This window comes from Papilio machaon, chromosome 9, assembly GCF_912999745.1.
Source record: "Papilio machaon chromosome 9, ilPapMach1.1, whole genome shotgun sequence".
Classification (NCBI taxonomy): Eukaryota; Metazoa; Arthropoda; class Insecta; order Lepidoptera; family Papilionidae; genus Papilio; species Papilio machaon.
This window is the reverse complement of record NC_059994.1, coordinates 8,746,018-8,812,399: the sequence shown is the minus strand read 5'-3', so window position 1 is coordinate 8,812,399 and position 66,382 is coordinate 8,746,018. Positions and strand designations below refer to the sequence as shown.

Here is a 66,382-nt window from a genome sequence, read left to right as displayed (position 1 = left end):
CCTAGAGTTTGTCTATATATTTATTGTTGTCAAGATCTAGAGCACGCCTTGTCTGTTGGCGAGTGGTGGTGAGGACGGCTGCTGCTGAGTGTCAGTATCGTATGTTGTGTATTGTAATGGCCAGCGATAGTTGTTGCAGCTGTGTGCTGTGCTGTGCTGTGCTGTGCTGTGCTGTGCCGTGCTGTGCCGGCAGCCGCCGCCGCCGCCGCCAGCTCGCAGTGAATGCACTGAGTTTTTGAGTTGGTTTTCGTTGATTACTTTTAAGGAAATGTAATTTCTATGCTTCGACAAACTAATGTTCTTTTTTTAATTAATCCAAGTAAAACACGCTTAATATTATATCAGTATGTCTCTACTCACTGCTCATCTCGGGGCGGAGATTTAATATTTTATAAGCATCGTGACCCCGTTAGTAATGTTAAGTATAACATCGAGATATTTCTCGCTCAAAGCTCCAATATACTATATTACGTATAAACCCGCAGGCCCACGTGTTATTTATATTTACATTTATTCTCATTGTAAGCGAATCATTGTGTTTTTTTAATGGAAAATAAAGATCTTTAAACCTAAAGCATGCAAAATCTTTAAACGCAAATGTGCATTACGACTTAAAATACTTAACGAATGGATAGTGGGCCTATAAAATTGTCCAGTTTCATGAGTAACATTATCACAATCACAAAAATCAGAACAACATATCCCAGGTCAGTGCTGTGACAGTTGACGTTGAAAAAGTACGCGCAGCGCGGGCCGGGCGGGGCTCTCTTGACATATTTGCTAAGTGGATCCTCCCCTAGATATACATTCGAGTTTTCAGCGATTTAACTATTAATGAAATGTTTGATCGATTTAATAAAGTTTAAGAGAGTTTTTTTGGCTTTAATTTATTTCGTCCTGATCCTTGATACAATCGAGCACAGAGCGCGCGCGTGGCGGCGGACGAGCGCACCGCACTCTCTCGCTCTGTGCTCTGTGCTAGATTAAAACGACGAAAATCAGTTTTCAATACAAAATATTCTAACGCAAAGGTACTGATAAATAACATAATAACAATTAATGTGTACATTTCATTGCGGCTTTGGACTGTAAGCACTACTTGTATAAAATGAAGAAGCTCCATCTCCTGCACGTGTCAGTGTGAGACAGAGGACGGGCGCGGGGGCGTGTCGCGGTGTGTCGGCACGTCAGAGCGCGGCCGGAGCGGGCGCAGATTCACTTCCTCGCACATTTACATTTTATAACAAAATTCATTGAAATAACCGAGCTCAGCTCTCGCAATAAACATTTATTAATCCTTTTTATAAAACAGTTTTTACATTTAATAGTTTTTTTTGCGAAGTGTTGATGTACACAATAAAAAAATTACAGATATCGATATTTATATAGTAACAATATAAGTTGATACATATTGCAACTACCAACTACACACTAAACATTACTACATTTAAAGGAATCTCTAACTTCTGTAAATGTAAATAGGCCATTTTTTTTGTAAAGAAATCAGTGCAATATATTTTCTCGTAATCAGTTTGTTGCTCTTAATCTCTAATTTGATTGCATGTGTTTTGGAACGAACCAAATCCGTGAACTGTAAGCAATTATAAAAAAATACTTGTTCTTCAGTGACCTAAGTAGGAATTAACTTCAACAATTTTGTTGCTTGCTTTATAATTTGTATTTGTAAGCTCTGCATCGGCTCTGCTCAATTCCCTAATGTACACCAGCGCTTCCCCACTGGCAACTAAACCTTTATTTTAAGTGTAATGATGACAAAGAGATGAAAATATAACACTATATATATTACTAATACAATATATACAGCGGTATAATACTATAAGTGTAGTTACGAGCACTTTCCTTCAAATATTTTAATAATAATCTCATATATCCTCAGTACCGCCATAAGTCGCAAGTGTCAAACTAGACAACCGACAACTGTATCTGTGTCTGTGTCTGTGTCTGTGGTACACAGATGTTTTTGAGACTGATGTCTGTATGTGTTCAATATCGTTGAATAATAATAACAATTGGACTTAGGGTTCACGTTATCGAATGATAATGTGTGAATGATACAGATATTATTACATTAGTTTTACATAAATTTCGGTCCATGTCCTGAGTATTTCTGTAGTTCCAGTGCGACCTCGCTCCGCCCGCACGATCTTAACGCCCCAGCCCCAGCTTTTGGTAGAAGATGTTCTGAAATATTCATCATTATTTACTATCTTATACAAACTGCATATTATAAAAAAAAACTTGAAGATAAGTAAACTTGTAAATATGAGTACCTTGAAGTGCGGCACGGCGCCCGCGTTCTCGTTCTGCACGTCGTCTGTCTCTGGTGAGCATATAACATATGTTATGTACATGTACACTGCATACTCAGTCACCAGTTACTTTACGTAAAGGTCTTTGCACAAATAAAAAATAAAAGGATCAATGTTATATCTTGTTATACCTTGCGCAGTGTGGGGGGTGTGCGCAGAGTGGGGGGCGTGCGCAGTGTGGGGGGCGTGCGCAGTGTGGGGGGCGTGCGCAGTGTGGGGGGTGTGCGCGGCGGGCGGGTTGCCGTTGTCGTCGGTGTCGGGCTCGGTGGCCGGGCTGTCGGCGCGCGCCGCCGAGCCCTCCGATGCGGAGAGGCCGGACGCGGTGGACGCCTCCTGCCCGCTCCACGCCCCCGACTCTCCGCTCGCGCCCGACGCACCCCATGCGCCGGATGCACCTGCGGCGTCGTCACTCGTCACACAAACACGGTCTCAAGACCACAACACGCTCATTTACTGACCCCCTTTCTTATCGACTCTCCACTGTCAGAGCACAAGGATTTAGGAATTTTTCCATTGAAATTTAGTGTGTCTCCCTGGAACCTGCTTGCTGCTTATTTAGTTTGAATTAGTCATTTTTATGTATTTTAGTTAAATTTGAAATCATTATCTGAATTGTAACTTCAAACTTTCGTGGTTTTTACTTATTAGTAGCTCAAACAGCCTAATCGTGGTAAGAATTCCGTTTCTTACGAACAGTACATTATTTGAATTCTTATCTTACTTCTTACTCTAATATTATAAATACGAAAGTTTAGATGGATGGATATTTGTTGTTACGTATCTCTAAAAGTCCAAAACGGCTCAACGGATCTTGATGAAATTTGGCACAGATGTAGAACATGGTCTGGAAGAACGCATATGCTACTTACTAAGTTTCTTTAACCGCGCCTACAAAGTCATGGACAAAAGCTATATTTAAAGTATCGGTCGTTTGTGTTGAGAATGCGCATTGCGCGCACGTACTATCGGTGAGGTCGACACGGCGACTGGGAGACCGGCTGAGGGAGCGGCTGAGGGAGCGGCTGAGGGAGCGGCTGGGAGAGCGGCTGGGAGAGCGGCTGGGCGGGGACGAATCCAACTCTAGGGAGGACTGCGAGCCGGCCCAGTCCGCGGAGCCGGCGCGCGAGCCCGACCGCGAACCCGAGCTTGACTCCCCGTGCTCCGCCGTCTCCCCGCCCTGCTCCTCCCGCTCCCGCTCCTGCACATACCGCACGATACTGCATGAATCGGCTTAAATATAATTTTCTTTTGGGAGGTGGTAGGATTACAGGACTATCATCAAACTATGGCGTCTCGTGATCAGCTCAAAACGCACTGTTTGTAAAAACACATTTTGTAAATTAGTTAAAAGCAGTCACTAGAAGAAATAGTCAGCTGTGTAAAACAAATATAAGGCAATACATCTCTTTCAATAAAGGTATTCGATGTCAGTCACCGTTAGGTAGTTCTATTTCACCGCGACCCGCATTGGGGGTGTGCCGTTGATTATTGCTTCAGGTGCACCGCCATGGCTTTAGTACTGTATGTTCAGCCTCAACATCGTTTCGTAACAGAACATATACCGCCACGCGTCTCTTCTCTTTTTAATTTGATACCTAAGTTTCGTTTCATGAACAATGAATTAGGTAAAATTACGAGTCGCCATAAAATGAGTAGTGTGCCACGTGTGCGCTGCGGCGTGTTGCTGCTCGTTGCTAGCTGCTGGGCGTGTGACGTGCATATTGCAGCGTGCAGAGTGCGGCATGCGGGTGTCATGAAATGAAGAAATGGTTGAGCTGCAGGTGTACCGTGGCGCGCGTGACCGGTGAAGGGGGTCCTAGGCTGGCGCCCCTCGCGTCCCCCATGTCGCCCTCCTTCGCCTCGCCCGCAGCCGCCGCAGATTCTGCACAAACATTTCCATAATAACAAATATCTCTGTACTCTAAGCATCGTCTAAAACGTCGGTGGCTCGGGGGTTAAGCACTTGACATGTAATCTGCGGGTCCTGGGTTCGAATCTCGCCATTATCGATATGTTTTTGATTTTCGATGATGATTTCTATATATACCATCCGCTCACCGTATTGGAAAAATACGGAACTACAGAAGATCGGAAATACAGAACTGTCGGCGAGTACCGGCGGTGCGCAGCCGGAGGCGCAGCAGTGGGCAGAACCCGCGCGCCGTGGCGTTGTGCGGCTCGTACTGCAGGATGAGCCGGCAGCAGCGAAGCGCCTCCGCGTACTGCCGTCGCAGAATGGCCGAAAGGAACTGCAACACACGGCCGCATTCGTTGTACCGCCCGCGCCCGCGACAGGCACACCGACTAAAAACCTCTTTGTATGTTGATATTAACAAAGGTTTATTTACGTGTGAGATCGAGTACTTACATGTCCGATAATTTTATATTCAATTTTGGAACTACGTTCGCCGTAGCCGTACTTACTTCACAAGTAATGTCAAAAAATTAGAATTTGCCAATGTCAGTCTGGCGAATCAATGTCACCTCCGCGAGCAGCTCCCCAGGTGCGTCGGGCGCGTCGCAGTCGGCGGGCAGGGCCGCGCGCCGCCCGCTGCACGCCGCGCCGCCTACCGGCCCGCGCTCTCCCGTGCCGCCCGTCTCACCCGCATCGCACCCGCCGCGCGACCCCCCTGCAACTGCAGTGAGGCCGGTGGCCGCGTCATGTAGCCGAGCACGCGGAGCTCGCTCGACATCTGCAACAGTTCACACCATATTAAGTGATAATAATAAGAAAATGAAGAGTTGAAACGGATAACTAACGTCTAAAGAATAGAAGGTGTATAGAAATACTTGTACACCCCCCCCCCTCACTTCCAGCTACGTTGGCTCTTGTGAACGTGCTTAAGTGCGCAAACATTTGCGATAGCAAACAATGCCAATGTACTGCCTATACGTTGGTATTCGCCTTCACTCGGCAGGCTTAGGCCAACGTGTATATCAGGCTTTAGAATTTTGAGTGTGTTCGTGGGTTCTAACAAATAAAACGATTGGTTCGATTTATATACTGTAATAAGCCTCGCTTAACATTTAATGTCTATTTCAATCAGTACAAAAGTAAAAATACATTGATTTAAATGAATAATTGCAGTGATTTTGATAACAGACTTAAACACATCAAATCAGATCAGCTGGCAAATGTGAAACTAAAGTTTTTTAAAGATTTTTTCTTTTTTGACAATACAAAGACTAGTCAATTTCCAAGGTTCCAAAATATGAGATCAATAAATGTGGTCAGATTTATTTTTATTACAACTTATATTAAAATTTTGCTACAAATGCTTATCTGAGTATATGACTAACCTTACCATTCCAGATTTCCATACCAGCAGCGCTTGTGTGACGCCGTGCGGCGGCGGCGTGTGGCGGCGTGTGGCGGCGGCGGGCACAGGCCGCGGACACCAAAACAAAAGTACACTTCGTCGTATCGATTGTCCACGCAACAGTTATTTTTGCGACTCGACGCAATTGTAATCAACCATACGACTGAATCCTGTTCCGTTGTTAACGCTTTAGTATTGCACTGCAAATCTATGATAGCATATTTCTTTTTACAAGTTAAATGTTCTCTAGCGAGGAATACATGCATACGTTGCGTTTGTAAGGCGAGCCGAGCCGGAGGGCGGAATAGTGCCGGTGGCGAGCGCCGCGCGAAGCCGCGCACTGCGCACGCGTAACTCTAAGTAATTGTATTCATTGGCCTCATGTCAGATTTACAAGAATGTAGTATATACATTGAGGTCGCTCGCACGCTAGTAAGTGCAGTTGTAGCATCAAGACGTACAGCGAGAACTGTGACAATTTTGCATTTGAAAGCAGCCAAATAGAAGATTTCAAAGATGTTACATTGCCCTATTGAGCCATCCAAGGATTCAATTATTTCACAGCAAAAAATAACTAAGTCCGCGCATTTGCGAGCTGACAAACGAGACATAATTACATATGGGGGTTAATACATATGCAAACTAGTATCGTATTACATTATCTGCAATCCAAAAAAAGATTGAGAAAGTTAAGTTGGGTTTAAATTAATTATTTGAGAGCTTTTTGTGCCGAGAGTCGTGCCAGTAAAAACCTATGTTTAAAGTAAAAAAAGGATACGAACAGTTCATCAGAACCGAAGTTTGAAGTGCTCGAGTTGATTTTCAACATGATTTAATTTGTGTGAATTTAAAAATTAAACTCATTCAAATTATTACCTAGAAAAAAATTACTCACTTTTTTTTCCATCGTTAATTTGAGCGTAAAATCCATTGCAAAAGCAAATTCAAAACAGTCATTCATCCATAATTATTGGTATTTATATTAATTCTATCGGTTCCATAATTATTGAACGGTTCGTTTGAAACATAATTATCAACACAAAGAAAGTTATTTTATAGTTAAATTATCAATAACTAATGAAAAGTTAACTGGAAACTTCAGAAATTATAAGGCAATAAGCCAATAAGGTTAACGCGCATTGCTCCACTCTTCGTCTACCCTCGACGCGAAGTTCGGTTTCATAGCGAATGGACGCCTCGCCAAGGCCTCGTTCAAGCGAGAATGACATAATTTTTACCAAAAAAATTATGTTTTAATTCCGCTCCAGCGGCAAAGACGAGACGGCGACGAGTGGATACCGCGGCTATCGCGAGGCGGGACGGTGCCAGGTGGGCGAGGAGTTGACGAGTCAGCATTGACCCATAGACGAATTAACTGAGTAGTTGGCATAAGTGACACAAAATTACAATAGATCATATGCACCCTCATGGCAAAAAAGTGTGACAAGAGACAAGATCCTTGTCGAATTATAGCTGTCTTGTCATGTTTTTCTTTTATGTCATTTTTATGCTCATTTGGGTTTTACATATTTTCCGGCAGAACTAATCATGATAGCAGCACCTCTCCTATCGGGTTAGATTTTTTTTATGATGGAGTAGTCACTGTTTGCCTTTAGAGCTGTTATCTGGCAGCAGAGCGCATATGGTATGGTGCTTATTCTAAACCTCAAAGGGTTAGATAACGTTGTCGTACTAATGCTGGGGTCCTGAAGTTTTCAGCTATTTAATAACTACAAAGGGATTCATTAGTTTTTACTCTAAGGTTAATTCTAATTGTGTTTCAATGCATCAAACGCATCTTTCAATAGTTTGGAGCCGATCAGTAGTTTCGCTATTCGCCGAATGAATACTCTGTTATTATTAAATGTATTTTTATTTGACATATAGTGCTAAAGTGGTGGTAAAGTAAAAAAAAATGTTAATTTTTTATTTCTTAAATCAGTTTATGTGGCAACATTCTCATACTTTCTAATATTTCTACATTGATTTACTACTAGTGGTAAATCAATGTATTTTTATTATTATTTATTCTAAGAAGTAGTTTCATACATACATACATTAAATAAACAAAGACTTGAACACAAGCGGAGAAAAAAGACGATCAGTCATTCCTGTGTTAATTTACGTTGAATTCAAGTAATTAAATGAAAAAACGATCAACGGTTGAAACATTGAAATGTGATCAACGGTTGATTCAACGTACTAGTTGCCATCCCTACCTGACAGTGACATTGTCAGCTGTCATGCGTCACTAGACAAAGACAAAGAACAATCATTACAATTTAACAATTTTCTACACAACTTACATTTCACAAACAAAGTCAAGTCAGTCAAAGTCACAGAAATGGCTGACTTACTTGTGGTTCCGTTAAAAAAGTCTTCTGACGTCGATATTGTAAAACCATTGAAGAATTTAATCCAATCCACGTACAATACAGGAGACAATAATGAAGACTACAGCGATGCAATAGAAGAGCTGGCGCGCCTCAGAGCTAACGCTATTTGGAAGATTTTCGAGAAATCCTCTCTGGAAGTTATTTACAGGTATAAGAGCGTCACATGAGTCATGCTATTTGTTAGATCACTGAATTAATCCGGAAAATACATATCCATTAATACGAATACATGCTCATTTTGATGTGATAACAAATATATAAATAAGACATTAAAATGAATTGTTATATATATGTTGGTCGAGCTGTGAGATTGATAGATGTGTGTAAATGACAAATGTTTGTGGGCAGCTACTATGACCAGCTGACGTCGCTCGCGACCAAAGTGCCTCCTCAGGAGCTGCAGATACCCTTCAAGTGGAAAGACGCCTTCGACAAAGGCTCCATTTTCGGAGGTCGCATGAGCCTAAGTTGGTGATATGTTTTTATTTTTTTTTTTATTATTTGCACTAGAATTATAAAAATGTCGGTTTAAATTAGAATAAAAAAAAACATTCAGCATTCTTATGTGACCAAGCAATAAGTAGGAATATTCAATTAGTATTTTTGCATTTGTAATGTATCAATATTTTTAAAACTATATTTTACTCAATTCTACAAATCAACAAAAATGTCACTAATATAGAAAAGTTTTGCAATACTCAATGCAATACAAAAAAATGTTGTGCCTAGCTATCTAATTAGTTATTTGTTATTTCTAAAGACAAAGAATTGAAGTCCCAAATTACATTGACATTATTTATTAAAATGTAAAAATAATTCCATGTGTGCATTCACAAGCTGTGTATACATGGTGCAGTGGGATGCTTTGTGTCTGTTTGCAGCGGTGGCCTCGCTGGCGTATGAGCGTGTGTGTGTGCTGTTCAATGTGGCGGCTCTGCAGAGCACTCTGGCCGCGCAGCAACCACTTGATACCGAGGACTCTCTCAAACTCGCTGCTAAACTTTTACAGGTTTATAATATTATTTGATATATGTTCTCCTCAAAAGAGATTCCTCTTTTCTTTCATCATAAACTGCTCTTTATGTGAAGAACTCCTGTTTGATTTCTTACAGAGGAGATAAATTGAATAAACAACATGTATGGTTGTCTTGCAGCAAGCGGCCGGCATCTTCAGCTACCTAAAGGGCAACGTATTGACTGCGGTTCACCAGGAGCCCACGCCCGACCTCAGCCCCGACGCGCTGCACGCCCTGGCGCAGCTCATGCTGGCGCAGGCGCAGGAGGTCATCGCCTACAAGTGCATCCGAGGTGCGTTCCGGCGTTCTCGGTACATCCTACAGTGGTTTAGGAAGTGAGATATGATTTTGGCGCGTGGTCCGCAGACGAGATGAAGGAGAGCATGGTGAGCAAGGTGTGCGCGCAGTGCGAGGAGCTGTACGCGGAGGCGCAGCGCGCGCTGCAGCGAGACCACCTGCGCGCGCTCTGGGACCGCGACTGGATCCCGCACGTGAGCCACCCCGCATACTCATACTCTATCTCATATTTATACAAGCACAAGGAATGTTGTATAATGGAATCCCCCTTAATATTTGGATAATATTAGTATGATGTATAGTGTTGAGTGGAGTCGAGTTGAGCGAGTGGAGTGTGTCGCGTGGCGCAGGTGCAGGCGAAGCAGGCCATCTTCCGCGGCCTCAGTCAGTACTACCAGAGCGCGGTGTGTCGCGCGCGTCAGGCCGTCGGCGAGGAGATCGCGCGCCTGCAGATCGCGGCGGAGCTGCTGCAGGGGGCGGGGGCGGGGGCGGGCTCGGGGGCGGGGGCGGAGGTGGTGCGCGAGGCGGGAGTGCGGGCCGCGCGCCAGCTGGCCGCCGCGCGCCGCGACAACGACTTCATCTACCACGAGCGCGTGCCGGAGCCGCGCAGTCTGGAGGCGGTGCAGCGCGCGCCCATCGCCAAGCCGCTGCCGCTGCCCGACCACTTCTCACAGCCCTTCAAAGGTACGCCTCGCACACGCACACGCCTTGTACACGCTCATACCAGTACTCAACATTAAATATTGTTATTTCTTAATCTATTATTAACAACTAATTAGGGTAGGGGAATAGGAATTCATCAATAATGTCGATCCTTACTTAGATCAACAAGATTTTTTTTTTATCGTTTAAATTATAGTGATATCTATGTGTGTGTGTGTGTGTGTGGCGCAGATCTGTTCGCACGACTGGTGCCGCTGGCGGTGCACCAGGCGCTGCAGGCGAGCTCGGCGCGGCGCGCGGACCTCGTCAACGCGGAGATCGGCAAACTGCGCGAGGCCACGCAGCTGCTCAACAGGTGCCGCAACACACCGCACTACACCGCACTACACCGCAACACACCGCACTACACCGCACTACACCGCACTACACCGCAACACACCGCACTACACCGCACCGCTCGCATCGAAATATCTAGCTTACGTGTGCTTGTCGGTGTCGGCCAGCATCCTGGCCTCGCTGAACCTGCCGGCGTGTCTGGAGGGCGCGGGCGCGGCCGGCGCGCTGCCCGACTCCATCCGCGAGAAGGCGGCGGCGGTGCGCGCGGCGGGCGGCCTGCCCGCGCTGCAGGCGCTCATGGCCGACCTGCCCGACCTGCTGCAGCGTAACAAGGACATCCTGGACGAGGTGGGGAGGGCGGGGCGTGGCTAGGGGTGGGGCGAGGGGCGGGGCGCTAGGGGCGGGCGACAGTGACGGTGGGCGTGCGCTCGTTGCAGGCGGAGCGCATGCTGCGCGAGGAGCGCGAGGCGGACGAGGCGCTGCGCGCGCAGTTCGGGGCGCGGTGGACGCGCAGCGAGTCGGGCGCGCTCACGGAGGCCTTCCGCGCCAACGCGGCCAAGTACGCGCAGATCATCGACAACGCCGTGCGCGCCGACGCCATCGTGCAGCAAAAGTTCCTGCAGCACAAGGAGGTACCGCTCACTCGAAGCCGATATCGCGTCGTCGGTATCGTAAGTAGTTACTTCGAAATGATTAACCGAGTGCGAGTTGCGGCGCAGAGCATCGCGCTGCTGAGCGGCAGCGAGGGCGAGCTGCGCGCCGGCGTGCCCGAGGCGCCGGACGCGCCCGCGGGTCCCGCCAGCGACGCCGACCACCTGCGCCAGCTGCGCGCCCTCATGGACACGGTGAGCGGCCGCATTGCTGGACTCGGCTTTGATTCGTCGAGTAGGTTTGTGTGCATGTGATGAGACGGATGTGGGCAGGTGGAGACGCTGAAGGCGGAGCGCGACAGTATCGAGGCGGCGCTGAAGGAGGTGCACGTGGAGCTGCGCGAGGAGTTCCTGAGGGCGCTGGCGGAGGAGGGCGCCGTGGACGAGCCCGCGCGCTCCGCCGCCGCGCTCGGCGCCGCGCTGGCCCCGCTGCAGCGCCGCGTCGCCGACACGCTGCGTCGCCAGGAGGACCTCGTCGCCGATATACAGGTCGCCGCGTTTACTTCCTCTTCTATACTAGAAGGCGGCAAACGAGCTCGCGGCACTACCATTGCTATGATGTCACTTTTAACATTTAATATGAAAAAGTTTGATCACAGATCATAGCTTTCCCTTTGAAACTTATGCAAGTGAGCGCCCGCCATCGTGGCGCAGTTTGAACAATGTCATTGTTGGCGACGTAGTTACCAACTCATGTTACACGTGCCGCTCTTGAACTCGCGTCGCGACAAGTTTAAGATTTCAAACAGTTATCGTCGGTTCTATGTTTATCTTGTGGCGCCACAGCGGGCTGCTAAAGGGTTTCTTTGTTAAATCCTTTATCAACCGATACAGAAAGACGCATTGTTTTAACTGAAGCCCGCTAAAGAACGGTGCGGCACAGTGTTACGTTTGTTGGAGCCGTGGCGAACTTAGTATAAATAGATATTGTAAGTTGTCAAAATGGTCCAATCGTTTGGGAGAAATAAAGGCGTAAGCATCTCCGATCAAGAAGAAGTTTCATTTATACAGTCCACTACAGTTTTGGTCCATCGTCGCCGGATTTATGAAGATTTATGAAAATTTATGAAGAAATTTAATTTTAATTTATGCAAGAATTTATGAAGATTGTTTTTGAAGAAATTATTTTTAATTTAGTTTCCGAAGATTATTTTGAAGATCATTTTTATTTGTGAAGATTTTGCCTTCGAATTCCTAGTTGAAGAGACGTCTTATTTCACGTCAGTCACTGTCAGATCGAGATGGTGATCACCAGGAGCCAAGGTGACGCAGCTGACGCGGAAGAACGAAGACGGCTTCAAGATCGTCAGGAAGAAGAAGCGCAACGTCAGATCGAACTAGAACGACGACTACGCCTACACCCTGACCCTCCGGCGTCACCCATACTACACCGATCCTATATGGGTGAACGGAGCGGCGATCTAAGGGTTGATCCATTACTCCCTACGACGACCACCACAGATCTTTCGTCGGGGCTTCCGATCCATGAAGACCGTCGAAGATCGCCAACAATGTCGCAACGCTCGAACGTCAGCGTGAACTCGCGACTAAGGCTGGCAGAACTAAAAGCAGCAGAACGGTTGGCTGCCATTAAGAAAAAGGAACTTGAACTGGAGGCAGACCTCGTGAAGAAGCGGCTAGCAGCCGAGGTATCTGCCATCAACGATGACCGGGAGAGCCTACCCGATGTTCCTTTTACCCCTGCTCAAGAACGTGAGAAGGTGGTCGAGTGGTTACACTCAAACCCTCCTGAACCACGGGGGGAGATTGTAGGTGGCCAGTGCAACGAACCTAGGGCCACCCAACGAACTAGATCGCCGACGCCAACCAGAAGAAGTGGCATCGAACAGCTGGCAGCGACATTAGAGAAAATGGCGCGACCACGTTTACGGCATACCGACCTACCGATCTTCTCGGGTGACGTAAACGAGTGGTTGCCGTTTTATGCCGCTTACAAGGATACAACGAACATGTATGGCGTGTCGTCGGCAGAAAATATTCAGCGATTAAGAAGCTGCCTCAAGGGAGAAGCAAGGAACGCTGTCGCGGCGCTACTTCATGCAGCGTCAGACCCTGACACCATTATCAAGACACTAGAACAGTGTTTCGGCAGGCCGGAAGTGCTCATAGACCGAGCGCTAGACGAATTAAAGAGGCTGCCAAAGCCAGGGTCATCGGCGACCGAACTGAACGCGTTCGCTATTAAAGTGCAGAACACGGTGTGCGTTCTGCAGACAATAGATAAGAGGGGTTACCTCTATAACCCTCTCTTAGCACGAGAAATCTTAGACAAGTTGAGTCCGCATCTGCGATCCAGATGGTGCGATTACGCACACGAACATGAAGACGCAACAGATCCTGAGATAACGTTGTTGTCACGATTCCTTATGCGCGAAGCTGATCGAACGCTACGCTTCGCATATGCACCAGCAACGAGCACAAGCACGACGAACGCAGCCAAACGGGAGATCAGACCTGACGTCATGATGAAAAAGAAGACGCAACCCGTCTACGCTGTCGCCGAGTACGCAGGAGGTACCATCGTCTGCCCTAGCTGCGAGCAGCAGCACTCGTTGCCAGAGTGCCCGAAATATAAGGAACTGGCTGTCGAACAGCGGTGGGAGCTGGTGAAAGAAAAGAAGATCTGCTTCAGATGTATTAGAAGCAAACACAGGCGCATCGTATGCAGAGCCAAGGCATGCGGTGTGAACGGGTGCCGACGACCTCACCACTCCTCATTGCATGAAGAGGCCAAACCAGACCCAGAGAAAAAGTCCGACGAAGAAGCTGTACTGTCGGTAGCGCCCAGATCAGCTACCGGCCCTAGAAGCGTTCTTCTGAAGATCTGTCCCGTGGTAATTAGCGGTCCACGGGGGGAGCTCAAGACCCACGCGCTGCTGGATGAAGGAGCAACGACGACCTTGATCGACGAAAGCCTAGCTCAACTGATCGGAGCCTAAGGCCCTTCAGAACCGCTGCACCTTCATGGCGTGAACATGGAACAGAACGAACATTCCAGCCGACGAGTCTCCTTATCGATACGGGGTCTTAAAGAAGAAAAGTCTTTCGATTTGAAAGCGCGAACTATACAAGATCTACGTCTGCACAGGCAGTCCATAACCAAAGATCTTTTGAAGGGCGAACATCTGAAAGACCTAGATAGTGAAGAAATAAGCTACGATGAAGCTCGCCCAGGCATCCTAGTGGGGACAGACCACTGGGAATGTATCGTGTCCCGTGAGTTACGAGTTGGCCGCCCTAATCAGCCAGCGGCATCACGAACACAGCTCGGTTGGGTGGTACACGGAACGGTGCCACGAACGATAGCACAGACCGAATGCGTGCTACATGTATACGAACCGATACACCAATGCACGAACGACCAAGATCTGCACGAACTGATGGAAGATCATATCACGACCAAAGCTTTCGGAGTCTCACAGAAGTCACACGTCAGCGACGAAGTACAACGAGAAATTAATATCGTCGAGAAATCTATTAAGAGGATCGATGGAGGCTGCAAGAAAGGGCTGCTGAGGAAACATGACCATCATATTGCCAACAAGAGAACCGATTTCCGAACTGATTATATAACAGCAGTCCACTGGGTACGCCACGATGCTCGACGATACACACCCTTCGTCGCCCACAGACTCAGAGAGATAACTGAGCTTACGCAGAAGCACGAGTGGAGTTGGCTTCCCACCGATCTAAACGTAGCCGACGATGCGACCCGCCTATCCAATAGTGTAACCAACGTGAACGATCGTTGGTTCCGGGGTCCTGCTTTCTTGCGTGAGCCAGAGTCTGAGTGGCCCACCGAAATAATATCTGAACCGAAAGCGGGGGAAGTTATGCACGTGACAGAAGATAAGAGGAAGACGAACTCCTGGCTACCTGATCCAGAACGCTTCTCTAAATACGAAACTCTCGTCGGGGCAACAGCGCGAGCGATCGCTTTCGTCGACATCGGGATTCGCCGATCTGCTACGCGTCTCGAATGTCGTCACCTGGAACAAGCGGAGAGATTGCTCATCCAACACGCGCAACGGCAATGCTTTGGCGAAGAGATGAACCGTATTGAAGCAGGTCGACCCATACAGAAATCAAGCAGACTGTACAGACTGGATCCGGTGATCGAAGACGGAGTACTCAAGGTCCGAGGACGCATCGAAGCCGCATCCACTCCAGCGAGCGTCAAGCGTCCAATCATCCTGGACGGCCGACATACGCTCACAAAGCTGATCGTGCTTCGCAAACATTGCGCTGCGGGTCACGCAAATAGAGAACGCGGGATAAATGATCTCCGGCAGCGCTACTGGATCATTCATCTCAGACCAACGGTGCGCACAGTGGAACGGAACTGTGCATTTTGTCACGTGCGCCGAACCAAGCCGCAACAACCAGTCACCGGAGACCTGCCGCGAGCAAGACTCGATCCATTTCATCGTCCTTTCACCAATTGTGGAGTCGACTACTTCGGACCGATGACAGTGAAGATGGGAAGACGCCGCGAAAAGAGGTGGGGTGCACTTTTCACGTGTCTCACCTCACGCGCCATCCATATAGAGATAGTAGCATCACTGTCAACAGACTCAGCAATCATGGCCCTACGTCGGATGGCGGCGCGAAGAGAATGGCCACGACTTATGTACTCGGATAACGCTACGAACTTCAGAGGAGCCGACATAGAACTGCGGACTGCATACACCGAGTGGGCATCTGAACTTCGAGGAGAGGGACTGCGGCACCGAATGGAATGGCGGTTTATTCCTCCCGGTGCGCCCAACCAAGGCGGCGCCTGGGAGAGGTTAATCAGATCAGTCAAGACCGCACTGAATGCTGCGATGAAAGAACAAGCGCCTACAGAAGAGGTGCTTCGAACTGTGTTGACTGAAATCGAGTTCTCAGTCAATGCCAGACCACTGACACATGTAAGTGTCGACCCCCTGGAGCCAGAGGCGCTTACCCCGAACCATTTTTTATTGGGGTCATCGACGGGAATTCCAACCAACGGATCGTGCGACGCAGAGGATCGACGGACTTGGCGCGCCAGCCAAGCGCTTGCCGACCACTTCTGGCGGCGATGGGTACGAGAGTACCTGCCGACTCTCGTACCACGCGGCGAGTCCGGAAGAGGAGAACGACCACTGCAGACCGGAGACATCGTAGTCATCGCCGACCCAACGCTGCCACGGAACGTGTGGCCACTGGGGGTTGTCTCGCGCACATATCCGGGACCCGACGGCGGCGTCAGAGTCGTCGATGTCAAGACCAGAACAGGAGTCTTCAAGCGGCCCGTCAGTAGGATCGTCGCCTTAGGAATAGAAGAGGCTACGCAAGCTGCGCCGGGGGGAGAGCTGTTGGCGACGTAGTTACCAACTCATGTTACACGTGCCGCTCTTGAACTCGCGTCGCGACAAGTTTAAGATTTCAAACAGTTATCGTCGGTTCTATGTTTATCTTGTGGCGCCACAGCGGGCTGCTAAAGGGTTTCTTTGTTAAATCCTTTATCAACCGATACAGAAAGACGCATTGTTTTAACTGAAGCCCGCTAAAGAACGGTGCGGCACAGTGTTACGTTTGTTGGAGCCGTGGCGAACTTAGTATAAATAGATATTGTAAGTTGTCAAAATGGTCCAATCGTTTGGGAGAAATAAAGGCGTAAGCATCTCCGATCAAGAAGAAGTTTCATTTATACAGTCCACTACAGTTTTGGTCCATCGTCGCCGGATTTATGAAGATTTATGAAAATTTATGAAGAAATTTAATTTTAATTTATGCAAGAATTTATGAAGATTGTTTTTGAAGAAATTATTTTTAATTTAGTTTCCGAAGATTATTTTGAAGATCATTTTTATTTGTGAAGATTTTGCCTTCGAATTCCTAGTTGAAGAGACGTCTTATTTCACGTCAGTCACTGTCAGATCGAGATGGTGATCACCAGGAGCCAAGGTGACGCAGCTGACGCGGAAGAACGAAGACGGCTTCAAGATCGTCAGGAAGAAGAAGCGCAACGTCAGATCGAACTAGAACGACGACTACGCCTACACCCTGACCCTCCGGCGTCACCCATACTACACCGATCCTATATGGGTGAACGGAGCGGCGATCTAAGGGTTGATCCATTACTCCCTACGACGACCACCACAGATCTTTCGTCGGGGCTTCCGATCCATGAAGACCGTCGAAGATCGCCAACAATGTCGCAACGCTCGAACGTCAGCGTGAACTCGCGACTAAGGCTGGCAGAACTAAAAGCAGCAGAACGGTTGGCTGCCATTAAGAAAAAGGAACTTGAACTGGAGGCAGACCTCGTGAAGAAGCGGCTAGCAGCCGAGGTATCTGCCATCAACGATGACCGGGAGAGCCTACCCGATGTTCCTTTTACCCCTGCTCAAGAACGTGAGAAGGTGGTCGAGTGGTTACACTCAAACCCTCCTGAACCACGGGGGGAGATTGTAGGTGGCCAGTGCAACGAACCTAGGGCCACCCAACGAACTAGATCGCCGACGCCAACCAGAAGAAGTGGCATCGAACAGCTGGCAGCGACATTAGAGAAAATGGCGCGACCACGTTTACGGCATACCGACCTACCGATCTTCTCGGGTGACGTAAACGAGTGGTTGCCGTTTTATGCCGCTTACAAGGATACAACGAACATGTATGGCGTGTCGTCGGCAGAAAATATTCAGCGATTAAGAAGCTGCCTCAAGGGAGAAGCAAGGAACGCTGTCGCGGCGCTACTTCATGCAGCGTCAGACCCTGACACCATTATCAAGACACTAGAACAGTGTTTCGGCAGGCCGGAAGTGCTCATAGACCGAGCGCTAGACGAATTAAAGAGGCTGCCAAAGCCAGGGTCATCGGCGACCGAACTGAACGCGTTCGCTATTAAAGTGCAGAACACGGTGTGCGTTCTGCAGACAATAGATAAGAGGGGTTACCTCTATAACCCTCTCTTAGCACGAGAAATCTTAGACAAGTTGAGTCCGCATCTGCGATCCAGATGGTGCGATTACGCACACGAACATGAAGACGCAACAGATCCTGAGATAACGTTGTTGTCACGATTCCTTATGCGCGAAGCTGATCGAACGCTACGCTTCGCATATGCACCAGCAACGAGCACAAGCACGACGAACGCAGCCAAACGGGAGATCAGACCTGACGTCATGATGAAAAAGAAGACGCAACCCGTCTACGCTGTCGCCGAGTACGCAGGAGGTACCATCGTCTGCCCTAGCTGCGAGCAGCAGCACTCGTTGCCAGAGTGCCCGAAATATAAGGAACTGGCTGTCGAACAGCGGTGGGAGCTGGTGAAAGAAAAGAAGATCTGCTTCAGATGTATTAGAAGCAAACACAGGCGCATCGTATGCAGAGCCAAGGCATGCGGTGTGAACGGGTGCCGACGACCTCACCACTCCTCATTGCATGAAGAGGCCAAACCAGACCCAGAGAAAAAGTCCGACGAAGAAGCTGTACTGTCGGTAGCGCCCAGATCAGCTACCGGCCCTAGAAGCGTTCTTCTGAAGATCTGTCCCGTGGTAATTAGCGGTCCACGGGGGGAGCTCAAGACCCACGCGCTGCTGGATGAAGGAGCAACGACGACCTTGATCGACGAAAGCCTAGCTCAACTGATCGGAGCCTAAGGCCCTTCAGAACCGCTGCACCTTCATGGCGTGAACATGGAACAGAACGAACATTCCAGCCGACGAGTCTCCTTATCGATACGGGGTCTTAAAGAAGAAAAGTCTTTCGATTTGAAAGCGCGAACTATACAAGATCTACGTCTGCACAGGCAGTCCATAACCAAAGATCTTTTGAAGGGCGAACATCTGAAAGACCTAGATAGTGAAGAAATAAGCTACGATGAAGCTCGCCCAGGCATCCTAGTGGGGACAGACCACTGGGAATGTATCGTGTCCCGTGAGTTACGAGTTGGCCGCCCTAATCAGCCAGCGGCATCACGAACACAGCTCGGTTGGGTGGTACACGGAACGGTGCCACGAACGATAGCACAGACCGAATGCGTGCTACATGTATACGAACCGATACACCAATGCACGAACGACCAAGATCTGCACGAACTGATGGAAGATCATATCACGACCAAAGCTTTCGGAGTCTCACAGAAGTCACACGTCAGCGACGAAGTACAACGAGAAATTAATATCGTCGAGAAATCTATTAAGAGGATCGATGGAGGCTGCAAGAAAGGGCTGCTGAGGAAACATGACCATCATATTGCCAACAAGAGAACCGATTTCCGAACTGATTATATAACAGCAGTCCACTGGGTACGCCACGATGCTCGACGATACACACCCTTCGTCGCCCACAGACTCAGAGAGATAACTGAGCTTACGCAGAAGCACGAGTGGAGTTGGCTTCCCACCGATCTAAACGTAGCCGACGATGCGACCCGCCTATCCAATAGTGTAACCAACGTGAACGATCGTTGGTTCCGGGGTCCTGCTTTCTTGCGTGAGCCAGAGTCTGAGTGGCCCACCGAAATAATATCTGAACCGAAAGCGGGGGAAGTTATGCACGTGACAGAAGATAAGAGGAAGACGAACTCCTGGCTACCTGATCCAGAACGCTTCTCTAAATACGAAACTCTCGTCGGGGCAACAGCGCGAGCGATCGCTTTCGTCGACATCGGGATTCGCCGATCTGCTACGCGTCTCGAATGTCGTCACCTGGAACAAGCGGAGAGATTGCTCATCCAACACGCGCAACGGCAATGCTTCGGCGAAGAGATGAACCGTATTGAAGCAGGTCGACCCATACAGAAATCAAGCAGACTGTACAGACTGGATCCGGTGATCGAAGACGGAGTACTCAAGGTCCGAGGACGCATCGAAGCCGCATCCACTCCAGCGAGCGTCAAGCGTCCAATCATCCTGGACGGCCGACATACGCTCACAAAGCTGATCGTGCTTCGCAAACATTGCGCTGCGGGTCACGCAAATAGAGAACGCGGGATAAATGATCTCCGGCAGCGCTACTGGATCATTCATCTCAGACCAACGGTGCGCACAGTGGAACGGAACTGTGCATTTTGTCACGTGCGCCGAACCAAGCCGCAACAACCAGTCACCGGAGACCTGCCGCGAGCAAGACTCGATCCATTTCATCGTCCTTTCACCAATTGTGGAGTCGACTACTTCGGACCGATGACAGTGAAGATGGGAAGACGCCGCGAAAAGAGGTGGGGTGCACTTTTCACGTGTCTCACCTCACGCGCCATCCATATAGAGATAGTAGCATCACTGTCAACAGACTCAGCAATCATGGCCCTACGTCGGATGGCGGCGCGAAGAGAATGGCCACGACTTATGTACTCGGATAACGCTACGAACTTCAGAGGAGCCGACATAGAACTGCGGACTGCATACACCGAGTGGGCATCTGAACTTCGAGGAGAGGGACTGCGGCACCGAATGGAATGGCGGTTTATTCCTCCCGGTGCGCCCAACCAAGGCGGCGCCTGGGAGAGGTTAATCAGATCAGTCAAGACCGCACTGAATGCTGCGATGAAAGAACAAGCGCCTACAGAAGAGGTGCTTCGAACTGTGTTGACTGAAATCGAGTTCTCAGTCAATGCCAGACCACTGACACATGTAAGTGTCGACCCCCTGGAGCCAGAGGCGCTTACCCCGAACCATTTTTTATTGGGGTCATCGACGGGAATTCCAACCAACGGATCGTGCGACGCAGAGGATCGACGGACTTGGCGCGCCAGCCAAGCGCTTGCCGACCACTTCTGGCGGCGATGGGTACGAGAGTACCTGCCGACTCTCGTACCACGCGGCGAGTCCGGAAGAGGAGAACGACCACTGCAGACCGGAGACATCGTAGTCATCGCCGACCCAACGCTGCCACGGAACGTGTGGCCACTGGGGGTTGTCTCGCGCACATATCCGGGACCCGACGGCGGCGTCAGAGTCGTCGATGTCAAGACCAGAACAGGAGTCTTCAAGCGGCCCGTCAGTAGGATCGTCGCCTTAGGAATAGAAGAGGCTACGCAAGCTGCGCCGGGGGGAGAGCTGTTGGCGACGTAGTTACCAACTCATGTTACACGTGCCGCTCTTGAACTCGCGTCGCGACAAGTTTAAGATTTCAAACAGTTATCGTCGGTTCTATGTTTATCTTGTGGCGCCACAGCGGGCTGCTAAAGGGTTTCTTTGTTAAATCCTTTATCAACCGATACAGAAAGACGCATTGTTTTAACTGAAGCCCGCTAAAGAACGGTGCGGCACAGTGTTACGTTTGTTGGAGCCGTGGCGAACTTAGTATAAATAGATATTGTAAGTTGTCAAAATGGTCCAATCGTTTGGGAGAAATAAAGGCGTAAGCATCTCCGATCAAGAAGAAGTTTCATTTATACAGTCCACTACAGTCATCATTGAACAATGCTCATCGGTCGTATTATTTCTTACGATGAGCGGCTGAGCGGTGACCTTCCGCCGCATACGAAGCCGAGCTCGGAGGAAGATTAGAGTTTGTGTTGTGTTGTGTTGTGCAGCGAGCACACAGCGCGCTGATGGAGACGCGAGGCGGCGCCAGCGGGCGTGATGCGGCGCTGGGCCGGCTCTGCGCCGCATACGACGCCTACCAGGACCTCACCGGCAACCTCAAAGAGGGCGTCAAGTTCTACAACGACCTCACGCAGGTAAATCCCTCTCCCCTCTCCTCTCTCCCCTCTCCACATTACATGTATAACCACGTGCATGTTTTTGTGTATTAGTATTTGTGATCTCGACGAAGTGACCAGCTCGTGTGCAAGTGGGAAACCTTACGTATATATGTATATTGTGATTATACAACACAATGATCCGTGTCGCTCCCCCGCAGCTGCTGGTCGCGTTCCAGAACAAGGTGTCGGACTTCTGCTTCGCGCGCAAGACCGAGAAGGAGGAGCTGCTCAAAGACCTGACGCAGGAGGCGGCGCGAGGCTCGCAGAGACCTGCGCCCGCGCCGCCCTCGCACCACGCCCAGCCCGCCCAGGGCGCCCAGGCCGCGGTCAACGAGGCAAGCCCCGCCCACAACACTCTCCGTACACGCCCTCGCCTTCACCACAAACACCTCTCCCGGCGCGCCTTCACATGCTCATATTTGACATCTCACTTTTCACTTAGTGTGATCATTACTTTTTATAACAGCCGGCGGCGGTCAAGAAGGAGGCGCCCCCGCGTCCGCCGCCCCCTGCCGCACCCGGCGCGCCCCCCGCACCCGCCGCCTCCGCCGCGTCCGGCGCGCTGCCCTACCCCACACAACCGCAAGGTGAGCTCATGTCACTACTTCAACAAAATAATGTGTGCGGGCGAAACTGTCCCGTGTCAAGTTAACGAGGTATCGCCCGCAGGTATGCCGCTGCCGTACGGGCCCGGCGCGCCCTACCCGCTCTACGCCGCGCCCCTCCCCACGCTCTACAACCCCTACGCCACGCTGCCCTACCCGCACCACGCGCCGCGCGCCCCCGTGCCCGCCCCCGCCTACCAGCCCTACCAGTACCCGCAGCAGTACGCGCCGCCCGGATACCCGCAGGCGCCGCCCGCCCCCGGCTACAACCCCTTCCCGCCCCAGTAGCCGGCCCCCGGCCCCCGCCCCTGCCCCCGCCCCCACGCCTCGACACGAACCGTGCATAATCACATATACGACGACAATATTCACTAAAATAATTTGCTTATTATTTGGTAATAATACCACATAATAATAAACATACAAACTGAAAATAACACATATTTCATGAGGTTATTGTTTACAATTTATGCATTTTAAAATGTTTTTATTTATTCATCATTAATAAGTAAAGTCTAATGGGGGTAATAATAATAATATTTTTATTTTCAAACACAATTATTATAAACATATTTAATGTTGGTGAGATGGTGAAAAGAATAAGGCAATTACGATAATACTTAGACTTTCCACGTTTTATATTATTTGATACTTGGCGCGGTGCTAGAGTTTAGTTGTCAGTTGCCCCAGTTGTCGCCCCCGGCCCCGGCCCCGGCCCCGGCCCCCGCCCCCGACCTCTGACAGCTTGCTCACACTTGCTGTCTCGCGGTACACAAATAATTGTTTATATATAATAAGTACATTGTACTCGTGAAAATAATTTAAATATGTATAGTATAAATAAAGGGCGACATCGCCGAGCTCAAAGCTGTGGCAGAAACAAGGAATATCATAAAATATATTAGGTAGAAGACGTGGCGACGACTTCACTGGATTTTATAATAAAAAAATAATAATGATATAAGTGAAGAGAGAGACTCGCGGCCGGCGCAGGCCCTGCCCGCTATGTATTGTAGTTGTCACCGCTCCTTGTTGTATATTAATAATATTATAAATAAATAAATATGTTTTGTATGAAGTGTTCATTTTATTTGATACCTTACATCGATTCATTAACTGCACATATAATCCTATGTATTTATATAAGATAACAAAGTTATTTATACAGCTTGTCTATGTAGGAAACTAAATTGAAATTGCTAAATATTTAAGTTTTTCGAAATACGGAATGTATGGAAACTTTTCAGCGTTTTCATAAATGATGTTACAAACATTACAACCAATTTTCAGCTCGCTATTGATTTTTAAACGTTTTTGTCTCAAAATAATAATTTCTAAATCCCTAAGCGAAGGATCTAAAAACAATTTTTTTCATCTGTACATAGTATTTTTTTTTTGAAGTTGTCAAAGTGATGATGTGTGAGTGTACAAAGGCCTATGCCACTGACCTGACCTCTATTGTTCACTGAATAGACCACAAGCCGTGGTTTTTTTTTAATTTTCACCATTTTTGCGCTGACTGTAGCGGTTGTGACGACTCCAACTATTAATAGGAGAAACGGGAGAGACAGGGATATCCGACACAGCGGGCATAATTTAAACTAAATTACGACAGCGCACCAGCGCCTCGAGGAGAACATCAACATGTCAGTTATAATAAAGTAAATACATTTTCTGCTTTTTGTGTAACTTTATTTAACATATATAAAAATAATAAGTTAAAAACACCTCCGATCGCCATACGGCTACAGAGAGGGTGCAAGACGACAGGCGGCAGGCGATCGACGATGAGGACACATGCACTTACTCGCTCACCTGGAACGATACCGACAAGTTACTAATCCTCTTGTTGTATGGGGGTCGGAAAACAATTTCCTTCTTGCCGGGTCGTAGATCGTGCGGGGAGCGAGCGCCCTCGCGCAGCTCGATGCGTCGTGGCCCCGTGCCGGCGCCGCGCTGCTGCTCGCGGTTCGTGTTGGACACCACTACCACTCGGGGCCGGCGCTGGGGGTCTTCGTGGGCCACCACCTGCACAGTCTCGACCGCCGGGGGACGCTCGCTAGGTGCGGGTGCTCGCCGGGCGCCGAGTAGATGCGCCGCCTGCGCATTGCTAATTTTCGTTTTAAACTTGATGTTTCCGTTTTGCGAGACGTACGTGAGGACCGGCTTCACGACCTCGCCGTCGTCGGCTCGCCCGATGTTCCTCCTGCTCGAGTAGCGCCTGCGTTTTTTGTGCGATTTCTTTTTTCTCCTTATTTTCTTATAGAAATAGTCGGAGTCGGAGGACGAGAGGCCGTCGTCCGAACTGAACTCGCTCCAGTCCTCTTCGGAGGTACGCGAGGTGTCCGATGACGAGTATCGTCGCGGCTTGCGTTTAGTCTTCGAGTTGACGACCCGCAAGGGAGGCATGGGCACCACGACGAGCGGCGCCGGCGCCGGAGCCGGCAGCGGCACCGGGTACGAATGCATGGCCAGGGCGACGGGGGGGCTCGGCGGCATCGGGACCGGCGCTTCGTTCGGGTTGCGACATCTGCAACGCTGGTGACAAGGGGAGCAGAACGAGAAGAAGGCGGGCGTGCAAGAGGGCGTGCAGTGGCAGGGCGGGCACGCAGGGCATGCGGTGGGTCGGGGCTCGGCGCGGCAGAAGTCGGGCTGCGCATACACGGGCAGCGGGAAAGGCACAGGCAGCGGCACGCCCACAGGCACGGCTACGGCCACGCTGCGCGCAGTCGTGGTAGTGGTGGTGCTCGTAGTGGTGGACGGGGCGCGCGACTGAGGCGGGCCCAGCGCCAGCGCCGGCAGCATCACCGGCAGTACCGGCGGCGCTGCGAACATCGGCACAGCATACTGTACCGTGGCGATGCGCGTCAGACTCAATATAGTTAGCAGGCGGGTCCAATGCCTCATCGTGGTACATGCCATCGCGGCGCGCTGCCAGGGCAGAATGTCACGGCGCCGGGGGCGCCGGGGGTGGCGGGGGCGCGGCTGCGGGCGGGCGCAAGAGGCGCTTCGTGCGCGCGTTCTCGCTCGCCATCGGCGCACAATGGCGGGCACAGGTGTGCCGGCGCGCGCTAACAGTTTTTATGTGTTGGGTTGTGTAACAGAACGCCTCGTGCCGATAAGATTTACGTTTTATAACTATTTGCACATGTGAATAGTGAATGAGATGTGTGATTACTGCGCGCCTCATTGAAATTTCTAATTGCGGCCATTAATGGGCTTATATAAGACTATGCTTTACTTATTTGCTTGGTAAACTTGAAAAGGAGCCAAAAAGATTTTGAAGGTCTAATTTACTTAAAGTAATGATGATTATTTAATAATTATAATTACCAATATTACGAGTATAAGTGAGTGTTTGGATGGATGGATGTTTCTTATCAAAAATAACTTGAGAACGGCTGCTTCTTAAAATTTTGAGTACCTAGATATAGACCACTATCTGGAAGAAAACATCTTTAAATCTGCGCGGACAATGTAGCGGACAAAAGTAAATACATAGTAACTATTAAACAAAAAGAAAAAACTCTTTTTATTTCAGTTACGATAACTTTTAAATTTTCTTGTAATTTTATACTCTACACCTACACCATTTTATGTTTTGACATTTTGGCTACAAATATGAACATATCCTTGCATTTTTTGTATTAGGTACCTATTTAAGAACATAGTTATATATTGCAGTTAACGAGTACCAAATCATCCGTACTTCAAGTACAATAAAATAACTAGGTCCTAGGTACTTTGTTTTCTTGAAATTTTAGAATATTTTAAGTTTCAACCAACTTTTACATGCACTCACCACGATACTCGCGACGCAAGGATGCAGTGTTCATTTCGAAGATTTAAGTTGCCGCGTGAATGAAAGGGGGCTTACTACAATGAATCAATGAACTCTACACCCAGATAGGTTACGCTGCACACAAACTAAATGATTGGTTTGACTTCTGCAGCTTTGATAAAGATCCATGTAAAAAAAAAATTTCGCGTGTTCATGGTTACTACCTACATTTTAATAGCTATGCGTTAATTTTTTTTTTTACACTGAGAAAGGAGTAAATGTGAAGTGAAGCTTAATACAATAAATAAGTAAATGAAAACTTAAGCCATATTAGTTGAGCGGTTTTAGAAACTGCTGTCCACAAAGACAAAGACGGATAGACAATGCTCTGGCTAGTGAGGGTGAGTAAGGTTTAGTCAAACATTCTGGACCAAGCGGGTTGTTTGAGTTCATAAACATCTTTTAATTATGTCTAATATGAGCAAGTAAGATAAATATATGTATAAAATTCGGAAAACGAATGACGGGGATCGAATTCGGACCGAATTAACAAGTCCAGTGCTTAACCACTGCACCATCGACTCTTCAAATTTGCGTATATCATTAAAAAACAATATTATTTGAAATATTTATTTGTTTAGCCACCGATAAATAAATTCAGTCTATAACATAGTCCTTTACATTTACATACAACAGAAATAGTATTGGAGTGTCCGGCGAGTGAGTGCTCGCTATCGGCGCGCTAAAAGTAAACACAATGTTGATTCAAAATAACAGTTGTACATATCAGTAGTCGTAGTCCGAGGTTGAGTCCGAGTCAGCTGAGCTGGAGTATCCGGAGCTCCCGGGGCGGCCCCTGCGCCGGCGCCTCCGGTCGGCGGCGACGAGAGCGCGGATGGCGGCCAGCGGTGGATGGTCATGAGCCACGGGCTCATATACTGCCCGCGAGTACACCACGGCCGGCACCTGCCACAGCATCACCGGCGGTGCCTGCCCCAGCATCAGCGGCGGCGCCTCTCCAATGGGCAGCGGCGGCGGCGGTAAGAGGGCGCTATGCTCTTTGGCGTCATATCTTCGCAACCCCGCGGTTGCGGTCAGACTTATTCTAGAGGGAGTACTAGTTAACGAGTCGTTCGAATATTTATCAGCGCATAAAAGATTCCGAGAAAGATTTGAAATAACAACCAGTACCTGAAGTACCCGATGTTCCATCTCCGAGGAAATCTAAGCTCGATTGGATCGGCTATTGCAGCGGTGTGGAATACGTTGTACGAGCTCCATTGTTACGGGGCCGCCGAGTCGCTATCGGGTGGCCGCAGCTGCGCGCCGAAACACGCCCGAACATTCACGTAACGCAAACAAAGATTGTTTTTAAATTACATAAAATTAGATTACAATTATTTTGATAACATCCTTACTTTTTCTATTGCGTTGGTAAAATTAATACGCGGCGATATGTTCTCCTTGCGATTGGCAGCTGCGTTGGGCAATAAGGTGAGAGGCAAGGACGACATGAGGAGAAAGGGGTACTTCTGAACCTAAAAAAGGAGGAGTTTAAGTTATTTGTCCTCAGAACTTTGCTCCTAGTGAACCATTTTTTTATAGTATACTAGCTGTCGCCCGCGACTCCGTCTGCACGCAGTTAAAAAACTTAATAGGGGTATGAAAAATAGATAGTAGCCGATTCTCAGACCTTCTGAATATGCATATAAATTTTCATAGAAATCGGTCAAGCTGTTTCGGAGAAGTATGGTAACTAACATTGTGGCATGGAAATTTTATATATAAGATTATAAAGTTGGTGCTTTACGAGTACAAGCTTGAAAGCTTCTAAACACTTAATTTATCTCAACATTCCGCGTCCATACTATTTCGTACTCACATTGCCTATCTATTTTTAAATCAGAATTGATCATTTTATTTCAATGAATCGGATTAATTAATCTAATGTTCATTATTATTTATTATAATTAACAATCCTTGTAAGAGATTTTAGTTCTGTTAAACTCTAATTAATAGTATTTCTGACTACCTGTGGACAGCAGCTATGTCTTTATGCCGCAAAGCCCGAATTACAAGAAACCTATAAAACTTGCCATGTTATTAATAATTTTATGAGTTTAACAATGTCTTAAATAGTTTAACGTATTTTAATTGTTAACTTTACAATTCAATCGAAATAACAATAAAGTTGGTTATTTCATAGTTTGTAGTAGGTATCTTAGGACTAACTTCGCATCAGCGCTGGCATGCAATCACTAACTGTCGCCAGTGAGCCAAATTAATGTCCATCATGTCAGACCAGCGCTACTGTAAAAATGTAAACCTGACATAAAATTTAGTTGTCATTTGTTTGTTGCCATAAATCTTCTTAGAAGATTATCTCTGAGAAGAAATTCAATGATATGTGTGAAGTCAACCAATCCGCACTTGGCCAGCGTGGTTGACTATGGCCTAGTCACCCCTAACTTGGGGTAGGCTCTGAGCCCCTCGGTGGGGACGTATAGTGAGCTGATGATAATGATAATCTATAGTTGCAATGGATTTTGTGTGAAACCGTGCAAGTTCCACTGCATGGTGAAGAAACTCTAGTATTAAAACATTGTATTGTAAAGTATGTTTGTTTATTTCAAAGAAATGGGAGGAATGAAAATATTATGTTTGTAAATGAGCGTTTCCATTTAATACACACGATAAGTACACAGCTGTGGGTTACAGATTAAAGTGCTTTTAAGTCGTCTGTTTGCTTAGTTTGTAAGAATAATAAAATTATGTCGTGAAATTTTGGTTTCTAAGCGGCCAGCTCTTCAAGCTCTTCCGATAAGTTTTGAATTTAGCATAAATTGTAAGATTTTGTAAGGCGGACTTGAGCTAACAGTGTTGGTGCTGCAGCTGCAACACGAGGCGGCGTTGTAAAAAAAATCGAATATTAATGTTTGTTGATAAATTTATACTTTGACTTAATATGTTTTCACAGCGTGTTTGTTTAAAAAAGTACAAAAACATACAAATAGCTAACTTTACAACATGAACCAAACTACTCTGATAAACTTATCTTTAATCATTGTCCTTTGACTTTGAAGCTTTCTTTGATTTTCGTCGATGCGGGTTTTTATATGATTTGGTTTTAGTTTTGCTTTCACCTCCGAGTATGGCGGTGTGCGGCTCCTCCCCCGCCTGCGCCCCGCGCCCAACCTCATTCTCCTCCTCCTTGTCTCTTCCCTCCTCCTTCGGGGGTTCATTGTAATCTCTTACGTTTTCTTCTTTTCTATTTTGTAACCAGTCGTTGGCTTGGTTTTTGCTGATCTTTTTTTCGTATATGACATACCCATCCTCGGTGACATACTGGAGGATGGGATGTAGTAACGCCTTTCTGTTCCTATGAGCCCTGCGTCCTCCGGCCCCGCCTTGCGTCCGGCCGCGCGTCCGTCCTCCGCTGCGGCGGCCCGACCACCAACCGGCGTCGGACTCTGCGCTGGAGGACTCGTGCGTGCCGGTGCTCCAGTCCTCGTCGTCGCTGGTGTCCGTTCCCGACTCGGTGTGAGAATGGCGACGGGGCTTTTTCTTCCTGTGTATGCGTTTTTTCTTTTTTCGTTGTACATGTCGTCCGGTCTCGTCGAGATCTCGTTTGCTCGCGCCGTCCGGAGAGTAAAAGGGCATAACGATGACGGGCAGCTTATGAGCCGCAGCCGGCGCCGGCATGGGCATGGGCATCATGGGCACGTGCATGGGCATAGGCATTGGCACCGGCGCGCCTCGCGTCGGGGCACCGGGCGCGGTGCCGGGAGCCGGCTGCGGGAGCTTGTCGGGCACGAGGCTCTGGAAACCCGGCGGCAGGGGAGGGAACGTGAGGTTGGGCAGCGCTCCGGGATACACCGGATAGTCGGCATGACGCGGCATGCGACAGTGCATCGGCAAACTTTGCGGCAAATACTTTACTTCGGTCGGACACAATGGCAACTCTTCCTCCTTTGCCATGCTACTAATTATTTTCGCAGCAAACATATAAATAAAAGAGACATGTAACCGCATGATCTATTTTCTAGAGATCTGCAACAAACGTAACACCGGCGTAGTTATTACGATACGTAATCGATTGTCAGACGTCGGGGGCAGTTAGCGATTACTTATCTAATAGCATAAACTGCTCGAATATCGTCCACAGGTAGAGTGCGAGCGTGCGGTCCCGGGCGCGCTTTATGAAGGGCGCGGCGGCAGGTGCGTGCGCACAATACGTGACGCAACGCACGCCGCCGCGCACAATGGTCGGTTGCGGCTGCATTGTCGCACGGCCACGTGCTCGTTTGCATCACATTTTGGAATCGGTGCACATAAACTTCAACTATGTTGGTGGTATAATCCATTGGATTTGAGATGACGTAACGGAGTTTAATGACAATGAGCGTCGAGGGCGGTACATAAGGCGGGCGGCGCGCGCGCAGCAGGCATCCGTGCGCGGCCAATCGACTCGACATTACATCGCGCGCATCTCACCACCTTGCTAAAGGTTAAATATCAAAGTTTACGATAATTTTATATTTTTTCACAGCTGCTTTGGGCAGGGGGATGGTCGAAGCGGTGTTAGTCTGTCAGCTGGTCCTGGGCGCGTTATCGTCGTGGGCGAGCGCGCAGTACCCGTTCCCGATGGCGGCGCTCGGGCCGGCGGGCGGCGGGCCGGCGGGTCCCGGCGGGCTGCCGCTGCCCCCGCACGGCGCACATGTGCCCATGCCCATGCCCTTGCCCATGCACATGCCGGTTCGCCAGCCCCAGATGCCTGTCGTCGTGATGCCCTACCGCTCGAAAGCTAGCGATCGCGCATTTAACAAAAAAAAGCGTCGCAGACCGCACTACTCGACCGAGGAGTCCAGTTCTGACAGTACGAGTTACGAGGACTCCTCCTCCAGCGCCGAGTTCGACTTCAGACGAGCGCGAGGGCGCCGACAGAGACACAAGAAGAAACGCGAAGTCCTGACCCCCGTCATCTCGTACGTGACCAGGAGCGGCCGCGTCGTGTACCAGAAGAAAGTCAAGAAGGAAAACCCGGCGGAGTGGCTGGAGTTGGGTGCGGGTGGTGCGGGGGGCTCGGGGGGCGCGGGGGGCTCGGGCGAGGGTCAGGCGCGGGCGCAGCCGCAGGACGAGCTCACGGTGCGCGACTTGAAGAGGACGTACAAACTGAAAAAACACAAGCACAGGCATTAGCTGCACCATTTCGTATCATATGGACGATGGCTTCTATGAAATTTATAGTTACATGCAATATAATTTGATATTAACTAACATTAAAATGAATCAAAATAGTTTTTGACTTTTAAATGTTCGGATTACCCCCCCCCCCTCCCGCTACGCCTCTCACACTCGACACGTTGACTCTCCCTGGTGGTGATGCAATGGATCACAAAAGTTGCATTTGCACTTGTCAATTGAGTATTAAACAGTCGATTGACAAAGTGTAAAATTTTAAGTAAATGGCAATTACAATATCACCTTTTGTCCGTGTTGTGAGCTGTCGCCGTCCCATATGGAATGTGTCTATTTTTTTATTTATATTTATATAAACGTAACATCGATTTCTCAAAACGGATTGCATTACAACAAATATTAGCAAAAAGGTATCGATATAAGGGAGTGTAAGTTGTACAATCTATAATAAGAAGCTGTAGCTATTCCTTATATTGCAGATGGCGGGCAGGCGGCAGTGGCAATGGGGGTGGCGGTGGCGGTGGCAGCTGGTGGTAGTGTTGGCGGCGGCGTGGTGCTCGGGAGGGGCGTGGCGCGAGGGCGGGGCGTGGCGCGAGGGCGGGGCGTGGCGCGGGGGCGGGGCGTGGCGCGAGGGCGGGGCGTGGCGCGAGGGCGGGGCGTGGCGCGAGGGCGGGGCGTGGCGCGGGGGCGGGGCGTTGCGCGAGGGAGGGGGCGTACGCGGCGCTCCGGCCCCTCGCCTATGGCCCTGGGCGCCGGGGTACTACCTGGACGACTGGCACATTTGGCCGCTGTACTTCAACGGGTAACGAAGGGTAAAGAAGAAACGTTTCTATATATATATCTAATTGACATATCAATAAAGTATCGAAAGCAGTGCATTACCTAGTTATCGGCTTCTCTACATTGTGTCTTCCTACATTTTATGATGTTTTCAACGACGACGACTACAATATGTATTGATACAAGTATCACAACATTGGAAACCCAATGTTACAGTTTATTTCACTTCCATAATCATGAAATATACAAAATAATATAGTAATCTAGGTAAGATCACTCAACAAGATTTATTTTCTGTTGTAAAATTTTAATAAGGAAACCGGTTTTGCCACAAAACATATAATTTCATATTTTTCACCTAATTGAATTAATTCAAATGATGTAAAGTAATAAACGAAGCTGGGATTTTGGGGTTTACTGAAGTGTGGCATGATAAAGGGGGAACCTTACACCCCATTATGTATCCCCAACACTGCTCCGTATCTGATACATTTGCCGCAGCGAGCCGCAAGTCGCGAGATGACTCGCTCAGAACACAGAGACTATAGAAACAATTACACTCATTACATTAAAAAATAAACAAAGCATTTAAATCGATATTTATTATTTTCTTAAAATCTAAATTAAATAAAAAGTTAATGTCAGTCGTACATACAACTTATAGGATTTTACAATGTTAGAAGTACATTTGCATAGAACGGTGGGGGGGGCGCGGGGGTACAGGGGGTGAGACCACCAGCACCCCCCCCCCCCCTACGGAATAGTGACTTGGTGATCTATACAAAAGGTAGAAATAAATAAGTAAATAATTGAAGTTATGAAAGGAGCCATCTCATTGTAAAGGCGTCGTGTGTGTGCTCGTGTCTGAACCTAATTAAATATACGGATATATCTATACATATGTATATATTATATTATAAATATATATCGCTAGTCGAACATCTACACAATACAATATTCTTCTAAACTAAGTACACTTTTATTAGGTCGTCGGGGGAAGTCTTTTCGTATTTTGTAAGAAAATTTGCAATTTTAAATCTCTGCTTTCTTTGTCAATGATCGTGTTCAAAATGGACCTGACTGACGGAGCTCCGGATATCTCTCTCTCAGTACATTGTATGTGGGGTTTTCGTCGCGCGAGTCTCTTTCCTAAATATTAACGTCGCCTTGTGTACGAAGTGCCTCATTACTGTTACAATATCAATAATAGGTGAGGACAATAAAAATTTTCCACAGCAACAATATTAAATTGTAGCACAAAATTACATCATGTGTATAAATGTTGTAATTAAATAATAATAAACTATGAACAATTAAATATCTTCATATTTTATATTCAATACGAAATTATTTTTCCCCCATTTGAAATGTACGTAATTAGACATCATAGAATTTATGACGTAATTCAATCATTTCATTAAAAATATATATAATTCATAAATAAATCGAGTGCATCATATTACAAAAGGGTTTGTGTGACCAGTGGAGAGGGAGTGTCCGGGCGGGGCGGGGGCGAGTCCGGGCGAGGCGGGGCGGGGGGCGTGTCCGGGCGGGGCGGGGGCGTGTCCGGGCGGAGCGGGGGCGTGTCCGGGCGGAGCGGGGGCGTGTCCGGGCGGAGCGGGGGCGTGTCCGGGCGGAGCGGGGGCGTGTCCGGGCGGGGCGGGGGAATATCCGGGCGGGGCGGGGGCGTGCCCGGGCGGGGCGGGGGAGTGTCCGGGCGGGGCGGGGGCGTGTCCGGGCGAGGCGGGGCGGGGGGCGTGTCCGGGCGGGGCGGGGGCGTGTCCGGGCGGAGCGGGGGCGTGTCCGGGCGGAGCGGGGGCGTGTCCGGGCGGGGCGGGGGAATATCCGGGCGGGGCGGGGGCGTGCCCGGGCGGGGCGGGGGAGTGTCCGGGCGGGGCGGGGGCGTGTCCGGGCGAGGCGGGGCGGGGGCGTGTCCGGGCGGAGCGGGGGCGTGTCCGGGCGGGGCGGGGGCGTGTCCGGGCGGAGCGGGGGCGTGTCCGGGCGAGGCGGGGCGGGGGCGTGTCCGGGCGGAGCGGGGGCGTGTCCGGGCGGGGCGGGGCGGGGCGGGGGCGTGCCCGGGCGGGGCGGGGGCGTGTCCGGGCAATGCTCATCGCGCCTCCTTGGCCGTCAGTTTCTCGATGAGCTCCTGCAGCGGCGCCAGCTCTCTTCTCTCTATTAGGTTGAACTCCTGCCAACACGACAAAGTTACTCATCACAGCTAGTCCAGTCCACGCTACCCCCAGATGTGCGAGGGTAGCCGGAGATAACGCGGTATATGTAGTAAATACAATGTGGAAACACATATATATTAAATATTTAATTAATATAATCAAATTGATATAATGTCTAAAGATATCCTCAATCGTCCAACTCGCCATCTACTTCTATAAAAATTCTAAGAAACTGAGCTTTTTGTCTGAATGCAAAATTTTCTATTTGCGCTTATTTGGTTAGTCAGTGTAGTTGTACATGATGAGAGGGGTGTGTGTGGAGGGCGTGTGGAGGGTGTGGGGGGTGTGGGGGGTGTCACCTGCACGAAAAAGATGAAATGTTTGAAGGAGGTGTTGAGGTGCGCCTCCTCGCCGAGCTGCACCACCTCTGGGAAGTGCTGGTGGTAGATGTGCGCGTAGACGCGGAACAGCCGCTTAAGGATTGTCTTCGCCATCGACAGGAAGTTCTTAGGAAACGGAACACCTGCAACCACAACATCCGCAGTTCACATCAGAATTCATACTATTAATCACTTACCCAAATAAAATACCCTCAGCTCCTAAACTATACAGTACATACTCCAGACTAAATATGAGTATAGTTGCCTATTAAATTAGTGTTTATAATATCCCTAGATAGTTTTAATAACTTTTTCATGTCATCCACTCATTCTAGAGTTCTTTCAAGTAGTAGGTTGTTGTGAAGTAGAGTTGGCCATTTACCTATTTTGGAAGGGAAGAGAGTTTCGTCGTCAAGCTGGTCCTGGGCCCAGGTCATGAGGTAGTCTATGTACTTGGGCGCGGAGCACTTGATAGGCTTCTTGACGGTATGCCCGTCGGCCCAGTGGTACTCGTACTTGGGTCCAGCTGACATCACCGCGCACGACTCCTCCGTGCAGAACTCGGTGATTGTGCCGTACAGCATGTTGATCTGGTTGAAGAAGTCCACCGCTGCAACACATCTCTTATCACAACACATCCACATTTCTATGACGCAAACATTGCCCGAAGATACTCTATCATCAATGACTAAATAGCACTCATTTGGAAAAACATAGCAAACATAAATATTTGTTTATATTTATTTTATATACCTATATTATAACACAACATAGTCTATAACATAATAGTGATAACAGACAAATACACAATAAACTTGATTTTATATATAACTATGGTAAGTTAAACAATGCAGGAAGTTGTTTATATGTATGGAGAGGTGCTGATGTCATGAGGTAAACTTGTGATTGGACAATGTCATCAAGTTCTATATTCATCACAAGTAGTACATTTGTTGTACAAACATAATATAAAGTATTTATTATCCTCAAACATATTTCACTACCCAACAACAGATTTCCTTAATAATATTGTCAATAAATGTATTCAAAGTTTTATAAGAAACATTTGTTTAAATAAACAAATGAATCTTTGATAATTTAAAACATGAATATCACCCTTGGTATAAGTTTGATCGGGCAAATTGACCTTCTCAGACTTTTGCCCCATCACTTAAGCAAAGAATCCTTTAGTAACATTGCTTATTTTGATTTAAACACAACTTACTGTTGACTGCCACCCACTCGTTAAGGTCCTCTCCCTCAGGCAGCATGACAGCCAGTCGCAGGTTGCCCGAGCCCAGCGTGGCGGCCGCGTGCCGCATCAGGTCATATTGATGTGTTCCCTCAGGGATATTCTTTTTTGGCTTAAAAGTTTTATTAGATCGACTCCCACTGCAAATGCAAACATTATAGATCTATACACATTCCTTGTGTCATACACGGATGAATAAATATTTTGGCTATTGGAATAATTAAAAAAAATTATAAAATAAAATCAATATATGCTTCAAATCTCTTAGCAAATCTTATTAACATTCGATTGCTCACATGTTTTTTTATCTTCCAAAATAGATAAATTGTTTCAATCAATGGTAATCAAGATTTCAGACATTAAGCCTTAAGATGCATCAGTACCATATGATCACTGTTCGATCTCGAAGCAAACGTAAACAACGATGCTAGTTTAGCGGAATTTAACTAGTTAAAAATAGATATTGTTACTACTTTAAGTTTTAATTTTTTACTTACAATAGAAAGCTCATTTTGGTCTTAAATTAATCTATCCGAGTAAACTAAATTATCGCCTTCTACTATAGCACCAAATCATTAAAAATAGGTTAGCCTAAAACAATAAAATATTTAATACAATTCATTTGACAAATGTCAATTGTCAAAGTTATTGCTTTATGCTTTGATGTCAACATCAAACGTCAATGTCATCATTGCAAAGAGCTTAAAAAAGAATTGGTCAGAACTAGGGATGAGCGTTGATTCAACGAGCTTATGAATCACCGTCGATCAACCTTAGACGTATCATCGTATCAAGCGTTTTTCATTTTACTACTTGCACTATCAACGTAAATTTACATAGGAATTACCAAAACGCCAAAACCATAAACAACATCCCAAGTAAGGCTCAGGTCAGAACACTCCTTCGTGAATTTAGCCCCAAAACGCCTCCAATTTTTTTTCTAACGTTAATACTATCGTTTTAAAATCGCTTGAGAGAGATTGAGAAAAAAGAGATATCGTTTCGGAGTTATTACTTTTTCTATTAAAATGACTTATTTTTTTTTGTCTTTGACCTAGAAAGTGTTAGTGTGGCAATAATGGACTTATACATTTTTTTTAATTCGTCATGTAGTGATGTTAAAGTAGTTTAAGGACAATTGAGAGTGATTGAGAGAAAAGAAAAATCGTTTGAGAGTTAGTCCATATTTTTTAATGTGGCAATAGTATTATAATAGTATGGAAGGGTAATTGGAATTTCGAGTAGAAAGCGTTTTTCTTTGGAGAATCGGAGTGAAAACGAAAGCAATTATCTAATATACTACCACATTACCCCACATTATAATGGAGAAAAACTGAAAGCTCTAAGTAGATGGTGCTAGCGTCAAGAGTGATTTATCATCTGTCAATTTTTTTAAAAAGGTCTTTCTAGTAATCCAAAAAATTGTATTTTATTTATTTTGCTTTATTAATATTTTGTAAGGTATCCTAAAAAAACAAATTTTTGAGTGTAAGTTGACGGAACTCATTGCTACAACGATACTCCACAGAGTACTTTGCATTTTATATATAAAACAAAGTGTTTCTGCTAACCTATGGTATATTTAGTACCACTTCCACTCTTCATAATACTGAAATCTGTAGTGAGCAAAAGGCAGTTTTTCTCTCCGTTATAAATTATAAAAAAAAAATATTCTTTGTTAATTTACTAAAAAAAACAAACAAAAAAAAAACTACAATTTTAGGGGATCTATATAGCTTGACGAAAACCCAAAGAAACCATCAGACAACACTGAGATCAGAACACATAACTAGATCCAGTCATACTCATAGACCTGGGTAACCACTCAACTAAAATTGATGACTTGCAGATCAGACAAGGTTCTGACGTGGAAGCAATTGAGTGTAAACGTTGGCAGCTAAGCTCAATTTGTACCGTTTTAGAGTTTTGATTTGCATTTCGAGCTACGAACTGTGAACTGTGAATAACCAGGCTGTGAGCTGCCAATTTATTTGTTGAGCTGTGGCTCAACGGTTCAAGTTTAAGAGACCTGATCTTTTAAACCGATCAGAGCTAATTTACCACATCTAGATCAGTCAGATCAGATAGACCAGAATCGTTCATTTTAGAATTGCGTTGCGTATATTTGATTGTGCGTTTAATATTGTATAAGCAACAAAGAATTAAAATGCAAGGTTTGAGTTTCCAGAGCTTGAAGAAGCATAAAGCGGTCAGTATATTTAGTATTTTTCATCTTTATTTTTGTTATTTTCAAAATACTTCTTACATAACTAACCTGCAACATTATCCTAGCAAAATCATTTTCTTTCCTTATTGAGTTTTACTTAAAACAATATTGGCTACATAGCATAATAATGATGATCATTTTGATGCGAGGTTTTTTGCATAATATGACTGCCAGTTTGTATTTATTAAGCATGATACCACAGTCCATACGTGTTTATGACAAACGACGCACTGCAGGCGCACGGGGCGGGGTACAAATCAATGTTTGTTTTAAAAATGTTTGCCAAACCAATAAATATTTAACAATTGGCAGCCGATTATTACATTACTTGCACAAATGTTTTTGGGTCTTATGGTGTATTAATAATGAATCCCTTTTCCATAAATAAAATAAAATAATGATAAAGAAACACAAAATTCAAGATATTGCTAAAAATATTAAAGCTTCATTGTAAACTTGAAACACAATCTCTGCAATATAAAGAGTAATTTTTTATACAATTAAATTCTATGCAAGATAACTATAATCATAAAAATAAAAAATTTGGTAGGAATTCTTTCCAGTGCAATGTCAAAGTACATCTCTCTCATTTTCAAATTAATATTCCTGTGAATAAAAAACAATGGTTGTGCCATAAATACACCATATGGCAATGTTTTGCATTTCTTGTGGTGCACCAGCTTGGTCTAGAAATCTTGATACTTAGAAGCTTCAAGCTTTCTTCCCGCAGACATTACATAACTACATCATACATTTATACCACCTTATGAATGGAAAATAAAATCAAGTATTTTGTCATACATGTTCACAAATTTCTGAAAAGTGTTTTCCAACTTATTTGGCTAAAATCAACATTACAAATATTGAAATCCCAAAACCCACCAGAAACTAGAAATGTAGGCAGGCATATTTTTTGATATGGACAAATACTCTATACTTTGAATTAAATATTAGAAACTAGATATGTTTAGGACTTTTATGTATAATAGCTGACATACATAAAGAATAAGTAAGACCTGTTTAATACTCTGTTATTCTTGTCATTAAAAGAAATAAAAACTGCATTGGTAGCAAAATGTAAAACAATAATTTGGATGGCAATAAAATATTAAATTATTTATAGTTGATCCCGCTTTATGTCTGCACGGGTGTTGGCGCCATGGGGGCAGTGTTCTACCTGCTACGCCTAGCCACGCGCTCCCCCGATGTTACATGGAATCGCAAGACCAACCCCGAGCCCTGGCAAGAGTACAGAAATAAGCAGTATAAGGTATTAACTATCATTTTTAACTAATTATCATTTCTATGAAGTATAAAGCTATATCTTTGATTGTATCTTATTATATAATACCTAATTTATTTTTGTTGACAGTTCTACTCTCCAAACATTGACTACTCCAAGGAAGAGTCTCCGGCTCCTAAATTTTAAGTTACATTGTTGTTAATAATCAAAAGTGCTGTAAAACATTAGACGGTTTTATTTAATTTATAGCTATAATGTGATATCCAATGTCGCGACTTTTATTTAAACCCCTTTCTATCATTCAAATTGGAAATAGCAAAGTGTAGAATAATAAACATTTATGAAACTGATGTCTTATCTTATTACAATTTGCAATGGGGAGAAAAACTGCCTTTTGGTCACTGTAGTGTAGTTGTCGGCATTATCAAAAGTGACAATAGCACTAAATTTACCACAGATATACAAACACCTATTTATATCTAGAGTACTCTGTGGACTGTTGTTATAGCAATGTCTTCCAGTAAATTTCACTTAGAAAAATTAAAAAATTTATTTCTATAAAGATAGTTCATAAATGTATAAAACAGTGGTAGATGTCAGCAACATCTGTTGCATGATTACTTCAGCTCGCTCAGTGCAAATCCACGACCACACAGAAGATAGGCGTGATCGCGATGAAATTTGGCATAGATGTAGAATATAGTCTGAAACAACACATAAGTTACTAATTAAGTTTTTTTAATTCCGCGCAGACGAAGTCGTGGGCAACTGCTAGTATCTGATATCACATATATACTCAGATGAAGAATTATATAGATATGGCATGCGCGTTCACCCGTAAGGGACAGATAGAGAGTACTATAGACTATACCTATATATAAGTAAAAGGATTGGGGTTACCAGTTATTTGTTTTGTCCCGAAAATGAATAATTACGATATAATTTAATATAGACCAATTTATATATTCCCAATTAAATTGTAATTAATAAACGTAATAAATATAAAAAACAATGCGTAATTTTTGTTTATGTGACTAAGATTACATAAACAGATTTTTTTAGTAATACTTAGTCAGGTCATAAATTTTGTTACATGTTTAATATAAAATAATTGAAACAAGTTTATTCATTATGTGACCATTTATATACCAAAATGAACTTAACAAAACATAGATTCTTATGACACTAAAGTTTATTCAAAATGACATCCGTGATTTTGAATACAGGCCTTCAATCTGCTCGGCCAGTCGTCTATCACAGCACGAACGAGGTCCATGTCAATATCGGCGGCTGCCTTAATCAAGGATGTCTTGAGTGACTCCAAAAAAAGAATTTCCCGATATTTTTTTCCCGCGTACTGCTTCAACAAAGCGCGGCATCTCTTCAGTCTTAGGTCCATTAGACGAGCATTCAAACGATGTCCTATTTTTCTTCGATATGCACGAAGCCCTAAGTCTTCATAAAAAGCTACAAAAAACATACCAATATTATAGTCATATAATTTTAAATTACTCTGTATATCATTACAGTGAACACTACATGTAAAACTACTTAATATTAAACTATTTTGATTGTAATTTCTAAGAAACAAAATTTACATGGGACAAATTAAAAAGCATACTCTTTAAAATCAACGGGATAAGAAAGTATCAAATATTTAAAAACACAGCATATACCAGAATTAAAAACTCCTTTTGAAATCTGTTGAAAATAGTATAAAAAATGTGAATTGTTTCATTTATATACATTATACATACTATAATTTATTTCCCCTAAATTCAGGGTAATTTTTACAACAAGATGGTGGTATTATTTTTACGGGTAATAACCAACCAATTTGAAAAGAAGTTTAATATGGCCGCTTGTTTCCCAGATCTACAGTATATTATTTGACACAAATGACATCTGCGTTTGGGCGCATAATGTTCGAAAAATACTATTTTATTTTAGCTGATTTTACCCGTATTTTAACATATTAGTTATTACAAAGACTGTAAAGAACAACTAGTTTGTATTTTCTTCCTTATTTTGTATGAATACATGTGAATAAGTGCGTAGTTTCAGTACTTACGAGTGAAAGGTTATGTTTTTCTCTTTTCGCTCACTACGGCTTTTACAACCGACGATACAGCAGTATACCATGTTTTATAAACTTTACCTTACTAAAACTGTAATATCAAAATATTTTTGCACAATTACAGCCACTAAGTACTCACAATTTTCGAAAAATAGCACGAATGTCAAACTTTGTTAGGGACAACCTAGGTTGTTTGTAGGGGACAACCTTTGTTCCAAACAAAGCCCAAACCCTGGTACGCAGAAAGGGACGGAAGATAGTTATCCCTGTCTTTGTCACGTCACAGGAATTGTGTATAACTGTATCTCTCTCACTCACGGTATTATTATTACCGTGTCATAGACTTGATTATATAGCTATTCGTTATCGTTTCTAAAAAGATTGCCAGACAAAAAAGGAAATGATAAGAAATTATTGCCAAGTCTAAATCGATATAAAATTAAATGGGTAGATTCATTATTTTATACAAAATCAAACGTTAAATGTCGCACCGACGTTACACCCTTATTTAATTTTATGTAAAAACAAGGATGTTTTTGTAAAACAGCCTTAACTAAGTATAAAGCTAATAACATGTATGGCTACGCAATAGCGTTGCAAACCATTTGTTACAGTTTTGCACTTAACAAATTTTTTTCTCTTTATTGTAAAACTACCAGGGATTAGCAATTACTCAGCAAGCACTTAGCTTATGCAGTTACTAATAATTTATGACATTTTGCTTTTTGTCTTTAACGCGAATGAATTTTAGAAAAATTTGGAAATATTTGCTTAATGGTAACCCTAAAAATTTGTCAATGTCAAAAAACTACCATAAAATGTAATGATAATCGTGTTTGACGGTTGTGTTCGTGTATACTTTTTCTTCTCGTCATCCATAGAATTTAAATTTTGTTTTTAAAACTTGTTGTTGTACCGGCCGCAGTTTTCAACAATAAAATAAAAATAATATGAAGGCTGTTCTTAACAGTATTCTAGACATAACAATTGTATATTTAAACAGTGTCTAAAATGACGAATGTGTTAATCATGTGAGTGTTCTGAGAAATACATTTATTTGTTTTATCACTTTTCAAATGGAATCTGCTACAGAAAAAGATTGGAAGAAAAAAATCGGGTTTCCAATAAACTACGATTCGGGTCAAAGCTCTGACGATGATTTGTAAGTTTTATTTTTTTAGCGATAACCGTTTGCTTATAAAAACCATATATATAAAATCTAAGGTTACATTTTTGACGCCTACTGGCGATAAACTCATGTAACATGTGATTGTTCTGTGATATAAATGATTAAGTTAATACAACTATAGTAAAATAGGGCTCAGATATAGAATTCAATGCAGAAATTTAAAGTTAACACATTTTACATTTGTTAAAATTTACCGTTTTTCTCCAGTCATTTTTACATTTAATACTAATTAATTGCTAATTTAACATTATCATTAATAATCACTCTGCTAGCTTAGTGACCCAAAGTGGGTCTTCTTGCATCATTTCCTGTCAATCAACATGCTCCAGTGTTATATTGAATGATATAGTTGACAATACATTGCCATGCTTTAGCCTGGTGACTACCTCAAATTCCTTGGTTACTTTTCATTCAACTCTTACGGACATCTTGCTCACTAGGTTGCTCTCCTTAATCAGACTAGTGAGTTTTTATGGGATCCCAAAGTTGTTGAGGATGACATATAGTGACCCCCTCCATGAGCTGCTTCAGGAGCAAAAATTTGGTCTACAATGCTTAGATTTCATCTAAACCAACATTGATTATCCCCAATGATTTGTTCTGTGTAGGTTTTGAGTCTATGCAGTAGCAGGTAGGGCAGTACCTTGTACGCTGTTGGGAGCAGAGTGATACCATGAGCAGTAAAAAAATGATGAATGACATGGTTAAATTTCAACCAGACTTTACTTTTTACTTTACTTTTATATATTAGAATACATCTATATATATAAAAGAAAGTTGTGTTAGTTACACTATTTATAATTCAAGAACGGCTGAATCGATTTGACTGAAAATTGGTGGGCAGGTAGCTTAGAACCAGGAAACGGATAATTTTTAACCCGTTTTCTATTTTTTATTCCGCGCGGACGGAGTCGCGGGTAAAAGCTAGTCTGATATATAAAATTCTTGTCACAATGTTCGTTCCCGTACTCCTCCGAAACGTCTTGACCAATTCTTTTGTGAGCATATTGAGTAGGTCTGAGAATTGGCCAACATCTATTTTTCATATCCTTATTAAGTTTTTTTTTAACTGCGCGCAGACGGAGTCGCGTGCGACAGCTAGTAAATATATATATAAAGAGAATCTTCAATTAAAAACATATCTGCGTTTCTGATAACAAAAAGAAACAACATAAAATATTTTTACTTTAACTAGGAATCAAATAATTAATAGAATTAACATTAATACATTTAAATTTATCATTTTGACAAAAAAAATATTGTATCAACTTGAAGGTAAAAGATCCATGTAATGTGAATGGACAGTAGGAATTTAGGCAAAAATTCTGTATTAATTATGTACAAAAATGTAATGACCTAAAATAATAAGACTTAATAACTGATTAAAGTTTCCTATAATAATATATCAAATATTGAGGTGCTACAAATGTCCAGTTGTATATTTATGAAATATGCATATGAATGAATTGTAATGAACGTTCGAGTGGCGGCGCGGGGAGCGTGGAGCGGGGCGCGGGGCACGCGGCTGCGTCTGATAGTGGTTAATCTCCACTATCAGCTCTTCAGCTAATCTGTATCATTACATGCCTATAAAACACCACTTGGAGATTTTTATACCTATACCTATACCTTGTTATGTACATGCGTGAGTTTATACAATACATACAGAAATGCATGCGAGGAGCAGCCCGGCGCAGTCGCTGTCGCCGAGGATGAAGTCTGACTTTCCATTAGATTCCTGTATATTTTTTACAATAACTATTACAGGGCCACTAGACTATAAGGCCACTCGCAACAGAATATATTATACATACAATCCATTGCAACATGTTTTAATTTGTTTAGAAAGCTGAGGAGTGGAAAGGGTTTTCGCTGGGATACTTTCTTTATGTTTGAGGTTATATAGTGTGATAACATAGCGTGTATGAGATTTGTCCGGGTTGCATGTTTGTGTAGCGGCGGGGTGAGCGGTGAGCGCGCAGGTGTGGTGATGAGGCGCGCGGGGCGGGGCGCAGGGCGCGGCGCTGCCGGCCCGCTGCTGGCGGACGCGGGCGACGGCGCCGAGGCCGATCTGCTGGGCACCACGCCGCCGCGCGCGCGCATCCGCGATAAGGAGAAGCGAAGGTATGCGCGATCCACCCGAGCACCGGTACCGACTGAATCATTATGACTTGATGGATCACAATCAACGATAGAAAAAAACCACCTGTCGTACATCTTCGTTTCGAGGGCATTCCCCTGATTGCGTCAGTCAGTATTAGGCAGACCAAGTTGGCCTCTAAAGCGTAGAGCGAAAAATATTTCCTGTCGGGCCACCGATTTCGGCTATGCGCAAGATCGGAATATGCAATACTGCTCGCATCTCTCATCTCATCTGATTTTTTTCATCAAGCTTCCAAGCTCATCAATTATGAATACTAACATGTATTATAAATAATATAAGTAAATTAGTAATTAGTGTAAAATTAATTTATGGAGGAAATGATGTATGTGCGCAGGCCGATCTACCGCAGCAACACATGTGGTGACGTGGCGGGCGGTCCGCTGCGCGCGGGTGACCGGCCTCCCGCCGCGGCCGGCCTCGCCCATGCGCCCCACGGTAACTACCCAGGCCCCTCCTCCAAAATACCCATTGTACATAAAACTACTTAGGGATTCACGAAAACACACACACTATCACAATTCACCTTATTTAACACTTTGAAAGGCCAACTACAACGACATAAAAATTATAACAGGTAAGTAAATTTGCATTCACCCGGTCGCTAGCGCATTTTAATTTGCCCGCAGCGACATCTATTGATCGTTGGCGGAAACGATTGCGGAATACACTACAAATATTACAAACTAAACACCCATGTTTATTGACGCAGGCCTTCCGTAAGCTTACATGTATATAGTTTGTTAAAATTCAGTTTATCTAGTTATTTATTATGCTTTCCCAAACTAATAGCTCGCGTCGACACACACCCTGCGAAGATATGGAGTGTTTGTTCCTCCCTAGTCATGCATATGATCGATGGGAACAGGAAGAGTGAAACTATCTCATCACGACCTTAAATGTCTAGAAGCTATAGTATATTATGTTTCGCTAATGTATGCAAATAAGAGGGAGGCTCATTATTTAACAGATAGTCTAATGCAATAACCGATTGTGAGGTTGTAATGTCGATGTGTGTGTCGCGCAGCGCCGGAGCGGCTGAGGAAGCGCGCCAGCCTGAAGCTGGTGCGCGCGCGCGAGCGGGACCACAAGGTGGAGCGAGACGGCGGCCGAGCGGACTCGCTGCCCTCGCCTTCGCCCTCGCCCGGCGACGCCCCAGGCCCCGGCCCCGGCCCCGCTCCGCCCACGCTGGTCACTTGCACTTAATGTTACACGCTCGTTTGCTTCTCGCGCCGCGAGGGGCACCAGCGAGCGATCGTTTGCGGTGCGCGCAGGTGGAGTCATGCAGCCGCTTCATGTCGCTCAGCTCTCGCCTCAAGTGCAGCGAGGTGGGCGAGGCGGGCGAGGCGGGCGCGCTGGAGGGCGTGGTATCGCGCGGGCCAGCACTTCCGCAGCTGCCGCCCAGCCGCGTCAGCTTCCACAGCACCTTCAGCTTGCTCATCAACATGGGCAACGTCGACAAGGGCTGCAAGCGCATGGTCGGTATCTACGTCATATCTCGTCGTCACAATATATCATCGTACGTACATACATAGATAATATATGCGGATGTAATAGATTCTGTCCGTCGTGGTAAAACGTCCACGTATTTAGTGCATTGTAGTGAGTAGTTGTCGGTCGCAGGTGAGCCGCGAGGAGCAGGTGTGGCAGAACGAGCTGAAGGACCTGATCTGGTTGGCGCTGCGCGCGCGGCTGGCGGGGCGCAGCCTGGCGCAGCAGGACGCCTTCCTGTGCGCGCAGCGGCGCTCCGTGCCCGCTCTGCTGCAGACCCTGCTCGACTACAGGTCGGTGCGGTTCAAGACTTTACATTAAAGTGTAAACGAATAATGAGCGGTCGCCAATCCAGTTCCTCGTGTGTGGGAGACTTCCATGAGTTCGCATGGACTTGTATAATTGATTGCAGATATGTGAACCCGTACCCGTGTCCGTGCGCTGCCTTGGCGGAGGCGGAGGTGGAGGCGGAGGCGGGCGATGCCGGAGCGAGCGGTGAGTATGCGGAGGCGGGCGTTGTGCGGTGGTGCGGCGGCGGTTTGCAGTGCGGTGTGGGTGTTGCAGGAGGGCAGACGTGCCTGTCTGCGGAGTGCGGGCGCTGCGTGTCGGGAGTGGGGCGCGGCATGCGCGAGGTGCGCGCGCTGCTGGAGGCGGTGGACGCGGCCGTGGCGCTGTACCCGTCGAGCTGCGCCGCCGAGGCCGACCAGCCGGACCTCGCGCGCCCCGCTATCAAGCACAGGATCCGGGTGAGCTGGACCTAACCTCATTCACACCTGATGAATCGAAAACAACGAGTAGCTTTTATTTTAATGTCATTATTCGGGTTCAATAAAAATATTGATGCATTCAACATATCGATATCGAGGGTGCGAGACTTGCGACACATGGACGGTGTGTGAGTGTGTGTGTGCATGTCGCAGGCGATGTGTCTGTGGTACAACACGGCGCTGCACATGCGCCTCAGGCTGGTGTCACTGCGCCGCATGGTGCGCGACAGTCGCGCCCGCTTCGCCCGCGCACACGCCCCCGCCCCCGCCCCCGCCCTGCACCATCTCGCCTCCACGGACTCATCCAGCGACTACTCCAGGTAAATATACCGACAATTTCTACAAAAGTGGAGAGGAAATATGAGATGAATAACCGAGTTTCTTCTTACGTGACGAATTTTGATTTCATTTATTTTTACGAGTGAAGTTGTATCTTTGGGCTTTGCCGCTTCGTATACAATGACTGCTTCCTATAACATCAGCAGGAAGTCGTCAGTGTCGCGTCAGGCGACGCATGTGCGCTTCGATGTGAGCGGCGCGCCCACGCCCACCGACTCCAGCGGCAGCGACCTCAGCGCCCACTCGGACCCTGCGCCCGCGCCCTCGCCCGCGCCCTCGCCCGCGCCCTCGCCCGCCTCCTCCTCCGCGCCGCACGACCACGAGCACGGCGACGTGCTGGACAGCGGCATAGAGAGCAGATCCGGTAACACATCTCCTTCATTCAAACCTTATATGTTATGTACAACGTTCGAGTTGTTTATGACAACACTGTATTTTGTTTCAGAGAACTTTGGCGACACGACACCCGAGATCATAATCTCCGGCAGCGCGAGCCCGGCGGCCGAGGTGGGGGGCGAGGCGGGGGGCGAGGCGGGGGGCGAGACGGGGGGCGCCGAGCCGGACGACGACCCGCTGCAGCTGTGCTCGCTACAGGAGCTGACGCAGCTGCGGCTGCTCGGCAAAGCCAACGTGCCCCCCTACAGGTAGGTCCGCACGCGCCGCGCACGTCCAGCATCGAGTGCACCGGGCACCGATCTAACCGTCCGCTTCACCGCTCTTCAGGGACTACCATCACGAGCTGCTGAAGACGCAGGGCGTGCGACGCTGCATGGGCTTCATGCACAAGATGAGCTACCAGATGTTGCAGAAGGTGTACCTCACGCTGCTCGAGCCCGAGGTACGCGTCTCGCCTCGAGATCCGTCCAGTGAATCGGGAACGCATAAGGAAAAGATAAAGATTTAAGATTTTTATTTAGGAATCGGGCGCGAATATCGAGGAGGAGATGGAGGTGGAGGGGGGCGCGGATGAGAACACGTACGTGCTGCGCCGCTACGGCTGCTGGTCGCCGGAGAGCCTGGCCATGCGGCTGCCCTGGTACCGCAGCCACTTCATCCTGCTCAACTGCATCTGCATGGAGGCCGTGCACGACATCCTCTCGCTGCGCCTCGACACGCGCCCCGCCCACCCCTCCTGCCTCACAGTGAAGCAGGTGAGGCGAGCGACTGCGACCCGCCCATCTCGTTACATTAGATCCACGTTGACGTTCACCACGTTCCTCCCCCCGTGCAGCTGATCCACGAGTTGAAGGAGGAGCTGGACATCGCGACGGAGATCCGCAGCGCGTTCGTGCGGCACGCGGCGGCGGCGCTGCGCGGGGTGCGGGGCCGCGGCGCAGCGCGCGACCAGCTGCGCACCTTGCTGACCACATACGACGCCAGCCTCGACACCGCCATGCAGGTGACACTCGATACTGGCCACGCCCTGAATATACTTTGAGCGAACTGGTACCGTGCGAGTTATAACAAAGTATGTTGCTATCTCGCGGCTGCACGTACCTGAGTACGATGAACTGGGATTTATTAAAAAAAGTATCTATAAATTTATCTAACACGTTTATAAAGTTTGACAGCAAATGAAATGCTATAATATTAGAAAGATGCGAGTGAGCGTGTGATGTGTGATGTGTGATGTGCAGCAATACCTGTCGTACCTGGCCACCATCGCGGACACGGAGGCCATGTCCCGCGCCGCACTCGCCGCAGAGTGGGCCTTCGCCGCCCGCCTCGCCGCCCGCGCGCCCCGCACCAACGACCTCGCACCCCCCGCATTCGTGTACGTTGCTCTCTATCTCTCTCTACTACACTCCACTGCACTCCACTCCACTCCACTCCACTTCACTTCACTCTCAAGTACGTCGTAATCGTGGTGTATAAGCATCAGTGTCGGCCCGTGTGCAGGGAGATCGCGTGTCGGCAGCTGCGCCGGCTGGTGCGCCGCTTCGACGACAAGTTCGCGGACCTGGTGCACGTGAACACCGCCAAGGAGCCCGAGGAGTCCAGGTGCCGCGCTCTTTAATACTTTCTATTATTTTTAAATTCAAATACAACTCGTCGTTTGTAAAACGCATCGAAAGCTAAAATAAATAATTAAGATAGTGGTGCGTGCGCAGGTACAAGGTGTTCGCGCTGTGCCGCGCCGCGCAGCAGGTGTACGCGGGCGAGCGCGAGGCCGTGCTGCAGGCCGCGCAGGGTGCGCGCGCCCTCGCCGCCCGCCTCCCGCCCCGACACCGCCCTCTGCGCACCCCCCTATATGTCAGTCACAACACACGCTTATACACACTAAAACACAGGATGTTAGCAAACACGGCATATTTTTAAGTAATTAGTAGTATTTCTCGGCCAAATTGTTGTTATATGAGCAGTCGAATTTGGACTTTTCTGTCACAAAAAAATAACTCTGATAATGATTTTTCCGGCTGCAGGAGGGCCTGATGGAGTTGCGGGACTGCCTGGTGCGGCACACCGAGAACATCCTGGAGCACAGCCGCGGCGCGGTGGAGGCCGACCCCGCGGACGGCACCGCGGCGCGCGTGCGCGAGCTGCTGCTGCAAGGATACAAGCTTGGCTTCGAGGTGACCATGTACACCACGCTCAACACGCTCATCACGCTCACCACGCTCACCACGCTCACCACGTACACCACGCTCACCACGCTCACCACGTACACCACGTACACCACGCTCACCATGCTCACCACACACACCCGTACGTTGCCGTTTACCGCATGCACATGAGCACAGCTGGCGACTTGTTACATCCCCTCACATGGTTACGCTTAGTTTGCACCTCGGACAGACTCAGCCTCGATGTGTCTGCGCGCCCGCCAAATGGTAGCCGTAGTTACATGAACGGCGACTCTCTTTAAAGCTCGCGGAACGACAAGTGAAATGGCACACGAGGTGTTTACCTACTTACTCATCACAGAGATATAGTGTTAGTTACGGCCCGTCACGGCCGCGTTACGTGGAGATAGGGTTACCTCTCCCGCGCGCACTCGCCCACACCGGGCTGAGGGCGGAGTGTGTCCGCAGCTGCACCGCGAGCTGTACCAGCTGGTGACCCCGCCCGCCCGCGCCCGCCCCCGCCCCCGCCCCGCCTCGCTGCAGCCGGCGCGTGCGCAACCCGCACAGCCGCCGCGCCGCCGCCCCGACACCGTCATCATAAACGAGTGCTACTCTCCCTTGGTATGCGCGATGTGTTGTCTGTGTGCGAGGACCTCTACACTCGGTTGTGTTGCGTCGTTTTGTTTAAAATAATTGCTTTCAGATGTCCGCTAACAATTTGTTTTGTATAAAAGTAGTCTGGACGAAGGACTCGGGGCGCGTCGGCCGTATGTCTAGTGTGTAGCTTGCAGTGTGAGGCCGCACCACATCTTCCTCGCTATTCTGTTTGATTTGTGCATTTATCTGGTATCGGGGATTTTTGTTTGGTGATTGTTAAATAATATGATTTATTACTCATCCTTGTTATTGCAAGTAGTTGTAGTGACAAATAAATGAATGCTTTAAATGTTAAACGTAACAATGCAATCAACTGTACACCGGTGTACGTACAGAACAGGTATACGGTAGCTGTACGTACACCGGTGTTTACTGCCGCCGTATAACTATTTTGTTCATTGTATGAAAACGGTGGGATTTTATAGATGTGTCAAAATATCTAACAAAACAATGTATCGTATCGTATGTACGTGACGTTGCGCGACTCGCAGTCAGTGTTGGTGAGGGTCGCGGATCGTTCGCTTCAATGACAGTGGGGGCTTTCCGTGTGGCAAACTTTGCAAACATTAATTTTGTCTTATTGTTCAGCGTTGTGTTTGTTGTCGGCAGGTGCATAAGGAGCTGCACCGGCTGGCCAACGAGTCTGGCGAGGCTGTGGGCGGGGCTGTGGGCGGGGCAGTGGGCGGGTCAGTGGGTGGGGCGCGCGGGGGGCGTGTCCGGGTCGCGCGCTTTGCCCGCGCCGAGAGCGTCACGGAGGAGGTCGCATTCGACTGCCGGCCCTTCGACAGCACCGTCGCCGCCGCCGCGGCCGCCGCCGCTGTAGGCGACCGTGTAAGTTACCTGCAACTCAAATCTACTAGATATAGATCATAAATAAGCAGGGATTTTTTGTTTAATTTAATATTTATTTTAATATTTATTTTTTACAAGCTTGTTGCAGGTAATGCAAAAATATTAGGATCATTCGTATTCTAGATTTAATGAAATTGAATTTGCATTAAAAATTATATTTGAAAATGCAAAAATTTGTATCCTGAATGATGGGTGACGTGTTGTATGATTTAATTGTTTAGGAAAGAGACGATTTAGAAGATTTGCTATCGGACAAGCGACAGGCGGAGGCGGAGGCGGAGGCGGCGGCGGAGGCGGCGGCGCAGGCGGAGGCGGAGGAGGGTGCGGGTGCGGGCGAGGAGGCGTGGGCGGCGCAGGTGGCGCGCGCCGTCATCCAGTTCGCGCGCTGCTGGATGCGCTTCGTGGTGGAGCGCTGCGAGCGCGGCCGCGGCCTTCGCCCCAGGTCCAGCGTCTCTCCCCGCCACTGGCTCCGCACCTTCCGACATGCTGATGATCGGATCTGACGTTGCAGGTGGGCGAGTCAGGGCCTGGAGTTCCTGATGCTGGCCTGCGACCCGTGGAACACCCGGCACCTGAGCGACGACGAGTTCGAGGTACCTCGCTCTCTCGCTCTCCGCCCCACACGATCTCTTATTAATGATTACTTTAAAAGGTGATGGATTAATTGATGTGTGATGCGCAGGAGTTGAAGCAGCTGATGGACGGGTGCATCTCGCACGTGATCGGATCTCGGCCGCCCGCCCAGGTCGAGGCGCCGCGCCGCCCCCGCCGCCGCCTGCAGGTGAGCCGCCCCCCGCCCTCTCAGGCCGTGTGCAGCGCCAGGGTCTGCGTGCGTTGTGTTTCAATGTTGCGTCATACATTCAGAGCCCACTTCCGGCCGGGAGCGGCGAGGCCGGCCCAGCCGGACAGGAGGCCTCCGCGCCGGCCAGCCCGCTGACGGACGGCGACCCTCCCGCCTTCCTGAACAGCGAGCACGCCGGTGAGTGGTCCGCTGCAGTAGAAGTGACGAGGCGACTACTGACGACTGATGATGTTGTATCTGTGCGATGTGTTGCAGTGTGGGGGGAGGCGGGGGTGGGGGCGGTGTCGAGGCGAGTGCGCGATGCGGTGGCGCGGCTGGACGCGGCGCGGGACGCTGCGCTGCGCGAGCGGCGGGTGGTGGGCCGCGCGCTGCCGGCGCCCGCGCCCTCCTACGAGCCCAAGCTGCGTCAGCTCACCTTCAAGTGGCAGCGCGGCCTCAAGATAGGTGCCGGCACTTTCGGAAAGGTACTATTTCACTTTGAACATTTTTTAATTTTATATTTTAGCCAACACTGGAAATTGTATGTTGAGTATTTATATAAAGTTGATGTTTTGAATTTAAAAGAGTGAGATGTGTTGTCGCCGGTGTGCAGGTGTACACGGTGGTGAACACGGAGAGCGGGCAGCTGCTGGCCATGAAGGAGCTGAGCGTGGGCGCGGGCGACCGGCGCGCGCTGCAGCGTGCCGCCAACGAGCTGCGCGTGCTGGAGGGCGTGCTGCACCCCCACCTCGTGCGCTACTACGGCTGCGAGCTGCACCGCGTGAGTACCCCGCGCTCCCTCGCCCTCCACCTCGACACACCGCACCCCATACCCCGCCTAACGTCTCTCCCGCTTCCGGCCGGCAGGAGGAGATGCTGCTGTTCATGGAGCTGTGCGTGGAGGGCTCGCTGGAGGCGCTGGTGGGGGCGTCGGGCGCGCTGGCCGAGCCCACCGTGCGCCGCTACACCAAGCAGCTGGTGAGCGCCGTGAGCGAGCTGCACGCGCGCGGCATCGCGCACCGCGACATCAAGAGTGAGTATCCCACTCGCACATTCCTGCTCCTTCCTGCTCCTTCCTGCTCCTTCCTGCTCCTTCCTGCTCGCAGTCGGTGTAGTTAATGCACACTCGGTGTGTCATCAGGCGGCAACATCTTCCTGACGAACGAGGGTCACTGTCTCAAGCTGGGCGACTTCGGATGCGCCGTCAAGATCCGCGCCAACACCACCGCGCCCGGCGAGCTGCAGGGCTTCGTCGGCACTCAGGGTATCTCCTCTACTTTAATGTTTGCACTCGATATTGTATTGCCGACACACATAATATAACGATATATTGTATATGCGCGTGCGCAGCGTACATGGCGCCCGAGGTGTTCATGAAGTCATCAGGACACGGGCGCGCCGCAGACGTGTGGTCGCTGGGCTGCGTCGTCACCGAGATGGCCTCGGGCAAGGTATGTCGCACTCCTCTATGCGATGTTCGCCGACTGACTGAAGTAGTACGACCCTATACATGAGTCCGTTTGCGACGCAGCGGCCGTTCCCGGAGTACGACAGCAACTACCAGATCATGTTCGTGGTGGGCATGGGGGGGAGGCCGGCGCTGGCAGACACGCTGTCTCCGGAGGGGCGCGACTTCTGCTCGCGCTGTCTCACGCACGACCCCGAGCTGCGGCCGCGCGCCGCCGACCTCGCGCACCACCACTTCCTGCTGGTGCGTACTCGCTCGCCTGTCTTTATACATTTTACAATTTCATATTTTGCGACCTGCACATATCTGCAAAGAAATCGAAAGATATGTGTGAAGTCAACCAACCCGTACTGGGCCAGCATTGACTATGAACTAGTCATCTCTAACTTGGGTAGGCTCCGAGCCCTTCAGCGGGGACATAGAACAGCTGACGTGGACGACGACGACTTCTAGGGGATAGCGATGTAGCCACGGTTCATTTTTTACGTCGCTGATCGTCATCGGGCACATGTTGTGTTGACGATTTACTTGTTTAACAAATTGTTTTAAGTCGAGCTCAGAGTAAGTGACACAATGACTTGTAGGTGAAGGCGGATGAGGACTGCAAGTGCGAGCCCGCCTACCTCATCGCGTGACCACGCCCCGCCACGCCCCGCGCCACGCCCCGCGCCACGCCCCGCGCCACGCCCCGCGCCACGCCCCGCGCCACGCCCCCAACCCTTGAACACTTTCAAATATTACTAAACAAATACTTACAAGTATTATAGTCAGGTGTAAAATTGTGCAACTGAGGTAAGGTTCATGTTAATATGTGAAGCGTAACATTTGTACCCTTTTTATAGAAATTCTGCGAACTAATGAACATGCAATTTAAAACTATTAAAGTTAATGTGGAAGAATACAGAAAGCTATTTTGTCCTAAATAATATTTGATTGTGAATTATGATCTAAAGTGAGGCAGCGACGCGACGCGACGTGAACGGGGACTTCACCTTATATGTATTTTGTTTACATTTACAAAGTCGAAGTAATTAAAGTATTTTGTCTGAAATGTCTGCTGACTCTTTGGCATTTCACTAGAGTCAATATAAAAAATATTATAATACGTAAATGTTTTAAAGAAAATAATACAATTAAATTGTATATTTTGTGTTTTCAAAAAATAATCTTAAACTTCCGCGAAAGTACATAACCTGTCATGGCGTCTCCGGTGACGTCATTTGATGCAGCACAATCGTATCTCTGTATAGTGATGTTTGAACTGCAGTTGAAGTGAAGATATCAACATTTAAAATGGCGCCGTCCACAATATGACGTCACACTTTCTGATTGGCGTTTCTTGTCAAAATTTGTATGAGATTTTTGATGTACTTTACGATTTACTAATTTTATCTATAACGATACGATAATGTTTGTGACAGATATACATGCTAGCTTCACTGAATGTCAAATTGGACGATTTGAATTTCTAAAAATATCATTAATCTTAGTTTGTTTTAATTATTATTGTTGTTTTTTGTCTTTGTTGAATTGTTCATTTAGTACAATTTATATTTACAATGAAATATTGAAAGAAATGATAGAGTAGTGGTGGTGGGAAGGGGGGGGGGGAAGGCGGCTGCTCTGCTGATCCTCAGTTGCAGATGCATTACCTACCTTTAATCGACGGGAATCAGTCGCACAGAAATATATATGTCCCTTCCATAGGAAGGATTTATATCCCCTCCTCCATCAAATCCACTTCCCCTTTCGATCCTTTCCTTATAAGAAAAGAGTGGGAAGGGAAAGAATGTATATGTTTTATACTGTTCATAAGAAACAGGATTCTTACCACGATTAGGCTATTTGAGGTCCCGATATTTCGATACAGTTGCAAGCGCCATGTTCACGGGTTGACTGGTGGTCGGTATATTTATAAAAATCACGAAAGTTTGAAGTTATATAGCATATTATGTTTTATATTGTTTATTGTTGTATATTAAAACACAAACATTCCCTATGCTGTAGTGATGTATGTATGTATGTATGTAGAGTTGTCTGGCACCGGCCAGAGGGGCAGAGCCCACTGGGACAGAGCTGGAATTTTATTGTTTTAACAAAGACAGTTGTATTGAGTGTATTGATGTAGTCAATTAAGTGAAATTGTTCCGTTAACTTTGTCCAATAATATTTAAACAGCTATTGTCACAACAAGGTGATGTCGGCGGCAGCTGCAGATCATGGCACTCGATGTATTTTTTGATGATTGTCGCAGCTGAATCGTATTTTGTATCCGTTGTAATAAATAAATAAATGTCTTATATATTTATAAGAAGTTGTTTCTTTTCAAAACTAGCCCTTAGTAATTTATTTCAATGAGCGACAAATGTCTCCTCACCTGATGCCACTGTTGCCGCAAGAGGTCAGCCGCGGCCGTTTTGCTCTGCCAGGAAAGGGGACTAGGTACAGAGAAGAGATGTAGAGGAAAGTGATTGGGGCGTCGCTACTTTTTCCCGCAAGTGAAACTTATAAAAATAATGTAGACCTCGAGGTGAGGCGGGTCTCGTGTGCAGTTAGTTGACTGAAGTGTAGTTAGATGTCTTGAACAAGGTGGAGTCTAGTACAAAACACAGGTTTTACTTTTTTATTTATTGAGACTAACATCGAGTTGACACAGATATCATTGATATGTATAGTAGAGGTGGCTGCGAGGGTCGACAGCGCACAGCGAGAGGACGAGTACGAAGTAGACAACTTTAATTACTTATAATAAACTATGTGCCTTACAATTATTTAAATAAATCGTAATATACATATATAGTTATAAAAATGCAATAGTCAATACATTTTGATGGTGACGTTTAGAACGGTGTGCACTGGCAGACCAAAGACTACTTTGTTTTCTCAATATTTATATAACATTTGTTTAACTAAATAGTAACAGAAGTAATTGTTTAATCTACGTAAATACTATATGTATTAAAAATTAACAATTGCGCTTATTTTCGTTCATGTATTCTAAATATTTTTCTTGCAATATTCAAATAGCAATAAATTAATTAAAATATAACATATACATAAATATAACATATATATATACACAGGTGGGCACAGTTAATCGAAAAGTTAACTTCGTTAATCGTTAATTCGTTAATAAAAAAATTAACTTCGTTAATCGTTAAATTCTCGAAAATTTAACGCAAGTTAAAGTTAATCGTTAACAGTTAACCATACCAAAATTATACATACTAATTTCATACTTATTGTGGCGACACTTGTTTAAAATAGTAATTTGACTATACATTTTATAACACACAAGCGACCCGCCCCGGCTTCGCACGGGTGCAATGCAAAATATACCTACTACAGAATAAATGCACAATTTATTTAAGGTACTTAAATGGATAAGGATTAATGCTGTATTGTTTAAAATCACTTCGTAAAAGAATAAAAATGCTTATGCTGGGTTATCCCTAAGAGATAGACATATACCATCGCGGACTTTTTTGTTGAACTTTTTAAGGTGAACAATACTGTAGTACATTATTTTGGTCTATCTCGTAGGGTTCAGCCAGCGTTTGCAATATAAGCGCAAAAAAACGTGCTTATTTACGACATCACATTAGAAAACTTTAAATTTATCAGTGTTTCTCTACTATATTATGCATTTATTATACATACAAACCTTCCTTAAGAATCACTCTATCTATTAAAAAAAACCGCGTCAAAATCCGTTGCGTAGTTTTAAAGATCTAAGCATACATACGGACATACAGCGAAAGCGACTTTGTTTTATACTATGTATTGATTAGTATTAGAGACAAGTATGAATGCATTATAGTATATTTCATTACGAGTGCGGAAACCCTGTCATTGCAAAGAGTTCCAACAAATGTCTACCCGAGCAGAGGCGCAGCCGAAGGTGAGGGTTTACAGTTGAAACAAGTTGTAATGACAGTTCCGCACGTGTACTAAACAACTATTTTTATTACAGTTGCGAAAAAATGAAGCAATTTAATAGAATAATAAAAACACAATAAACTCAACTAACTAAAATGTTTGAAAAATGGCGCCAACCGTAAAAGAATGCAAGCAGAGATTTTTTTTTGTTTTCTTCATCCAATCTGGGTAGGCAAAGGAAACCATGCCCAAACAACCAAGTCTTCAGTAGATTATTTTTATTGATATGAAATGAAAATGAAATTTAATGAGATGAAATAAAATGAAACCTAACCTAATTCATTGCATAAAATCATTAAATCTGATATTGTAACAGATTAGGAGCTTCTTTTTAGAAATATTTGCATGAAGCATAAAAACTGCAATGATTTTTTTTTTTTTGGAAAATTTTTGTGGTTGGTTTTTTCTTAGACATTATTTTGACGATTGGAAAGAGAACGCACAAGTTTGGAACAGCTAAAGAAAAAGCACGAGTAAAAAAGTGTTTTAATACAGTTGCTCAAAAAGTGGCGTATTGCAGGGACAAAGAGCGTTCGAGATGTGGGCTATTACATACTCTTGCTTTTATATACACGTAATGAAATACACTATTTAGAACCTTCTTTTGATTTTGTCCTGTTGGTCACGTCTTTCCCGGACGCTCTGATGCATCACACTTGCACGCGAACTTCACATATTATATCAATTATCAACTCGTTCGTTCAGCATTCGAGTCGCCGACAGTCGCCCAACAAAGTTGAACTTACGAGCGTGGCGTGGCGCGTAATTTAAACAAAATGATAGCAAGTCTACAAGTTTCTAATTTAACGATTAACGGACTTTTATTAACGGAAGTTGAGTTTAACGGAAGTTAACGAAAGCGTTAACACTTTTTGAAGTTAACTTAAAAGTTAATCCGTTAAGCAAAATGTTAACTTCGTTAATTAACGATTAACGGATTAACGAGTTAATGCCCAGCTCTGTATATATATATATATATATATATATATATATATATATATTCATTTTATTTTTTACAATCGCCATTCAATTAATTGACTTTAAAATACTTCAACATTTAGTTTTGTAGGATTCATATTTTATTCTAAACTAGAACATCGTAAACGACAAATTTTAACACTGATATAAATTGGTTTACATTTATATAAATAAGCATGCTCTAGGAGACACGAGTATCAGTCGACTTACTAGTCCTAGGCAGAGTAGGGGAAGGCTACGAACACTTACGACTCCTATGGTATTTAACTAACTTTGATATGTTATCGATATTCTTGGCCATGGCCATGTGACACATGACAGGTCGATACATTGATATGTTTAAGTTTCCTTACAACTAGTTAAATAAATACTACTATAGATATAAATATATAACTACAACAAAAATATAATTTGAGCGAATGTTCGCTGCATCAAAAATGTTGAATATAATCAAGTCAACATCACTCACTACAAATACAATATTATTATGTACATGTATTATGTACTACATTTATAATTGCAAAAACAAATTTAAAATATAACATTCACACATATTTATTTTACGAATAACTTTAACGTCCAATTAAGTAACTAATTTATTTTTAAATAATATTTTAAAACTTCAATCGTGCATATCTGAGACCAAAATCTCTATTTAAAAAATATTGTTATCTCTGTTCTCTGTCAAAGACGAGAATGAAACGAATGACGATATGTTTTAAACGTAGATATGTGTCTCGGAAACCAACGTGTAGTAATTTCTTAGTAATCGCGTCATTGTGACTTTCGATTTTAAATCGTTGTTAAAAGTATTCACGAACTTTACAACAAATGCATAAAAAAATAAGTTTCTAACAAGTTGCCGTTGGACAAAAGCTCAATAAATATATATTTTATGTACAATTATATTGAGTTACATAATGACATAATTGTGCATTACATTATTTATTTATTTATTTTATTATGCGGATATGTTTGACCAATGAAGCATCAGTGGTTTTTTATACTTAGGCTCTATGTCTATTAGTTAATTTTCAAGCAAGTCTGCTGAAGGAAAAAATATTTCTCAACGCAAACTTCCATCGTCTAACTCCATATAAATTCTACGCGTTTCTTTTACTTGTATTCAATTTGACTATTCCGTTGTTAGAATTAGTTGACAATTTTATAATTTTTTTTAAATATTATAAGGAAAATCCAACAGCTTAAAGACATGTACAGGTTTACGCCGACAAGACATAAGGCTTATTTAATTTTAAAATATAATACATCATTTATGGAATGTTAATATGTTAAGTGCCGTGGTAATTGGCATCACAAGTTTTTTATAAAAGTTGTATAAGATAGAATGAATATTTATTTTTTTTATTTTAACCATAATTATAACAATAGTATAAATATATAACATTCAGTGAGGATAAACGAGACGAAACGACACATTGCGACTACAGCTACATACAACGATGGCCAGTATTTGTCTAACTTTTTGGCCAAATAATTTTCTTTTTATATTAAGATAAATATAAAGACATGCATATCGCAGTACTCGTATGGAAGTACTGACCATAGTATTAAATATGAGTGTAAACGTAACACCTAGAATTGACTAACAATAACGAAATTCTATAACTAAGTAAATGTATAGGTATAATAACAGTTAATAGATTTGCTTAATTCTACTGATATGTGTATAGACGGTATGTAGTATAAGAGTATAAGCCTTTGGTATAAAGAAATCATCTTGCACGAGGCGCGCCGCCGCCGGCCGCTTAGTCCGCGCGGCCGCAGAGACGATCTCTCTTTAATTACTAAGACGCCATAGCGAAATATTTTTAAACTCCTAAAATTGTTGATATGTTTACGTTTCGAGTTTGTAATATATTTTTTATAAATGTAAATACAATAGAACGGAGTGTACAATAGTATAAGCGAAGGCAGCGTGGCCTAGTGGCGGGGGCTCGCGTCGAGGAACATGCGACGCATGTCGTCGAGCGCCTCCTGCAGCGCGCGCCGGAAACCCGCTGTGCTGGTTTCACGCGATGAGCGAAACGACGCGATGCAGAAGATGACGCTGTCTTTCTTGGGGTTGTAGCTGCAACCGTAGCCGTCGGGCACCACCGCGCCGTACCCCATGCATGTGCCCTCCGTCGTCGTCGCCACCTGCACAGTGAAACCTCCGTCACGCTCATTCTATAGTTCCGACAGGCAGTTGTGGAAACGTTTAAGACTGTAAGAAAGGTATAAAGGTGAGGGGGGGGAGTTACCTGGCTGGTGCTGAGCTTGAACTCCATCATCTGCTTGTAGGTGGGATCGGTAAAGAGCGGTGGCAGGGCGCCGGCCCCGGCTTCGCGCGCCGCCTCGCGCAATCCGAGCAGGTGATTGTCGATACCGCGGCCGAGGATATTGTCCTCCATAACGGCCGTCTGCTTGCGCGCCGCCTCTTCGAATAGCTGCAGCTTCTTTTGCTCCTGTCGCCGATGTCGGGTTATATTTACACATGTATGTTTATTATACCTTTCTAAACAAACTTTTTGTCTATCAATTGTTAATTATAGGCTTAATATTCGTGAAAATTAGGAGGAGAGTATTAGTTAACCTCACCCCGTGTAGGTCGAAGGAGACCTTGCGGGCTGGGTCGGGCTCGGGCGCGGGGTGTTCGCGGGCCGGCGGCTGGCACATGGCCTGTACCCAGGCGCGCGCGGCTGCATGGGCCGACCGGATGTTGTCGACGCGGCCTCCGCGGAAGCGCCGCAGCGACGCTGACTCGTACGTCGACACCAACCGCCCGTGCAACCTGCGTACACACACCGCACCACATGCCGGGCACTAACACATTTGCAACATTCATACTCGCGCTCTAGCATATATTTAGAGATAAGTAATAAACTAAATGCATTTAGGAAACCTTTCTTTTCGTTTTTATAAATCAGTTAATAGTAATAACTTGAAGAGAGAATTACTTGAAGTATGTATACTGGAGCGCTAGCTGTATGTAGACATCGGGGCTGGTGCGGCAGGACTTCATGAACTCGCGCCCGTAGCCATCGTACGTGTACACCACGAAATCCAGGTCCTCTATTTGCCTGCGGACATTGTCAAAGCGGCGTTGTTAGCTTGAAGTGGGATAGCCGAGAAGCGACGGGCGCAGTTTGAGCTTTCGGTGCGCATGCTGCTCACCGGTCGAGGTCCTCCGCGGCGTGGTCAATGAGCCGGCAGAGGTCGGGTGTTAGCAGCCAGCGCATGGGCGCGGGCAGCGGCTCGGCGGGTGGTGCAGCGAGTGGCGCGGGGCGCGGAGCGACGGCGGCGCGGGCCAACGCGCGCTCCGCTAGTCGCACCACGGCCACGCCCTCGGCCGCGCTGTGCTCGTAGCACATACCCACCATGCCATCCGACGCTATGATCAGCTGCAAACCACGTTATTAAAGCTCGTACTCAGCTCATCGGCATCGATTGTCATAAAAGATGTCAAATAAGCATTTTGTATTGTAATATAAAATTTGAACTAAAATATTCGTAACGACGAATATTTTAATAGCGTTGATAAGTAAGTCATCGACCATGTTTGTGTCATATGTATGTGTGGCCATTTCGACCATGTTTTTTGTACCTGCACGGTTTTGTCAAACCAGCGGTTGGCAGAATGGTACTGTGAGCCAGCGCCATGCATGGCACGCAGCATGGCGGCGGTGTCAAGGTCTGCGCCCACGCGGTCGCCGCCCGCCTCGTCCACGCACAGCACGCACAGCGCGCGCGATATCTGGTCTAGGTTAGCCCGGTTCTGTGGCTCTGCGGTGAGACAAAACCACTATGGTATTTGCTCTTTTTATTCTGAGGCACTGATGCCAGTGCATACAATTTTTTTTGTCGTCAGTCTTGCTAACCGACGCGGCAGGTTTTAAGGCAAGCAATGAGTTCTGCAGCCGTGATAGGTACCTTTGTCGAGCTGCATGCGAGCCGCGGCCCAGATGTCGCGGGGCAGCGCAGTGAGCAGGCCGAGGCGCGGCGCGGCGGGCGCGCCTCCTGCCTCCACCATGGCGTGCAGCAGCTGCGCGCGGATTTCGCCCGGCTCCCGCCGGCCCCTAGCGCCGCACCGCACCCGCACCGGGTAGAACTGGTGTATAATTAATATAATTTATACCTGCCTCCATTTTAATTATGGTGTTATTGTTTACCAATTTTCTTTTTCGAATTAAATATTGCTATTTTCGTAATAAGTCTACGTTCTGTACTCATCAAACAATTTTGAATAGGCGTACATAATTTCTGCACGCGACGATGATGAGTTCCTCCTGGTCATCAGCATGCGACGGCGAAGGTGGCGGCAGGTGCAGGCGGTCACGGTCCGCCTCAGGCAAGCGGCACACGCCCAGCAACCGGTAGAACTGCTGCATGCACAGCGGCTGGCCCTTCTCGCGGCTCGTGGCGCGCTCCAGCGGCAGCTCGCCCCTGCATAAGTTATACGACGCCGACGTTGAATATTTTTTCGTTGGCTTTGATTGTTTAGCTAAAGGCGAGGAAGCAGCGTGTGTAGAGGGCACCTGTCGAGCATCTCCTTGTAGTCGAGCAGGTCGTCTACCAGCAGGGCACCGAGCTCGGCCACCTCCTCTAATTTGGCGAAGCGCCGACGCGGGAATATCATGCCGGGGCTCGAATTGATGGGCAGCGGCAGCCGCACCTTCAGGTACATATCGTCCAGCCACCAATCTGTCACCTGCTCGCATCACTTCATTGATATTTTTGCTAGTAAAATCCTAGATTTATTGTAGTTTCATTGATATTTTTGCTAGTAAAATCCTAGATTTATTCTAGTAGATTTATTGTTTACTCGCTTGTTTGTTTATAATCCTAATGACCTGAAATTCTTTTTGCTGTTCTGGTCGCATCCTGATAGCAATATTGGATTACATCATTTTAATAAACGTATCTTTACTTGGACATACAAAATAAATGCAATTGGTGCTATTGAAGGCTTTAATTACTTCCAAAATACTATAGATGAGATAGAGTCATGAGGGGCCATTATATTAAATTTTGCTCATCACTGCAGTCACTGTAGTCTAAACTGTAGTAGTTCAACAATTTATGAGTCATAAAAAAAAAAGCTTCTAGTGAGGCAAAAGTGCTTAAGATTTTGGCTGAGATACGAAAAGGCTGGGTGATATCAGAAATAAAAACAAGATCTATTTCAAAATGTATTAAAACGTTGGTTTAATGAGACAATATTTTAAAAGTATCTATTGTAGGGCACAGTTGGACTGAGAAAGAAAATAGTCCTCCTCGATCTTTTGCTCGAACTCTCCGTTGTTGTTGAAATGTTCTTGAAGTTTTTCGGATCAAGCTTTCTTCGATAAACCTCCAGATTCTTGGCAATCTTGTTGTTATTAGCGCCGGTGAGATATTTTAAATAATACTTTTTAATTTTCGCCGGAGCTTGCACATCATTGTAGTTGTAAAGTCCATCAAAGACGGTGCGCTCGGTGGCTGGTGCCGCGGCCTCGGGCTTCTCCAGCACGTTTGACTTTAACTCATCGAGTAGTAAGTTTTGAAAGGAAACAATTTTGTCTTGCCACAGAGATAATTTTGACTTTTCATCATCTTTTAATCGGTTCTCGTATTGTCTGGCATCTTTCCTGGCAGAGGGTGCGGCGGCGAAGTTATGCTCCTGCCGCACGTTGACGACGCCGTAGTTCCTGAACACGGGCCTGAGAACGACGTGCGTGGCGCGTGGCGTGGCCGGGTACTGCAGCAAGAAAGGAACGCGTCGAGCTTTCGTTAAATCTTTGAAAACATCCTTCGAGTAAAAACGTCTTTGCGAAAAGAAATCTTTTGTATTTATAGTGAAGAAAGTTCTTTGCTTCCGCGTAAAGTTTAATAAATCTTTCATGACTTGCTGCGCGGTTGTTTGTGACTCGTTGTATCTCTCGACGGCAGCAGTCGATGATGTTTTCAATTTTTCCGTAATTGTTTTATATCTGCGGTTATATTTTAAGATAAACTGATCATCGTTTTCGTCTTTTCTTCCTAGCTTAAAAATATTTTTAAAATCCGTAGTTTGGTGATTAAACTTTTTAAACAAAGTTATTTTTGCATTGGACAAAGTTTTCCTATTGTTAGAGTTGAGGCTCTGTAGGAACTGCATGTTGGAGTCCAGGGAGACGTCAGAGATGTGTGACGCCGGCTGGTACGAGTTGTACTTTATAATTTTGTTTTCTTTGGTCGTATCAGTCACGTGTTCCATTATTGTTCTCGTTGTTGCTACGAGATTATTGTTTGAGTTCACATTTGTTTTTTGTTTTGTTTCCTTAACTTGATTCTGTTTTTTATTGTATCGATAAAATATATTCGGATGATTATTGAGCGCAGCGGACAAATAAGGATTTGCTTCATTTTTATTTGCAACCATTTTAAATGGATTCGATAGTTTTACTAAATTATTTTTGTGATTTGATAAGTTGCTTATCGAGTATGGATCTTTACTTTTTGATAAATTGATATGTGGGTTCACTTGTAAGTAGTCGGGAATCATTTCCATATTATCTATTTTATTCTGTTCCGGGGTTCGAGAACCGTCGCTTTGTTTTATCAAATCGTTTGAATATTCTCTGATTTTATTTTCTAAATAAATGTTATTTTCATTTTGTTTGTTTTTTTCACCGTCCAAATAATATGCATTATAAGGAATGGTTCCGTGTGTTTTCCCAAATGCCGCTGTAGCTGTTTTTAAATTATTTAAAACTTCGTATTGTCGAGTAAAACTTGAGTTGATAATTTCCGTAATTGATTTTGTAAATAATTTTGCTGGATAATCAGTATCCGGAACTAAGGATAGCTTATTGTCTGTGATTCCCATCTTGTTTGTTCGAGTCCTGTTCGAGTTTGCATTGTATGAGTAGGAGGTAACGTCGGCACTCTGCGGCATTCCACTATCCCTATCTTTCTTGGTTTTGTTAACAGATTGAGCAATTGCTTGTATTGTTTTATTGCCCAGTTCAACCTCATTATCGTTGTATTTTTCATTAGGAATCGAAGCATTTGTATCATGACCAAGTTCAATGTTTATCGCTTCTAATAGTGTTTCACTTAAATCGTTTATGTGTAAATATTGATTTGGTCCTTTTAGGACTTTTGCGGCATTTTCTAACAATATGTTATATACTGTCATAGGATCCATTTTTATTATTGATTCATTTGTTTTATTCAGATCGCTATTCATCTTCATTGTAGGGTTTGATGAATTTGTAAGAATTATCAAAGGGAAGCGTAGATTTCCTGTGCTTTTTATATTACCCGGATTGCCACAACTTTCAGGATTTGTTAAAAGAATAACATTGCTAGCAATTATCAGGGGCCCCTTGCATAAGATTTTCGTATCGTTAATACCATTTTTACTGTTGTTTGTAAACATGATTGTGTTTTCTATTGAATAGTTGTTTTTACTATTTATAAACAAATTTGATAATGTTTGTAGGGATTCATTATAATTCTTGGTAACGGTAGTTTCGCTATCTATCTCACTAGGAGATCTACGTGATGGAGCAACTGAGCTCAATTTTAAACTTAGGCTTTTTGTATATTTTGTGTATCTATTGTCATCATAAGAAGCTAAGGATCGTGTGTTTTGTAATAAAGACGAGCTTACACGAAAGACGGAATCAATATTATGTGTACTCCTAGTGGTGAAATGTTCTGGAATATCATTATGGTTATTTATGTTATCGGGTGGCATTTTCATAGTTGGTGTAGTGTTTATTGTATTTGATCTAACATTGTC

At 45.9% G+C, this 66,382-nt stretch overlaps 7 protein-coding genes and 1 long non-coding RNA gene across 8 annotated transcripts; 4 read left to right on the top strand and 4 right to left on the bottom strand.

Annotated features, from left to right (window-relative positions):
- Nucleotides 1-1,408: 1,408 nt before the first annotated feature.
- On the bottom strand, nucleotides 1,409-2,511 carry LOC106709682. Its single transcript, XR_006756191.1, has 3 exons — nucleotides 2,462-2,511; nucleotides 2,292-2,341; nucleotides 1,409-2,202 (listed from the first exon to the last, which is right to left on the bottom strand). It is a non-coding gene; the product is annotated as an uncharacterized LOC106709682 (long non-coding RNA).
- A 5,358-nt stretch (nucleotides 2,512-7,869) lies between these two features.
- On the top strand, nucleotides 7,870-22,603 carry LOC106709671 (programmed cell death 6-interacting protein). The gene is made up of 15 exons (XM_045679426.1): nucleotides 7,870-8,194; nucleotides 8,395-8,513; nucleotides 8,928-9,055; nucleotides 9,201-9,354; nucleotides 9,429-9,553; nucleotides 9,710-10,043; nucleotides 10,254-10,377; nucleotides 10,526-10,706; nucleotides 10,796-10,990; nucleotides 11,078-11,203; nucleotides 11,282-11,497; nucleotides 21,540-21,686; nucleotides 21,869-22,045; nucleotides 22,177-22,297; nucleotides 22,380-22,603. Exons 1-15 carry the CDS (start codon nucleotides 7,995-7,997, stop codon nucleotides 22,601-22,603), a joined length of 2,571 nt encoding a protein of 856 aa, XP_045535382.1. The 5' UTR covers nucleotides 7,870-7,994.
- Nucleotides 22,604-23,994: 1,391 nt separating this feature from the next.
- On the bottom strand, nucleotides 23,995-25,267 carry LOC123721247 (max-binding protein MNT-like). The gene has a single exon (XM_045679408.1). The coding sequence runs from the start codon at nucleotides 25,235-25,237 to the stop codon at nucleotides 24,119-24,121; it is 1,119 nt and encodes a 372-aa protein (XP_045535364.1). The 5' UTR covers nucleotides 25,238-25,267; the 3' UTR covers nucleotides 23,995-24,118.
- A 5,395-nt stretch (nucleotides 25,268-30,662) lies between these two features.
- Nucleotides 30,663-31,295, top strand: LOC106709663. The gene has a single exon (XM_045679508.1). The coding sequence runs from the start codon at nucleotides 30,663-30,665 to the stop codon at nucleotides 31,293-31,295; it is 633 nt and encodes a 210-aa protein (XP_045535464.1).
- Nucleotides 31,296-34,143: 2,848 nt separating this feature from the next.
- LOC106709767 (MOB kinase activator-like 1) lies at nucleotides 34,144-36,524 on the bottom strand. Its single transcript, XM_014501644.2, has 5 exons — nucleotides 36,376-36,524; nucleotides 35,852-36,018; nucleotides 35,009-35,236; nucleotides 34,606-34,769; nucleotides 34,144-34,263 (listed from the first exon to the last, which is right to left on the bottom strand). Exons 1-5 carry the CDS (start codon nucleotides 36,387-36,389, stop codon nucleotides 34,183-34,185), a joined length of 654 nt encoding a protein of 217 aa, XP_014357130.2. The 5' UTR covers nucleotides 36,390-36,524; the 3' UTR covers nucleotides 34,144-34,182.
- A 1,419-nt stretch (nucleotides 36,525-37,943) lies between these two features.
- Nucleotides 37,944-39,698, top strand: LOC106709794 (cytochrome c oxidase subunit NDUFA4). The gene is made up of 3 exons (XM_014501676.2): nucleotides 37,944-38,087; nucleotides 39,229-39,375; nucleotides 39,478-39,698. Exons 1-3 carry the CDS (start codon nucleotides 38,046-38,048, stop codon nucleotides 39,532-39,534), a joined length of 246 nt encoding a protein of 81 aa, XP_014357162.1. The 5' UTR covers nucleotides 37,944-38,045; the 3' UTR covers nucleotides 39,535-39,698.
- Nucleotides 39,699-42,262: 2,564 nt separating this feature from the next.
- LOC106709651 (mitogen-activated protein kinase kinase kinase 4) lies at nucleotides 42,263-54,376 on the top strand. Its single transcript, XM_045679507.1, has 31 exons — nucleotides 42,263-42,587; nucleotides 44,571-44,738; nucleotides 45,113-45,248; nucleotides 45,793-45,966; nucleotides 46,050-46,253; nucleotides 46,399-46,559; nucleotides 46,679-46,761; nucleotides 46,831-47,012; nucleotides 47,187-47,353; nucleotides 47,516-47,736; nucleotides 47,818-48,016; nucleotides 48,096-48,210; nucleotides 48,290-48,523; nucleotides 48,604-48,771; nucleotides 49,010-49,146; nucleotides 49,272-49,373; nucleotides 49,484-49,625; nucleotides 49,796-50,095; nucleotides 50,405-50,557; nucleotides 51,203-51,424; nucleotides 51,742-51,887; nucleotides 51,957-52,038; nucleotides 52,128-52,226; nucleotides 52,310-52,424; nucleotides 52,503-52,711; nucleotides 52,840-53,007; nucleotides 53,094-53,259; nucleotides 53,368-53,490; nucleotides 53,577-53,677; nucleotides 53,758-53,937; nucleotides 54,279-54,376. Exons 1-31 carry the CDS (start codon nucleotides 42,502-42,504, stop codon nucleotides 54,327-54,329), a joined length of 4,794 nt encoding a protein of 1,597 aa, XP_045535463.1. The 5' UTR covers nucleotides 42,263-42,501; the 3' UTR covers nucleotides 54,330-54,376.
- Nucleotides 54,377-60,036: 5,660 nt separating this feature from the next.
- On the bottom strand, nucleotides 60,037-61,818 carry LOC106709640 (choline O-acetyltransferase-like). The gene is made up of 4 exons (XM_014501493.2): nucleotides 61,572-61,818; nucleotides 61,213-61,405; nucleotides 60,876-61,079; nucleotides 60,037-60,771 (listed from the first exon to the last, which is right to left on the bottom strand). Exons 1-4 carry the CDS (start codon nucleotides 61,634-61,636, stop codon nucleotides 60,556-60,558), a joined length of 678 nt encoding a protein of 225 aa, XP_014356979.1. The 5' UTR covers nucleotides 61,637-61,818; the 3' UTR covers nucleotides 60,037-60,555.
- Nucleotides 61,819-66,382: the final 4,564 nt, after the last annotated feature.

Bases quoted from the DNA above. Each gene is read 5' to 3' on its own strand.
- LOC106709651 (XM_045679507.1), top strand. From the start codon at position 42,502: ATGGAATCTGCTACAGAAAAAGATTGGAAGAAAAAAATCGGGTTTCCA. The intron at 46,762-46,830 runs GTGAGTATGCGG...TGGGTGTTGCAG, and splicing joins GGGCGATGCCGGAGCGAGCG to GAGGGCAGACGTGCCTGTCT. The intron at 53,260-53,367 runs GTGAGTATCCCA...GTGTGTCATCAG, and splicing joins CGCGCACCGCGACATCAAGA to GCGGCAACATCTTCCTGACG.
- LOC106709640 (XM_014501493.2), bottom strand. From the start codon at position 61,636: ATGAAGTCCTGCCGCACCAGCCCCGATGTCTACATACAGCTAGCGCTC. The intron at 61,406-61,571 runs GTAATTCTCTCT...GTGTGTACGCAG, and splicing joins CTCCAGTATACATACTTCAA to GTTGCACGGGCGGTTGGTGT. The intron at 61,080-61,212 runs GTGAGGTTAACT...CATCGGCGACAG, and splicing joins TCTCCTTCGACCTACACGGG to GAGCAAAAGAAGCTGCAGCT.
- LOC106709671 (XM_045679426.1), top strand. From the start codon at position 7,995: ATGGCTGACTTACTTGTGGTTCCGTTAAAAAAGTCTTCTGACGTCGAT. The intron at 10,378-10,525 runs GTGCCGCAACAC...GGTGTCGGCCAG, and splicing joins GCCACGCAGCTGCTCAACAG to CATCCTGGCCTCGCTGAACC. The intron at 21,687-21,868 runs GTAAATCCCTCT...GCTCCCCCGCAG, and splicing joins TCTACAACGACCTCACGCAG to CTGCTGGTCGCGTTCCAGAA.
- LOC123721247 (XM_045679408.1), bottom strand. From the start codon at position 25,237: ATGGCATGTACCACGATGAGGCATTGGACCCGCCTGCTAACTATATTG.
- LOC106709794 (XM_014501676.2), top strand. From the start codon at position 38,046: ATGCAAGGTTTGAGTTTCCAGAGCTTGAAGAAGCATAAAGCG. The intron at 38,088-39,228 runs GTCAGTATATTT...AATTATTTATAG, and splicing joins GCTTGAAGAAGCATAAAGCG to TTGATCCCGCTTTATGTCTG. The intron at 39,376-39,477 runs GTATTAACTATC...TTTTGTTGACAG, and splicing joins ACAGAAATAAGCAGTATAAG to TTCTACTCTCCAAACATTGA.
- LOC106709767 (XM_014501644.2), bottom strand. The intron at 35,237-35,851 runs GTAAGTTGTGTT...GATGTGTTGCAG, and splicing joins CGAGTGGGTGGCAGTCAACA to CGGTGGACTTCTTCAACCAG. The intron at 34,264-34,605 runs GTGACACCCCCC...TCGTGTTGGCAG, and splicing joins ATTTCATCTTTTTCGTGCAG to GAGTTCAACCTAATAGAGAG.
- LOC106709663 (XM_045679508.1), top strand. From the start codon at position 30,663: ATGGTCGAAGCGGTGTTAGTCTGTCAGCTGGTCCTGGGCGCGTTATCG.